The sequence below is a fragment of the Rhododendron vialii genome, chromosome 7a, assembly GCF_030253575.1.
Source record: "Rhododendron vialii isolate Sample 1 chromosome 7a, ASM3025357v1".
In the NCBI taxonomy this organism is placed as follows: domain Eukaryota; kingdom Viridiplantae; phylum Streptophyta; class Magnoliopsida; order Ericales; family Ericaceae; genus Rhododendron; species Rhododendron vialii.
The window spans coordinates 31,594,521-31,652,267 of NC_080563.1; the positions used below are offsets into that span (position 1 = coordinate 31,594,521).

At 37.2% G+C, this 57,747-nt stretch overlaps 4 protein-coding genes across 6 annotated transcripts; 2 read left to right on the forward strand and 2 right to left on the reverse strand.

The window, feature by feature from the left end:
- Window positions 1-4,017: 4,017 nt before the first annotated feature.
- On the reverse strand, window positions 4,018-5,326 carry LOC131332905 (uncharacterized). The gene is made up of 3 exons (XM_058367217.1): window positions 4,859-5,326; window positions 4,167-4,282; window positions 4,018-4,093 (listed from the first exon to the last, which is right to left on the reverse strand). Exons 1-3 carry the CDS (start codon window positions 5,324-5,326, stop codon window positions 4,018-4,020), a joined length of 660 nt encoding a protein of 219 aa, XP_058223200.1.
- A 6,456-nt stretch (window positions 5,327-11,782) lies between these two features.
- LOC131334867 (bifunctional 3-dehydroquinate dehydratase/shikimate dehydrogenase, chloroplastic-like) lies at window positions 11,783-23,565 on the forward strand. Of its 2 annotated transcripts, XM_058370159.1 has the most exons (11): window positions 13,585-13,674; window positions 13,830-13,861; window positions 14,761-14,866; window positions 16,636-16,854; window positions 17,008-17,348; window positions 18,316-18,379; window positions 20,774-20,882; window positions 21,180-21,329; window positions 22,009-22,157; window positions 22,235-22,397; window positions 23,178-23,565. In XM_058370159.1, exons 2-11 carry the CDS (start codon window positions 13,848-13,850, stop codon window positions 23,219-23,221), a joined length of 1,359 nt encoding a protein of 452 aa, XP_058226142.1. In that variant the 5' UTR covers window positions 13,585-13,674; window positions 13,830-13,847; the 3' UTR covers window positions 23,222-23,565. The 2 variants fall into 2 exon arrangements, with proteins under 2 accessions (XP_058226141.1, XP_058226142.1); XM_058370158.1 differs by lacking the exons at window positions 13,585-13,674; window positions 13,830-13,861 and adding an exon at window positions 11,783-12,518.
- A 783-nt stretch (window positions 23,566-24,348) lies between these two features.
- LOC131334866 (bifunctional 3-dehydroquinate dehydratase/shikimate dehydrogenase, chloroplastic-like) lies at window positions 24,349-34,548 on the reverse strand. Of its 2 annotated transcripts, none has more exons than XM_058370156.1 (11): window positions 34,398-34,548; window positions 32,683-32,918; window positions 29,949-30,054; window positions 27,719-27,937; window positions 26,933-27,279; window positions 26,291-26,354; window positions 26,077-26,182; window positions 25,840-25,983; window positions 25,033-25,181; window positions 24,744-24,906; window positions 24,349-24,543 (listed from the first exon to the last, which is right to left on the reverse strand). In XM_058370156.1, the coding sequence occupies exons 1-11, from the start codon at window positions 34,416-34,418 to the stop codon at window positions 24,500-24,502; spliced, it is 1,599 nt and encodes a 532-aa protein (XP_058226139.1). In that variant the 5' UTR covers window positions 34,419-34,548; the 3' UTR covers window positions 24,349-24,499. The 2 variants fall into 2 exon arrangements, with proteins under 2 accessions (XP_058226139.1, XP_058226140.1); XM_058370157.1 differs by lacking the exon at window positions 34,398-34,548 and adding an exon at window positions 33,031-33,052.
- Window positions 34,549-40,854: 6,306 nt separating this feature from the next.
- On the forward strand, window positions 40,855-49,843 carry LOC131332297 (bifunctional 3-dehydroquinate dehydratase/shikimate dehydrogenase, chloroplastic-like). The gene is made up of 11 exons (XM_058366446.1): window positions 40,855-41,353; window positions 41,525-41,763; window positions 44,654-44,759; window positions 46,785-47,003; window positions 47,166-47,512; window positions 47,652-47,715; window positions 47,796-47,904; window positions 47,974-48,117; window positions 48,979-49,127; window positions 49,309-49,471; window positions 49,602-49,843. Exons 1-11 carry the CDS (start codon window positions 41,333-41,335, stop codon window positions 49,643-49,645), a joined length of 1,605 nt encoding a protein of 534 aa, XP_058222429.1. The 5' UTR covers window positions 40,855-41,332; the 3' UTR covers window positions 49,646-49,843.
- Window positions 49,844-57,747: the final 7,904 nt, after the last annotated feature.

Sequence of the window (57,747 nt, forward strand, 5' to 3'; positions counted from 1 at the left end):
TGGCCTCATTGTTTGAAATATTTGACCTTCGTAGGTTTTACACATGTGTTTGCTTTCTTATGCCCATTTAGCCAAACCCTACGGGTTTTTAATGTACAATTTAAACACCATGTATTCTAAAAAAAAAAAAACCACGCAGACGTTAGAGTTGGTAATGGCCTAGCTTGAGACGGAAGCCAATTTCTTTTCTTCTTCTTCTTTTTTTATAACGCGATTTCTGGGCAATTTGGTAAACCTTTCAGTGGCTCCAATATTTGGAATATATGACCTTCGTGGGTTTCAGACATGCATTTGCTTTCTTATGCCCATTTAACCAAGCCTTAGGGATTTTTAATACACAAATATAAACACTATATGTTTTCTCAAAAAAAAAAAAAAAACCACGTGGCAGTTGGAGTAGAGAATGGCCTAGTGTGAGATAGAGAAGTGGCTGTAGTGGGCAAGTACTGGTTGCTGCGTCTGATTTTGAAAATGGACCCCCCATCTTCAACTCATCCTATTTTCCAGGATTGATCAATAACATGCATAGCAATGATTGGGGGTCCAGTTTAGTCCAGTTTTTTTTTTTAAAATTTTGGGCCATGTAGGGCCCATTTTGGTGATCTAAACCGTTCATTTTATAGAGCTCGACGAAAGAAATAAACTTATCAAAACTCGTCTTGATCGAATTAGTATTGGTCCCTGATCAGAGAAGAGATTTTATGTAAAAATGGTGTTACGCACACTGTGATAAGAACCCAATTGTTGGAAGTTAATGTGCTTCGATCAGGAATCAATATAACTCAGGTCAAGACAATTTTTGGCAAGGTCACTAGTTTAGCCGAGCTTTACAACATGAATGGTTCGGATCACGACGGTGGGCCCTAAATGGCCCGAAAATAGGAAAAAAAAATTGGACCAAACTGGACCCTAACAAACTGCACCCACGATTTATTGGCCTTTACTTCACTGTCTTTTCCAAAAGAGTCGTAAGCCAATTGCTCTAGTACTACTTCTCATTGACTCCGATTGGAAGGAGGCGGCCTCCTTCGGGTTGGTTATATCTGAGGTGAATATCGTGTCACGTATTCGTCCAGTTTAATATTTTTTTTGTCGGATCATGTCATATTCATGTTCTTATCTAAAAGCAGTTGCTCTAAATCCTCTCTCATTATGTGAGGTTCGAATAACACGTATTATTGATCGTGTCCAGAATTCTCACCCTTAGTTGGAACCCACTCCGAAAGAAGATAAGTGTTGGGTGCTGGTGGGATTGAGGTTTGGTGAGACAAACAAACAAAAGATGGAAGAGTCAAAAGCTCTGATGCTCTGCACTTTGTTAATTTCATTTTCAAGGAGGTGGTATGCCCACATCAAACATCACATTTCCGATTTCTTGTTGGAAAGATATTCGGAAATTTATGTCATTTTCAAAAAAGAATTCGGAAACTTAGGTAAGAGAGGAAATTTAAGTGTATCTAAAGCATTAGGCCTATTTTTTTCAATTTTTTTTCGCATATGTTAGTTTTTCGTCAATTTTTTGTGAATTATTGTTTCGTCACGACGAGAGGAATATAAAAAGTAAAAAAATTACGATTGAAACTCAAATTCTTTCATGTAAAGACAAAGAAAAACCCAATAAGCCAATTTCCTTCCAATAAGAATTAGTATTCTTGGAAAATGACAAGAGCGGTAGGGCAAAAAAAATCATACTCCCTCCGTACTAAAAACTAAAAGGATTGTCTGAGCCACAAACGAGAACTAAAAGATGTATTTTTATTGCAAAATATTCATACTTCATTTTAGGAATTAAGAGAACCCGTTGATATTTCGTAGCTAGCGGGAAAAGGTTTGAATTTTTCTCGACCAAGACGCATTATTTTTAAATTCTCATTTTGCGGACCGGACAGTTGTTTTGGGACGGAGGTAGTATCTAAATTCATTTGTTGGTGCAGAAGTGCATGATTATCAACGGTCCTAGTCATCTTAGTTCATGGAGTACAACTTCTACAAACAAAAACAAAATTTCCTGAAACGGTTTTCTACTATGTATAGGAAAAATTGCATTAAAATAGAAATTTCTGGACAAACTTGTATTATATCACATTGCCATCCAGAAGGGAAAGCTAACTTTTGGGCGTTCATTTTTTTATTCTTATAGTAATAAGATTTTTATGGGAAATAAAAGTGTAACAAGGGTAGAGATAACACACTGCATATGTTAGATAGGGGTGAGCATGGATCAAATTGGTTTGGATATATAGTAAATCAAAGACCAAGCCAATACTCGCGGATTAAGAATTTCGAGAATCAAACCAAATCATGCAATTCATAGAATTGAACCATTCCTAACCTATAGGTAACAGTTGGGTTCCGATTTGAAAACATGGTTCACTTTAGTTTAATCCCCTAACCCAAAATGCTTAGTTCAAGTTACTGGTAGTAGTTTATATGGTTTCTTATATTCCCAAAATCACTAGTGTAGACTTTCGCTGTGGATGGGATATCACAATTTCCCCACCTTTTCGGCCTCGCACTATCGCGAGGGGTTGGACATTGGAGTCACCACGATATTTCATGAGATCAACTTTTCCCTGGTGACCAGAATCACCACGATAGTTCGTTGATCTCTTCCCTGGTGGTCATATGTGACTCGAGCCTTGAGTCACTATGGTATTTCGCGGGTCTTTTTCCTAGCCTGAGTCCACACAATTGTGTAAACAAGTTGCTCTGATACCATCTGTCATGCTCCATGTAGACCAGTGATCCAATAACTTGTCGAAACCTAACCAAAAGGCTCAAAACGGTTTAAGCCCAAATTACTGATAGTAACTTACATTTTCCTTATATACCCAATATCACCCAAGTAAAATTCCCGATGTGAGACGGAATATGACAGAAGGAGCAAACCACAAATGGTTAGAAAACTGATGGACTACAACGCGAAATTAAAAGGGCTTGGTAGCCGAACTCGAACAAATCTCCATTTTACGGATGTTCGGCTCTTTTTCTCTTAATGCATGCATAAAATTTCCCCCCCCAAAAGTGTTAGGCTTACAACAAAATCCGACAACATACTTGCAACATTCTTACATGTTAGCACTGAGGCCCGTAATCTTAAAAATGTTGTGAAAGGATGTTGGGCCCCAATACTAATGTGTAAGGATATTGTAAGTATATTGTAGGCAGGGGCGGAGGCACATGGGCACAAGAGAGGGCGGCCAACCCCACTGGCTGTCAAATATTCGTAGAAATATGTATAATTTTTATCTCATTTTTACCAATTTGACCCCAAATTTTTACAGAAATAGGTATAATTTAGCTATTTTGACCCCACACAATCTTGAGCACTTCACCTCATCTCTTTAGAAAAACGACAATTCAAACCAAATAAAAGGCTAGGAATAAGATTGACCCCACTAAGGTATCGCCGACTCCAAATCTGTACCATTGTTATTTCAAAGAATGAACTATGAGAAGATTCAATTTTCACAAAGCATTGCCCTTTATCAAAAAAAAAAAATCTTGTGTTTGAAATATGTACATTCGTAACAACCCTTGAAAGAAAGGTCCACTACTCCACATGTCTCAACGTACTTACTCGACGCTCTAAGTAAGAAGCTCGATCCATGTTTGACAAGTCTACAACGTCCAAAGTAATCTCTCTTGTTCAATAACTTCATGAAAGATTAACCCAACTAACAATGGTCTCAAAGAAACTATAATATAGAAATTGAATAACATGCAATGCTATCATCAATTCATAAGCTACGACAAAATAAGTAGTTGAGACAAGAGACTTCAATTATCATATAACGTTACATGTAATTAAGAGAGTTGAGTCACCCTACTCAAACACCTTTTTATCGATTATCTATCTAACACGTAACAAGTACCCGCACATTACATCATTATCTATCCAGCACCACATCCTAAAGACGAATCTCACACAATAACATTGCACACTAGTTCTAACATATACGTTGAAATTAAATAGCAACACATTTTATACACTAAATACCGTAATAAGTCAACTGACTACAAACTCACTGCACCATTTATTGAGATTGTATAGTACCGAATTCGTCCACATGTCAACGGGTTCACACAGTACCTAGCGGGCTCACATAGTACCCAGCACATCAACGAATGGGCTCACATAGTACCCAACGCAACCACGGGCTCACATAGTACCCAACGCAACCACGGGCTCACACAGTACCCAACATAGTACGGGCTCACACATTACCCAACATAGTACGGGCTCACATAGTGCCCTATATACTACAGACTCACACAGTGCCTAAAATACCACAGGCTCACACAGTGCCTAAAATACCACAGGCTCATATAGTGCCCAATACCATCATGGGTTCACACGGTACCCTAAACAACCACGGGCTCACATAGTATCCCGTATAACCACGGGCTCACATAATGCCCTATATAACCACGGGCTCACATAGCGCCCTGTACTTCGTAACTCATGGTTCCTAAAATTTCAACAGCAATCAGGTTCATTTCAATCTCGTAAGATTTTACACGATTTCTATCCCTTTTATCAACCTCGAATATTCTCATTCAGCTACTTTAGTCAGCACATCTGTTTAGATCTCTTATCAAACAAAATCACATAGATCACTCTGCAATGTTAATCGATACTAGTATGGACCACAGACTTTCGTTATGGCAGTCATTCAACAATTAATCATCTTAAATATGTACAAGTAATCACAACACAATTATGTAAGTTCACGTTACCTCGCCATTCGGTATTTGGTGCATGACTTGACCCCGTGGGTCTCTGCATGCTCCTTTTGCTTGTCGATTGTGGACAATCTACCGCTAAGTGTCCCGGATGATGACATCGATAGCAAACCCGAGGTGGTCTTTGACCATGATATTCCTTCTTCTGAGGACAGTCTACTGCACGATGGGCCGACTGACGGCACCGATAACACATAATCATTGACCCCGATGAAACTCCTGACATTCTGGAAAGATTAGGTGGTTTTGAACTATGCTGGCCTGAGGTGGACCAAAATTGATCTCTCTGTCTCTTCCTCCCTTGGCTCCCAGATGTTTCTATAGATATGCTCTTACTAATGGTTTGTCTTCTCAACTTCTGCACTTTCGTCTCCTCTGGTATTTCCTCTGTATACTCAATACTTCTAGCACACTCGACAATATCAGAAAACATTCCAATTCGTTGACCTACCACATACTTCCTGATAGACGGGTGTAACCCTTTCTCAAAACGCCTACATTTCTTATCATCGGTTGTAACTAACTCTGGCGCAAAACGGGGCAAGGTTTGGAACCTAGTAGCATATTCTGAAATAATCATGTCACCTTGATCTAACCTCTCAAATTGGTTTCTAAGCTGTTCACGATATGATTCCGGAAAGTATTGGTTTTCGAAAAGTGTCTCAAATTCAGCCTAAGTCAAACTCTCCTCAATCGGTTCAATTTCTTGATTTGCAACTCTAGCCGCCCTCCCAGCATCTTTCCTTACTCCTAAAACAGATTCCCACCACTCGTTACCCTTACCAATAAGTTGACAAGCGACTATACTCACCCGTAGGTCATCTTCCATAATCTTAAGTGCATTGAAGATCTTACGAATTTGTGCAAGCCAATGGTCGGCCATAAGGGGGTCGCTACTCGCCCCACCGAACTGAGGTGGATTTGCTGCTGCAAGCACTGCTACAATTTCCCTAGCAAGCTGATTTTCTTTTGCCCCCATTCTCAGATTCCCAATCCTACCCCGTCTATTCTCAGGTCTCGGAGGCATCTCACTACAAAGAAACAATGAAAGATCGTCAACAAAAGAATATACTGCGAATCTCCAACTCCATCAATCCCGTCTAACAACTCTACGCCAATATACAGTAACATAAATGCAATGCCACATAGTTGGATGCATGTCAATCACTCAGCAGCACACAAGTCATGTTCAAATGCAATAATTTTTGAACCCATGAGACTCAAAATCTCCCCACGGTTTCAAGGTATTCTAAACCTATACTCTGATACCAAGTTGTCACGCCCTCGATTTTTAACATAAATAAAGATAGCTTTTCATAAATAAAACTCCTCACCATATCTTACATAATACCCCAAAAGAGTTCACCATGTCCTAATCATTAAATTACCGATCCAACTCCAAGAGTTTGAATATATTACATCAAAAAAAGAAATAGAGTTAAGGTTCTATTACATTCCCAAAACATGTTTTATCAAAAAGTCCATGAGTCTCTTTTACCACTTCTTTCGAAAATATGCACTTGAATGCATACACTTCGCTCCATGCTACTGCTCCGGGTTCACACCTGAAAAATAATAGGTTGAGCTACACTAGCCCAGTAGAGAAATTTACACAACCATTATATGCAAATGGGATGACAGGTAGATTGAATAACAGAAGCAAGGTACGGTATCTCAAAAGAGAAACGAAACATGATGAGTAATTGTCCCAACGTCGACGACACAAATGAAGTATCATGACTACCCACCAAGACTCTAGAATATTCGTAACACTCTATTCTGAATACTCTACCCACTCCTCGACTTTATTTTAGTCATAACGACACACGTTAAAGAAAAGGACTTGTTCATACATGACTCTATGGTGTTGCTTCGACAACTAATCATTTCTCTAGTATATTCATCAGACTTACATTTACTCCTATACATCACTATTGCAATCCCACATCACACGTCATTGCCGAGTGCTCATTCCGTTCCGTTTATGGAGTTTCGCTCCTCCCCACAAGATCCTCCCTCACTCAGGGAATTGAATCACATCACGTAGTATTGGTCACCATACCACAATTCCTCCAATACACCTCATAACTCAGTCATTCATCTCAATCATATACAATGAATTCACAACGAAGACTTACTCGCATAGAAGTAGTACGAATAATTTCATATCAATCAACTCACTATCATTTGCGTTATTAGTTTCTCATCACCATACAAGGACTCACATATCAAAGGATATTCCCTAACAACGATTCATAGATTTTCACATTGCAACTCATAAAATCGTACGAGTTACGCAAGAGATGTACCACATATCAAACATAAGAGAATGTCTCATGTATCCACGCCTAGTGTTGTTTAACTCAAAGGGGTGTTCTACGTGTTCATTTTTCACATCGCATGTCAACACATACAACCTTCGCCCGCCTATATTCCTTATATTCTCTAAACCCTCGTCTCGGTGTCAAACGACTCTTACGAAACCCAACAACCACTACCAAGCGTTAAGTATACCACTAGCCTCGTCAAACCATTAAACTAGTACTTAGGAGAACCCAAGAATACCTGTGTCTCACCCAAACGATTCTAAGGAAAAGGATTTCCCAACGTATACGAACATATCTATCTTATTTTGGCTACCAAACCTTATCGGTTAAGAATTAGGAGATGAGACCACCACCATTGGAAAGTAGATTTTCTGCACATCAATTTTGATATATAATATGCCCAAAATGGAGTTCGGATGAAAATGTTATGCCCGTTCGAAATTTTGCCAAAATGCTGAATTTTCATTTCCTACCGGTAGGACACATTCTCCTACCGGTAGGAGACCAAAATTTCACGAAAATGACATTACTGGACAGCTTTTCTACCAGTAGGGCCAAAACTCCTACCGGTAGGACCTGGGTTTTCAGTGCACGATTTTCAGACTCCACCAGAACATTTCTAACAACGAAAGCAACGATCTAGGGCACGATTCAAACACCAAATCAACACATAAACACATAATAGAAGTGAGAAATCTCTACCTCAAAAATCAAAGCCGAACTCACGAACTTCGAGCAAGCCCTAGCTCTCCTAGACCCGAAATCCACCAAGAACACCTCCTCCGAGCTCCAATCTGCCGATACAAGCTCAAGATTTGTGGTTATTAGGTGAAGGAGGAATAGATCCCTATGGGTTTGAGGAGTATTGAGCTTGAGAGAGTGAAAGAGCAAGAGAGAGAGTCGGACGACAAACATAGAGAGAGAGGCATGAGTTGTGTGGGTGTGTTTTAGAGAAAATTGCTCCTCTACACTCACACACTCCCTTATATATATGAACACATATGCATATCACACTAACACCCCCAAACTCCCAAATTCAAGCACATTGAACACAAACCACACATTCACATCATATTTCTTTTTACGTAAGCAATTATACAACATCGAATTTATTGAAATAAAAGTACGGGTCTCTACACAGAGATTATCCATAGCGCTGACCCCAAACCGCCTACAGAGGGGCTCGAACCTCCGCCTCCTAAAGGAGGGGAGTAGTAGGCAACCAACTGCACTAGATAGTGGTTCCTACATTTTCTCTCTTATAACACTTACATCCCCTAGTATTTTTGTTAAGTTATCAAAAAAGTTTTCTTTTATGCACTTGCTTTTCATAAAGACCTGTTATCTATCTATATATTGTAGCAAATTTTACATTCTAAGATCATTTCTTTTATATTACGGTTGTTTACTATGAAAGGTAAAAAAATTTAAGACCATGTTAATTAATGATGCCCACATCGAGCTAAATTTTTGGTTACATCGCTGCCCACATTGTTGGGAGTTTGTCCAATGCATCGACTCACTACTGCGTGCTCAATGGCCAATTTGTAAGGGATTAATGACAAAGAGTCCACCACATTACTTGGGCCCAATATACATTGAATGACTCATAACCATTCAAAAAGCTAAGCTTTGTAAGTTGTGAGTCATCTAATTGTATATTAAGTTCCAACTCTTTTCTTGTTTATTCGATGTGGGAGTCAACGTTCACACATGTTCTAAGACACATGCAGGTGAAGAGATTCAAACTCCTAATTTTCTAATCCTTACCCTGAGCTAGCCTTTGAATTCCATAGTAGAGTAATATCTTTAGCTTTTTTTGTTTTCGTTACAAGTTATGATCGAGTTTACTCTTGCACTTACGGGGGGATTTAGATTGAAAAGTCAAATACTGACTTATTTTTTGTTTTTATTCAAAAATTATTCACATTTGTTAATTTTGCGTCAAATTTTTGTGACTTATTGCTTCGTCTCGACGAGAGGAATCAGAAAAGTAAAAAATTTTGATTGAAACTCGTAATTTTTTGAACAAAGACAAATAATTCTAAAAGACAACTTTTTTTTTGTCTTTTTTAAAAAACAAAAATAAATCCGATTCCTCTCGCCGAAACGAATCAATAAATTATAAAAATTCGAAAATGCTAACATGTGCAACATAGCACCGGATTAAAGTACTGTTTTGCAATCAATTTACCAACTTTTCCTCTGGCACATGGGACAGAAATGACAGCACATCCGGCACCTTTCGAAGAATTACACCAATAACCCATTTTCTTTATTACTCCTTCCGTCCCAGTTTGTTTGTCAAATTTTATGCCTTTTAAAAAATTGTTTATATCTCACAATCTATAATATTTTACATAATTTCGAAAACATCATATTTTAGATCTAATTGAAATCTATCAAACTAGATACATATTGCATATAAAAAATATTATAAATTAAAACATATATTCAATTTTGTAAGAGATCCCAAATAGTAAAAAGGGACAAACAAATTGGGTTCTCTTTTTATGTTTTAACAACTCCTTCTTTAAGAGAGCATTGACACCAATAAATAGGTAAAATATCTCATGAATATTGCATATTTTTAGTTTAGCTATCAATTTTTTCTTTCACAACTACACCAACATTATCTATTTTTTGTCTGTTTAATTTTTTAGACTGTTTATATATTAAAAATTAAGCGCTCCATTTTTAAAGAGTCGTGATTAACTTTTGTCTTTAGAACTCTCATAATTAAGTATTTGCGCTTTATTTGGGATTCAATAAACTAGATACTTGATTATGAGAGTCTTAGAGATAAAAATTAATCATGACCTTTAGGATAAATCGATCAAAAAAATAAGATCCCTGCACCGGTTGGAGAACTTAATTTTTTAATATATAAACAGCCTAAAAAATTAGATGCTTCAATTTTCAATTCATTTGAATCAGTGTAAAGATCTTATTTTTGTTACATTACAAGAAAAAAGTATATTTGTTGACAAAACAACAAGATTTTCATCACCAAAAGTGACTTTTGGTCCTTCGAAGACAATCAGGGACGGATTCAGAAATGTCGTTTAGTGGGGGCATCTTGTTAATCATAGTAGCGAAAGTTTATTTTTCTAGTTAATCACAATAAGATGTTACATACTGAAGGCATGCAATACAAACTACAAAAATATATAACACATACTTTCACTTAAATTATGTAAAAATAAGCACAAAATCTCAGAAAAAATTTGAGAGTATGTTTTACATGCACATCGACAAGTTTTAGAATGATCGATATAATTTTATTAATGATATTATTTTAAAATATTGCTCTTAGACAGTTAAAAATAAGTACAATTAATAAAGAATCGATTCAAGTAGACAAATAGTTCGAAAATCAACAAGTATAACTGCACCATATGACAAAATTGAAACATAAAACTAGTTTTGTATGTATATTTTCAAGATATATGCACTTATTTATGTGTAGTAGCACACTTAATTTTGTAATTATGCGAAATATACAAAAATATAACAAAAAAAATCATTTTAGTTTCGAGCGGGGGCACGTGCCCCCCTTTCCCTCCATCCATGAAGACAACCTATAGGGTGACGCACCTTTTGGTGACGAAAATCTTGTTGTTTCGTCACCTATAGTAAAAATTAAGTTTTGCCACCATTTTTTCGTCAGCAAATATACTTTTTCTCATAGTATCTCTAGAACTTTCATAATCAAGTATCTACTTTATTGGATCCCAAATAAAGAGCAGATATTTAATTATGAAAGTTTTAAAGATAAAAATTAATCACTACTCTTAAAAATTGGAGCGGTTAATTTTTAATATATAAATAGTATAAAAAATTAAACAGACAAAAAATACATATTTTAATTGGTATTAGGTAAAATAGATAATGTTGGTGTAGTCGTGAAAAAAAAAGTTGATAACTAAACTAAAAATATGCAATGTTCATGCGATATTTTATCTATTTATTGGTGTACATATTCTCTTAAAGAATGAACTGTTCAAACATAAAAAGAGGAAGAAGAAACTTGGGGTAAATAAGAAATGTAAAATAAAAAAATGGGTTAAAGGTGTAATTCTTCGAAAGGTACCGAATGTGCTGTTGTTTCTGTTCCATGTGTCAGAGCAAAAGTTGATAAATTGATTGCAAAACAGTAATTTTATCCGGTGCTATGTTGTACTTGTTAGCATTTTCGATAAAAAATTGATGTAAAACAAAAAAATAAATTAAGATTTTTAATCCAAACTCACCTTAGCTGAAGTGTTCAATGGGGTTTACTTTAATCTGGACAGTTACTTTTGTTGTACTTTCTGATGCGGGTAGGTAGCATATGGAATTGAAAAAGGAAAAAGAAACACCAACCGCCACTTTCTTTAAAAGTAAGAACCTTTTTTTTTATTTATTTAATCTGAGATTTTAAAGTACCTTGTCTTGATCTTTTTACGCCAATTGTTAAATGGATAATCTCAAAAATGGATCTTTGTTCAGTTTAGATTTTAAAGAGAGATTTTGAGAGTATGAGTGGAGAGATAAATAAATAAAATTTATTAAAAATCGTGCCCAAAACCATTTTAAGGTTTTCGAATCCTTTCAAATATTATTCATCCCTTCAATGGTTCATCCGGAGTTTTTATTAGTATTCCTAAAATTAGTTGGGGGAGTTTTAAGTAGTATTCCTAAAATTAATTGGGGTGCATGTACATGACATGACAGTAATCTAAAAAGTGTTCAAAGGCTTACTTTAAGCTGGAACTTTTATTTTGTCCAACCGCCACTTTCTTCAATTACCTAACCTACCCTTTCTTCCTCCCAACTTGTTACACTATATCCTCATCTGTATGTGTGTGTATGTATGTAGTATATATATGTATATATATATATGGGTGCCTGTTCATGTGTGATTCATAAGTGCTTATTTCCTCCTTCCATCGGAATTCCTTGGTTTTTCTGATTTCTTCTCAAATCAAAGCTCAAATAAGACCTTCTTACCGTCACTCCAATGCTATATATGCAATTTTTTCCTCCTACTGATACACACACACAATACCCACAAAAAATTTCGCAATTTTTTTTCAGCATTCTTTCTTGATTCTCTTCCCAATCTTCATTTCACATCCTCCCCTATTTAATCTGTATCCATAACCTCTCACAGCAATAATAAAGCTTGTTCTTTTATTTTCTTGTTCGTTCAATACACTTCAATTCTTGTTGGTTTCTTGGTGGAGAAATGGGTAGTGTTGGGGTGTTGACAAACTCAGTATTGGTTTGTGCTCCTTTAATGAGTCAATCCGTCGAGCAGATGGTGAGTGACATGCAAGAGGCAAAGGCACAAGGGGCAGATATAGTGGAGATCAGGCTTGATTGTGTAAGGGACTTCAGGCATCCTCAAGACCTCAAATTCCTCCTCAAGAACAAGCCACTCCCAGTTGTCATCGTGTATCGGTACTAAATTTAATTCTTTTGCCTTTTTTTTTCCTTTTTGTTATATTTGGAACACTTCTCAGAAATTGCATTGCTGCCTATGTATGGCAAGATTTTCAGTCGTTTCGATAGAATGGCAAAACTGGTGCCGCACCCATAAATGCATTTCCCTGTCAAATTTGGCAAATGCCAAAAACTCTGCCGCATACGGCAGACAATTTGGCAAAATGCCATTTTGTGAATTGATCTGGGAGGGGTGCAGCACACGGCAACGACAAAGGCAAAACATCGGTGCAGCACCCTTTCCTTTTTTGGCAAAATGACACTAATCATTGCCAGGCAAATTTGGCTTTATGGGTGTGGATGCTTCAAGTGCTTTGGAGTTGTAAGTTTTTGCAAGATTCGATCCCGTTTTAGTTGCATGAGCATTCAATTTTCTACTACTTACAGGAGTATGAAATAGGTGTAAAGTCAAAAACTCAAATAGAAAGATGGAATCTTCTTTAATGAGGATGGACCTGGCCTCAGTCCAGTTCACTATCCTCCAGTTTGTCAAGTTTTTACCCTGGCCCACAATGGTAATTTAAACTTGAGTATCGCAGAAAAGTATGTTCTTGCAAAAAATTAGGTTAATCTGACGTCCATAGCAGTATCGGTAATTTCACATTTGTGAAAGGTAATTTGAACAATTAATGTGATTCCCAAACTTTTTCCTTCTATTTTCTCGTCCTCAAAATTTGAAGTGTTGATACAGCTATCGATATCAAAACGAGCCATTTTTTTCATAGAGGTACTTTTTGCGAGACCTACGATATTTACAGTTTAGATAACTATTGTTGGTTCAGGATGGGCCCACAACGGCTCAAAATTGGACCAAACTGGAGGATAGTGGATTGTACAGGACCTTGGTTCAATGGGGATTGCTTAATTCTAGCTCTCCTTCTAATTGGAACATGTGACAATTTTGTCCATGCACACTAAATGGTTATGGTCCTTATGGAGGACCACATGCTTCTCATAGCAGCTATGTTTACACAGACTTTTTGAATTGTGCTAGGTACCTATACGTGTCACCCATTAGATACCAGGGTAATGATACGTGGTTGAAGTTCGACTTAAGTTGTTGGAATCTCTCTCTTGGAATTCGAGTTTTCCATATAGCTCTGCATAAGACTCTCATACTGTCCATGGAATAGCCTATTGCAACTTGTAAAGACCTTTTAGCCTAGAAAACTGAAAGACTATACCAAGAAATATGCATATTATTGCCATGTTCACATGTCCTTGGACATATGAAATACAGCTCTTAGACATAGATATGCACCCAACACCCATACTTGAGTCCATGTAATGCTGTTTAACAGGTAATTTAACATCTAAAATGTATTGAAGATGAACAGCAAACTAATTAGAAAAGAAAAATAGCTATATAGTTCATCATAGGTATAGTTTCCGAGGGAAGAACCCTAGTTTGACCAATTAGTCTTTCCAACTTCAGTATATGAAGGAATAATTTTTTGAACCTTCATAGAATGTCTTTCCTATAATAGATATCTTATGAACACATATAAGTGTTCATAGTTGATACAAAAAGGATGCCCTTACGTGACCTGGGGAAATTAGTGTGATTTGTATTGATTGGCTTCTTTTCAGTAAATAGCTCCAACAAAGCAAATCATTATGTATCAGCTATCATTTGAATATTTGAAGAAGGACTATGAGTCTCCCTTTCAATCTCTATGCATTATCATGTCAACATATCAGTCAACTTTTGTCCTGCTTTGTCTATCCTGGATTTAGGAGGTCTAGATCCTTCTGTTAGCTGTGGTTTTCTACTACCACGTGTTCATGTACCACATTGTATCATTCGTATGCCATGGCCAATGTGTCACGGAACTGAAGTATTTCAATTCTTTGTGGTTATGAGAACCATCACTATTCCATAAACTTCTAAATTTGGAGATGATAGGTGAGAAAGGTAAAGGCGAGACAAAAATTAGAGTACTTTTTTTTCTTGGATCTGCAGAAAAGCAGAATTGGTTTTAGCACAAAAGCATATGTGTTTCTCGTAATTTGTTTTCAGTATTACAATGGTGTCTGAGTGAGACCATTGCTTCTAATCCTGTTCTGAATAGTCAATCACCAAGACTCACTTTATCATTCCATAACAATACTAGATAGGCATCCTGGTACACAGTTTGAAATCTCATCTCCTAACGAGTCAAACTTTATTCAATGTGGTCATTCATTAAATTTTTGCTAGGCCAAAATGGGAAGGTGGTCAGTATGATGGTGATGAAAACATGCGGTTGGAGACCCTTCATTTAGCTAAGCAACTGGGAGCGGATTATGTCGATTTGGAGCTCAAGGTATTTATTTGGACATTAAATCTTGTGTAGAAAATGTATTATGCACTGCTTAGTTGTGCATAGGATATTAAATTCGTTTAGATCTTGTCAAGTTATTCAGATTTTAAGATTCTGTTCTAACAATGAATTACTTACACAGCCCAAACTCAACATGTTCACAGAGCAACTTGAGCAAATTGCAATCTAATGTGTTTCTGTGAAATCTGATGGGCATAGCGTATTGTACCTATGAAACTCATTTCCTAAAGTTGAAGTATTGGAAACCCATGCACTGTTGCACTTTAAAGAGTGTCATTCGGTACATTTCCTTTTTTATTACACCTTATAAAATCAGCATGAATTCTTTGCTTCATGCATCGCTAGCATTATTTTTCCAATTATATGTTGATAATTCATGCTTGGAAAGCAGTCAGAAGTATGAAAAATGCAAAAAATTTAAACGCAGGGTGCATAGGGGAATGTTGTATTTTCCTAATTTGAAATCTGGTGCTCACTTTGGGGCAGACCACAACCTATATTGTACGAACAATTTGTGCAAACATGTAGAATGATGTTTGGTCATAATTCAACTCCTACAGTTGTGTACTGTCAAGTTTTTGTTCTGTTTCTGAGCATGCTTCAGCTAAATTTATTTTTATTGGCAATTTGGCTAAGAAGCACATACACTTCTAAAAAGCTGGCCTGACGTGTTTATAAACCGACACGATGCAACACTCATCAGATACTTCGAGACACCTATCAGACGCACGTCAAAACATCCCATACTATGTTTTGAAGTTTTTGGAAACTCTAATACCTTCAGACACTTGGCGAATGATTTTGAGAGAGTTCTTGTGAGATCACTTTGAGAGAGAAATACGAGAGTTCTTGTGAGCACATATCTTTTGAGAGTACACACACGTACTCCCAAAATACTTCGGGAATCCACAAATCTAGCCAAGGTTCTGCTGGAATTCCACCTATCAAACAACAATCAAGTTCTAGCTGAGGGGCCGAGGTGGTATGGCCTCGCAGTCACCCGGACTGCAAGCTTGATCCCCTTTCTTTCCCTTTAATCTATTTTATTTAGTTTCTGGAATTTTCTGGTGCACTTCATAAAACCACGGCCAGTTCTTCGAAGCCACAGCCGTGGGATCGTATTTTAACTAATACACTGCCTACTCTTCAATAGCATGGCTGCGGCATCACACTTAGCATTTTACACAGCTGTGTGTTCTTTACGGCGGCCGTGGGTTCTGTTTCACATTTGAAATAGAACTTTCATATATTAATCCCTATTCCCTTCCCCGTTATTTTATCGCTTTCATCACTAAAAGAGGTTTAGTTAAAATGTTTGTGTATTTGATAAATTAAAGATAAATGATTAAAAGCCCATATTTCAAAGAAGTAGAGGCTAACCATTTGGTTGGGCAAAGAGGGGTGCCTAACACCTTCCCTCTTTGTACCCGTAGCCCCCGAACTCACAGAATCTCTCTTTGGTTTCTTGGTTTCTCTAAAACCAAGTGGCAACTCCCAAACTATATAATTGCGCCGCAATGGACACATCCGAAATAGGCACGCTGCAACGGGTGTCACGAAAAAGTGGGGTATCCACAATTTTGAGGCAATGTTTCAGATATGTGAAAATCTAGATTCAGGTATCACTGAACCTTTCATTGAGGCATATAGGCAAACAAGTAAAAATCTCAATTCCATGAATACAAGAGTTGTTATTGTATTGACTATTCTCATCTTCTGAGTTGAATTCAGTAATGAGAGTTTTGATTCAGGTAGCTTCTGATCTAATTGGGGAACACAAACTGGATAAGCATAGAAGTAGCAAAATGATTGTATCGTACTATGTCGATGGTAGTATTCCCTCAAAAGAAGATCTCAGCCAACTTGTTGCCCACATGCAATCGACAGGAGCAGATATCATCAAACTTGTCTCCAACTCAAGTAGCATTACAGAACTCTCGAGAATTTTTCATTTGCTTTCACACTGTCAGGTACGAGAGTTACCTGTATTTTCCATTTAATTTCTTATAGAAATGAGCTAATATGATTATCGAGAGTACACAATGGAAAAGGATAGTTTAATTTAGTTTGAGCTCCTTATTTTTGGTGCATCTGACTAGTCTTCTTTATTCAAATATCTGCAGATACCGCTAATTGCATACTCTATAGGGGATAGGGGTCTAATTAGCCAATTATTGGGCCCAAAATTTGGTGGGCTTTTTGTCTACGGATCTGTTGAAGAAAACCCTGTGCCTGGTCTTCCAACTTTATTCAGCCTTCGACATGCTTACGGAATTGAGTACATAAATGCTGAGACTATTGTTTTTGGGCTGATCTCAAAACCAGTGGGCCACAGCAAAGGTCCGCTGCTTCATAATCCTAGCTTTAGACATGTGGGCTTCAATGGAATTTATGTCCCCATGCTTGTAGATGATCTCAAAGATTTTTTTCCCATTTACTGTAGCCCAGACTTTGCAGGTTTCAGGTATGCCATACTTGAGGTAGTAATTCCTTCCTAAAAAGAAATGCAATAACTTCAAACTGATCCCTCATATAGGAAATATAACCATTATGTTTTCCTTTTTACTAGAGGGAATCATTTTCTCTCCCAAATTAGCAAGTTAGATTTGCATTTGCATAACACTGGAAAAAGTTAGCTAGTTGGATTTATAGTTGTTTCCATTACTTCTGGAAATAACACACAGATTGTGAAATGGCCTTTATTTGTATGGGCTACAATAGTTTATAGTTACCAGAAGAAGCACATGATGCTCGAGGTGAAGGGAAATGGTTTTGGTATATCTTTTTGGGATGATGATTTGATTATATTCTTGACTATACCCGTCTTGCCATCCACTCTTACTCAATACTCCCATAATGACTTGCCATCCAGAAAAGGAGCTCATTATTACCCGACAATGTAACTGTTGTTTCCTGATTTTGTGTTGGTTGGAGAAGAGTTGGGGTAGATTATTGTCGCAATTTTATAGGCATTGTGTTTCTTCCATAAGAAAGTGTATAGCTCCGAACATGGACAAGCGTGTGTAATAGGCGTGGGTATGAATTTAAGCTTGTGGTTCATCTAATTCCCTAGTCCAAGGATGTAGGGTGACTTTCTGGACCAACTATGTCCTTGAAGAACATGACAAGGGGTGTTTTGTATACAATCTCCGTAAACCAAATTCAAAGGGCATGTCCAAAGTAGATTGCAGACAAAATTGACAAATACTCAATAATTACCATGTGTCAAAGGTCCTACATGGGTATTCAGCCAAGTAGTGGAGGCCATCTTGCAAAAAATATGCTTTAATTTCCACTTTTTGATAGATCATTTTATCTAAGTTAGCTTTCCGGTGAGCTTTTCATTCTTGAAATTACATGTGTTTGATGTGCTACTCTTAGAGTTTTTCTATTCTAATATATGTTTTCTGCTTTGGTTGTGTCAATTGTAGTGTAGGAATTCCATACAAGGAAGCTGCAACTGAATTTTGCGATGAAGTCCATCCACTTGCTCAGGTCTACTCAATATTTCTTATGGATATATATGCTTTTTAGAATTGCTACTCCCAAACATGTTTAATTTGGCCATCATCCGTAACAATGAGTTTGTATTCCATCTCAAATAATTTTATCAGTAATGCTATATTATAAGCACCTTAAGTTGGTTGCATCTGAATTGGGGTTTGAAAATCTTGCTCAGCAACCCAAAGAAAAAAGGTTGGTTGAAATTCAGCTGAAATGTAATGAAGTTCAGCTGTCAATATCTGGTGGGAGCCTATGGGTTATCATTTCTTGGAGTAATGCATGGATGGAGTTTTAATTTTTCTCCTCCGTTGGAATTAAAAAGCAACCAATTTTTCTATGATATTATGATAAATATGTTACCATATTTTGTAAGTTTTAGGATGTTTCCTATTTAGACTTGGTTATTATTCATGTTTCTTTGGTAGTCTATGTTTCCTTGTAATGCATGTTTCCTTAGTTCATTTACGTTTCTCGGTCACAGAGTGTTGAAGCCTATACAAAGGCATGCTAGAGCTACATTTTGATAATACGAATGGAAGCTAGGTTCTTGCCAGTTTACTTGTGTAACATGGTATTAGAGCTAGGTCTTGGGTAGCCTAACGTCATGTGGTCAAGTCTCCACCTGAATCAGTTCCCTCACCTCCTCAATTCATACCTCCGCATGCTACCGGCTGCATGTGTGTGTGTTAGACTTTATCCGCTCGCTTAAGCTACTCAATCTTGGTTAATATAATCTAGAAGCTACTCCACCTATCGCCAATTGGTTTTAGGTTGGAACTCTCCAAGAAATCTAACCTTTTTACTTTTACCATCAAGTAATGCTTTATGACTGATAACAGGACGTAATGTAGACTTGAAAGGAGCTGCATCATGTTCTCTTTTCTTTGCCAGCTCATGTTACATGAACTCGGTTACAAGGAATGGGTGCAGGTTGAAAGGAAGTGTCAAACCTTCCCATACTTAAATATTAAGATATTGGTATGCGTACAATATTTTTGTATGGATTCGGGAACACGTTGCAAACACTTATTTGTATTCTACGCCTTGTAATGTACCTGAATAGTATGTTGTAATTTTGTTGAAATGAACTTGAAACCCAATGGGACTAAGGAAGAATATAGGATTTCAATTTCTCATTCATGTGAAAGATTAGAAATGTTTCTTTTTTCGCGAACGCAAGCTGCTGCTTCTTCATTGTAGGATCTAACTGTATAAGTTGGATACAAGTGTCGAACACATATCTCTCACCCTTACCTAAGTGTCGAGTGTATAACTTTGATACTCACATACTTTTAGAAGAACTCGTGTAATTTAGCAGACCTAAGAAGCATGGCTACAACATTTATCAAAAAGTTTGGGCACGGATACGTACAGAATAGCATATATTTAATTTCTAAATCCTATATTCATAGAATAAAACCAATATTTCTATCAAAATATGGATTATATTCAAGATCAAACAAAGGATGAACATGAACAATTGGTGTTACAAGTATAAAAAACAACCATCATTAAATAAATATTAAAAAATTAGTATCCATGGCAAATTTTTATCCTGCCCCAACTTTAACGAAAAAAAGTAATCATGTAATTGGGCGTGTCCAACATTTGTCCGGAGCATGTCTGAGCGTTTCCATAGCTGATGCGTGTGCGATACTTAGTAGCAGAATCCTCCTATCAGAATCTCAAATCTACCCCAGAAATTCGCTCCCAAGTCAAAATCTCCTAGAAACTTGCTGCCGTCAAGAAAGCAGCTCGCTCAAAACTAGTACTAGAACCTCTCAAGCATATGGATTGCAAAAAAAAAAAAAAAAAGAGCTACAAAGTAAGAAAAATATGAAACAACGATAAGATACTAAACATAATGAAGTCAAAATTGATCAAATAAGTATGATGTCTATTTGTATTTATAGATAAATATTTGAGTTTACCACCAATTATTACTAATTAACATGTGAAGTAGGACTAACACAAAAATAGTTCTTTAGATAATATTATATGTTTATATACATATATGCACTCCTATAATTACAAATGCTTCCAACCTTAGATTCTTTTATATTCTCTAGCTCCCACTTCATGCAACTAGGGTCCGCATGGATGCTTGAGGCAGATTGACATGTCCATGCTTCTTAGTAGCTAATTTCTACGTGTAGACAGTACCTATATATTTTCTCTCCCAATCCACCATCACAATTCTACTATCTATGTATGCAACAACTAATCCTATCGTACCTGTTCCGCTGCAATATCAGTGGGGGTCAAGAGCTCAAACCTTAAACTCGATGACCATTACTATTTGTTATAGTGACCCCATAGTTGCAAATGCCATATGTACAATGTTGATATGATGCCAATGTAATCAGCAGTTGCATGCTTCATCAGTCTATAGGTGCTGTAAATACTATTATAAGGCGGCGGGCTGACGGGAAGCTGATTGGCTACAACACGGATTGTGAGGCTTCTATAACTGCTATTGAGGATGCTCTAAAAGGTATCAACATTGACGCTACAATTTCTATGACCAGTTACATTTTTTCTACGTGAACTAAGTTCATCATAAGACTCAAAAAACACGTTTTCTTGGAGGGTAGCATTTCAGATATCTTCCAACGATATCTTATCTTGGAGATGCGAGGTGCTGAAAGAAAAATTCATGCGCTCATGCTTGTTAATAAGTTTATGGTGTGCGTTGTACCCTATACAGTGTTAAGTGTTAACCTTTGTATGTCTGATTGAGTTCCTTGATTGGTTAGTTTGATAGAGAAATGACATTACTTATATCTGCCAGTATGGGGATGCACGAATGGGGAAGCAACTCTCCCATCTCCTCTCACTGGGAGAATGTTTGTTTTAGTTGGTGCTGGAGGAGCTGGAAGAGCACTAGCATTTGGTGCCAAAATTAGGGGAGCACGGGTTGTCATATTTGACCTTGATTTTGGTATGTTATCTAAACCTTCTGTATTAAGTTTATCATAAAGTTAGCTTCTCTTTTATCCTGATATTTCAGCATTTTGTTCCAAGGCCCTCCTGTGGGACTCTCCAGTTTATCGGGTTGCCAATCACTTTGTGCACATTTTAGCCTCAAGGGTCATGTGGTCTTTCCACTCTATTGTGTTTGGACTAATTGAACTTTCGGCTTTTTTTCCTGCCCTTTTTTGTCTTTAGTGAACTGGCTTTAGCTTTTGGTTAACATTTTAGGAAATATTGAATCGTCTAAGATCAGAAGTGATAGCAGAAAAATATGAAGGAAATTTGATAAAATTCAGAAAAGACAAATAAGCCAGAATAAAATTTTGGCTTAATTTCATCATGAACTTCTTTTTGGCTTTTGGTCATTTTTATTTTCTTCCAGAGTTCCTCTCATTGAGACAGACTTTTAACCCAAAGAGATGTGGTCCAGAACTAGAAAAATGGTCAGAAAAGACTTAAGCCATAAAGAAAAGCCGCAAGAAAAGGTAGGCTTTGGATTTGCATGAATTCTTTTTCTCCCCCCACTTCTGCGAATATTTCATACATTGATGAGTTATGCCCGTGGTTGGCGACCAGATGTGCTAGAGGTATCCTTATGGGAGAGGACCTAAACCCCCTTTTCTAATCCAAATTGTTTTGTCTCGAAGACAGAGCAAAGTCTCTTGCTATGGCTGTGTCAGGTGAAGCTCAGCCTTACCAAGACTTGCCAAATTTCCAGCCGGAGAAAGGTGCGATCCTTGCCAATGCAACACCTGTGGGAATGCATCCAAATAAGGACCGAATTCCGGTGGCCAAGGTACCTCCATATTTTCATTCCTACATAACCACATTTGAGTTGGAAATCGTAAATAAGACTTTGTATTTCATGTATAGGTCACCTTGGGCGATTACAAACTTGTCTTTGATGCTGTTTACACACCTAGAAAGACCACCCTATTAAAAGAAGCTGAGGCCGCTGGAGCTATCATTGTCAGTGGAGTCGAAATGTTCCTCCGTCAGGCCATTGGCCAGTTCAACCTCTTCACTGGTGGAGAAGGTACCTCCAGTTTATTTCTCTTTTTCTCCTTCTTGGGTTTTCTTTAGCTGCATTTTTATCAGGACTCAAAAAGGTTTGTTGACCGGAAAAATATTTAAGCAATTTTCCTTTGCAAAGTTAAGATAGGCTTCCTTCAGTTTTTCTTTTCCCTCAATTATTCTTTCTTTGAACCAAACACACCATTAGAGAGGTGGCCCTTACAGATGGGTTTGCAATTTGATCCATTGGTTTGTTGGAATTTCCAGATAATATTGAGGGTTTGAACATGTAGTTTAGTCATGATCACCTAGCTTAGCAAAGTAGCATTGCATGTGAGTCATTCCATAAACCAATATTGGTGTTTTTTTCGTAACACTTCTTGGTAAACATACACATAAGTGATGTTCTGCAAGTATACGAATTCATATTTGAGACCTTCCAGGTGGTTGTATGCAACAACATATTTACAGTCTGCTATGTTGGAGTAATAAAAAGGGGGGAGGAACCTAATAGAGTAACATGCCAAGATAATACTCAATTTTTAGATTCATTTACGGTTAATACTGTCAATGCGTGTGTAATTGTTCAGGCTTTATTGAAGCAAGTTAAAACATTATTTCATATGTTTGTAACTTTGCCTGCGGCATTTCCATCACCGTAACAACATTTGGATAAAGTTACTTCTAAAGCCAGATCTCTTTTACAACACTAACTGAGATGCCCTTTTGGTTCGAGGACTTGTTTTTCGAAATTTCTACCTCATCAAAACAATCTGATTTGCTTTCTTGTTCTGTCTTGCAGCGCCTAGAGAATTCATGCGTGACATTGTTCTAGCAAAGTTCTGATGCATCTCATTCGTCGGTCTGGCATAGGATAATTAAGTTAAAAGTTAAACCACAATAGGTATGCCATTGATCAAGTGTGCAACAGTGAAACTAATTAACTAAGATGTGAAGGTGATCAAATTGGAAAAAAATATTCTTTGGGGAAAGCAATGAATATTGTTTCCCAAATAAGGCCTATTGAGTGAACCTATGATCATGTGTTGTGAATCCTGTGTTATGGGATGGGGCCTTCATATGAATTGAAACAATGACTCTATTGCTATTGTAATCTTTGAATAAGCACAATTGGACCCATTTCCTTTCTGTTAATCTTGAAGCTCTGACACTGTTCAGACGGCCTTTAAGCTTTGGTGCTTTTGTTTATTTGATTGATTTTGAATGATAAGGATAAAAACGTTCGGATTATTTCTGGCAACCATCCTGGCTTCAACAGCATTTTACTCTATAGTTTGTGCCATATAGCAGGATATGAACAAATACCCTTTGTTTTACCAGAACTCAAAAACAACCAGGGGTTTGAATCTCTGTAGGGGGATACGTATAGGTGATACGTCGAAGTATTGACCCAGATTGTATGGTGTCGAAAAATCGATAAGTAAATCACTATATTGGAGGTGCAAAATTCTGTGGTTTGTGCGGGCCAATAGAAGATACTCGAGCTATAGATCTGGAGCTACTGAACTATTGCTCCCTTCCCTGTTGAACTCTTTCTTCCTGTTGCTATTTTTGAGAAAATTTTCTAAATCCAGTACAGGCTTCATTCGGTAAGCGCCAAAAATGATGTACACATTTGGACTTCAAAAGGTGAATAAATCACATCGGTATATAAATGGAAGAGGAGCAGAGTCAAGATTTGTTCAAATCATATGAGCTTGCTGTCTCCAAAAGCACATCCTAATTCAGGAGCAGAGTCTAGATTTGTTCGTTGAGAGCCAAACGCTATAGAAATGGGAGAGGAATGAGTGGTAAACCATTGTTTTCTTCTATGTTCAGTTTAAAGTGGAAAAGATATCGCGGGTTGGAATTCCATAAGTTGATAAATTCATTTCCGCGGAGGAGAATTCCATAAGTTGATAAATTCATTTTCGCGCATTCTCCTCCAGTACCATATCGGAACTCTTGACACAGACTCTTTAAAGTTTTCATGATCGATGTTTTAAGTCTTCCCAATAAAAGGACATCACAAACTTATTCTCATTCAGAAGTACAAATCACAAGATTCGGATTTGAAAACAGAGAAGCACAGTTTCAGCTACACTCTTGCATACGAAATCCTCCTTACGCGTGCCTTGACATGAGTTCCCTAAATAGGTCTTCGGGAGCTGCAATTCACAAATGAAACCACATACTTGTGTTAGCTTGAAATAGTAAGAGCCGCGTAACAAGGAAAAATGTTTCTCAGACTGCATTTGGATGATCATCCATTGATTTTAAGAAAGAGGATTTTCATTCCTTCGCAAAAACCTTCAGAAATCCATGATCCAAACACGAAGTTAAAGTCCATAACTTGTTGCTGTCATACCTGGCAAACCTGTGAAGTTTTTGTATTGCTCAAATCCCTGCCGGATCAACATTTCTGTTCCGTAAACAATTATCTTTCCAAACTCTCTCGCCTCTCGCAAGAGCCTGGTATCTTTTGGCGTGTAAATCGCGTCGAAAACTAGGTCATAATGCTTAAGGGCTTCCTGCAAGTTGCGTAACAAAGAGGAAATTAAACCATCAATTGACAATACTCGTAGATCGCAATCGTATTTTCCAGAGAGCATAACTTTGGGTAACCTTGGAGAATAGAAGCAAAGAAAAAGGGCAACCTTGGATATTGGGGTTGAGTTGATATTGGGTTTCATCCCTACAGATGTAGTATTTGCAAGAATCATTCCTTCTTCGGGATGGAAATCATTCACTTCTTCAAGAGTCAAGGCTTTCCCGCCAACTTTTTCAGCCAGTTCCTTGGCTCGTTCTGTAAAATGAAAGATAGAATCATCCTCCTAGATAGACACATTGTTGCAGAAAAGAAATGACTTTCTATGTGCATGCCCCAACCCACGCGCATACATGAGGGTGCAATCGCGAATACAAACTGAAGACAAAGTAAGCGGTCTTAGTCTTGGAAGGTACGTTTTCAACATTTGCATATCGCGAAACCAAGCCTGTTGGGTATAATTTTAGTTATCATTTTCTGTTTTCCATTTTCATTTTCCAGAAAAATCATGTTTGGTGAACTGCTTTTGGACAAAAACAAATACTCGAAACAATCAACTCAAGCAACAGAAAAAAAGAGAGGATGGCATTAGAGGTTTAAGGCACCAAAATGACACGCGAAGCTCAAAAAGGATGAGGTTTACTATGTGTTTCTTTCCGTTAGAACTTACATTAGTTGATGCCCGAGACAAAATGAGCTCAGTTCTGTTTTTTCTGCAATTTTTCAGCAGATGGTAGTAGTGCTACCGGTCCTAATTGAATGTTACAAATGGAGAAAAAAGAAGCGAATTTTTCCCCCTTCCCTCCAGCTCATACCGGATTACTTACTGGTAGAGTGATGGTTTTTGCACTGGAAAGCTTTCCTGCTAACAATTACTAAAACACAGCAATAGATGTACCAACAGTTGAGGACATACCAAATGTGCGATTTGCAACAACAACTCTTGCTCCCTTTTGCTGTGCACCATATGCAAGTGACTTACCAGCACCTCCAGCTCCCAAGACGACAAACAATTTACCAGCTAAGGGTGAACCAACTGCAGGGATTGAAACATTTGACTCTGAAAAGAAAAGATGAAAAGCCAATAATTAGAGCGTCACAAAGAACTTATGAATTCTTATGATCTTTCATGTCTCTAAAGAACACTGTATACCTCGTAGCCCATCTTCAATTGCAGAAATGGCACCAATATAGTCCGTGTTGTAAGACTTCAAAGTACCGTCTGGTCTTCTGACAATGTTATTAATAGCTCCAATTTTCTACGAGAATTTAGTTACAGATACAAATTATATTCTTTCACCACAGCACGATAAACAACACTTGAGAAAATTTGGTTAGTTCATAATTTCTGACAGATCATTGAATACCTTGGCAATCGGGTCAATTTCATCCATGCATTCAAGTGCAACTTCCTTGTGAGGAATTGTACAACTGCGTTGCAAATTAGTCCCTTTTAGCGTCAACTAACAGTTGTGATCAGAAAATTATATAAGCATGGTCTAGACTAGTTCCGCGAACAGATTTCATCCTTTACCGGGACCTTTCACTTTGCACCTTAAAAGTTCTCAGAAGCTGATTTCAATTTTCTCAATTTACCCCTTGATCAACTACCGAGTTTCTGGGCAACATATCAGCTTCTATCTTTTTTTTGCTATGGACTTCATTGCTAACTGACATCCGACTCTACAGCAAGAAATGCCACACGATTAAATTTCCGCATTATGGCCATTTAAGTATCATAGGATTTCACTCGGGTATTGTTGATCAACACCATTGGGCATTCCTGTCAGTCAAGTAGACATTTACTAATTGGGTCGAACTAAAGAAATACCAATCGTCTCAAAAGACTTTAAATGGAATTAAGAGGACCTTCAGTTTGAGGGACAAAGTGTGAATTAAGTACTTTGGGGTGAAAAGCATGTTCTTACACTTTCTCATGTGATGTCACATAACACACACTAAGAAATTTGAAGGAAAAAAAAAATGCCCATCAAAATCTGACATTTCACCTGAATCCAGCAAAATCAACAGATGAATAGGTGTTGAAGAACCTCTTCACATCATCCACCAGCAAATGGACATAAACCGAGTTCAAACCAACTTTCTTAAATGCTTCGTTGAACAAAAGAGGGCTCTTGCTGTGACCAACTGGCTTCCCAATGATGCCATAAACTTTGGTATCTGGCTTGATAAGTCTGAAGTTGTACAAGTCTAACAAATCCTTTGCAGTTGTTTGCCCGGGAGCTGATATGGCACCAGCCTCAAGTGCACCATAAGTCAGATATCCATTGAATTTGGGGCTTAGCAGCCTAGAAATCAAACCCCTCTCACCCATAACAATTCCTATTATTGGGATCTGCCAATATCAGCTGATTGTTAATAACAAACCTAGAAAACAAAGTTTGTATGGGACTAGTTTTGTTTTCAATTCTGTTTTTTTGTTTAGAGACCATTTGGCAAACTACTCTTAAAATTGTGTTTGGAAGAATTTTCCTGAAAATTTGGTTTTCCTGAAAATTTCATTCAGTTTTCAAATTCATGAAAATGATGTTTCTGAATTTTTCGAAAACTGATAAGGCACAAAAATGAAAACCAAGTAAATAACAGTGAGTGTTTTTGGACTTCGGTTTCCGTGTACCATGAACCAGGGTTTTATATTGCAGTCTCGTGATACGTCCATATATCAACCCCTATCAAACAGTATCGGCAATACATAGGTAAATAACGGTATTTGAGGTCCAAATCCCGTTGCAATATCAGAAAGAGCTTTGAAACCATTTTGAGCGAATACTTACTTGAGAATGCACGGTGATTTGGAAAACACGTGCCACATCGGTGATGTCAAGGGCAGTTGTTACAATCTTGACTATATCAGCTCCAGCAGCTTGCATTCTTGCGACAAGATTGCCAATATCCTCGGTTGATGGTGTATTGTGAAAGTTATGAGAAGAAACGATGACTTTGAACTTTTCCGGCTTCTTTCCAAAAATTGAATTGGTGAACTCATCAGCAACCTGCAACATATGTGAATGTTGAACTCTTGAGTGAGTCGCATATATTTGTGTTTCTGAGCAACGGAAGTCGATTAATATCAATAATTTGTTCTCCTTGTTTGATTTTTCAAATCCTTAAAGTTTTTATCTATTCCAAGGTGATGGCTTTAGATGTAGAATCATGAAGGGTTCATTGGCTGCCTTTTATATTCATTGCAGAGTTTTTCAGCAGAGATCATCACAGGTTGATAAGACTGCCCTGATGACTATTAACTCTGTTAGAGCTTTTTTGAGTTCCATGAAAGGAGTGAAGCCTTCTATGGTTAGTCGATCCTTCAAATATGAGTTTGAAATTTGTAGTGTTGTAGTGTAGTGTTGCTCTGGCTTTAAATAGGGCCCTTGCTATGGACGGCGGGATTGGTCTCCTAGTCAAGATACACGTAAGTTGGCCCGAACGCCTGGTTATAAAAAAACAAAACAAAGTGTAGTGTGGTGTACATGTTTGTTTCTGTTTCCTTGTGGAGTCTTGTTTTAGTTCTGCTTCATTTGGTTGCAGGTCTGTTTGTATTGCTAGGGACATACCCCTGGATTGGTTTTTCTGATAGGTTTTTGAGCTTTATAAAAGTACAGTCATTATAAAAATAAAAATAAAAAGTTTATAAAATCGATGGATTACAGAGGTTTGAAGCACTGAACTTGCTTATGCTCCCCATTGATCTACAACTATTTCCTCACAAAAAAAAAAAAGGGACTCAAAAGAAAAAACTCAATTTGGCTTGGGTATGGATGGGCTAACAACGAAGTCAAATTTGGAAGATACTTTACTAGATGGGATGAGAGCGGAGTTAATAGGATGAACCAAACGAGTTCTGCATACCGCAACTAATCCTTACTCTAACGACGTCACCTCCGTTGAACCCGACTCCCAAAGCTCAATGCGTCTCATTAAGAGCTCCCTTTAAATCGCCACGTAATATAAACAAACCAAGTTTGAAACCCACAAATATTCTACATAATGTTCAGCTAGAACTCTTGGCCTGATAAACTTACATTATGTATGTAAATACGTAGGAAAGCTCTTTGTGTTCGGATCATGGCCAACTCGAGTAAAATTCGTTTGAGATATCAATTATCTATTGAGATTTAAACATAGCTGCAAAAGTCCTCAAACTGTTCAAGCCCTACTTGACCCGACTCGGCTCGTTTACAGCCGTACTTTCAATACTGGTGCACACCACCCTCCCCTTTTACGGACATGTCAACAAACACCTTAGCGACACCCATTTAAAACGTACTCTCTTGTATCGAGTTGCCTCTGCATACTTACTTTTACAAATTGGCTTACACTTTCGAAAATAACTGGAGTGATCGTTTGTTCATTTTACAACACCAAAGACCGTCGGGTTTGGCCTGCTAAATAATACTACTAGTTTTCTGGGGTATTCAATTCTTAACGAATCGGAGCGATGTAAGGCTAAATCTCAGTGTATCGTAACAGCAAGGCCAACTACTAATTCTTTTCCTCCTGTTCTCTAGTTTTCAGTTAGAAGGTCGATACGTTTTTCTTCTCTAATAAGTATCCGTTTATCTGCGACATACTGAGTTGGTTTTTTTGATCGGTAACACTGATCCGGTTTCGAAACCTATTGTTTGAGAGAAAGAAAACTGTTTTGTGCGAGCAGGAGAGAGAGAGAGAGAGCAATTTTTTATTTTGAACGGTGAAAGAAAATTTTAAAGTCTTTGAAATTGTTACGTAGGCAAAAAGAACTGATGACATCATATCCTTAAGCTAATAATTATGTGCCCATCCGAGCCCCTCAAGCGGGAGAGAGGCAGAGAGCAATCAACCTTGAGGGGTTTGCCAAGTAGTCATAAGCAAATGGACGGTAGGATAGCCGGTCTTTTAACTCTTTTTTAGAACTGTCTTTAATTGGGAGTTCGCAAATGGACGGTAAGATTAGTTACTCACGATTAGTTGAGGTGGCAGGGAGTTGAGAGAGAGAGAGAGAGAGAGAGAGAGAGAGTATTTAACCTTAAGCTCGACATCAATGTAATGAGCACCGAATTCCATGGCCAGACGAAGTGCATCTTGCCGCTTCTTCTCATCACCTTCGTATTGACCCCCTTCCCAAATTGGCCTAAGCAGTATAGTGCAAAAAGTATATTAAAAATTCCCAAAACAAAATTAATTTGCTTTTTCTACATTTATCAGAAACCCAAGTATAGGAGAAAAATAAGTTGGTCAGTCCACTGCCCAATTAGACTCAAATATAAAAATAAATAAAGAGTCTTGTACACTGAACATGACTACCAAGCATCGTCACTTATGTTTAATTTATACCACAAATGAAATATGTCAAACTTAGGCTCTGTTTGTTTGGACGTAAAATATTTTTCGATAAAATGTTTTAACTATTTTTTGATATTTGGTAGTCTAAAAAATGAGGAAAACATTTTACATGTAAAACATTTTTCACTAATTTGATGAAAATGATTTACCCTTAAATTTTCTGTAAGTTATTTTTTGAAATGAATCGACTGCATTATACTGCAATTCTCACTATTCAGTTTCTTCAATCATCAGTCTTGACCCACATTTCAATTCCCTTATTCTCAGATATCACACTCTCTCTCTATATTATTTTGTAAATTTCTGAAAAATATTTGAAAATATTTTTCATGTGCCGATCAAAAATCGAAAAATATATAAAAGTTTGAAGTTTGTTTTCTGAAAAAATATTTTATATTACATCGAAACAAACGGAGTCATATGTATTCAAAGTGACTTTGGAACGAGTGTTCAAAAAGCTTAGACCATGAGGTTAAAATGGTTTGTATAATTTTCGTCCAACCATTTTAAGCTTTGTAAAGTATCACTTGTTGATAAGACAAAAATGAAAAGGAAGAAAAAGAAGATAGAGTATGTTATGGGTCGTTAGATAAACAATAGTGAAGGAGGGTAAATTTTTAAGGAAATTGATTTTCACATTTTTTTTTTTGATATTCATAATTTTTTTTAATTGCTAATTTTGCTACTTATTTTTTTTAACGTTACTCCCCTACAAGTGTATTTTTTGTGAAAAATACACTTGCAGGGGAGTGGCATTAACAAAAAAGAGAGTGGCAAAATCATTTCCTTTTTTTTTTTGTCTAGTACATCATGGTTGGTTACATATATAAACAATAGCGAAGGAGGGTAAATTTTTTAGGAAATTGATTTTCACATTCCCTTTTTTGATACTCACATTTCCTTTTTGGTCTTTTACCAAAAAATTTACATACACTTTCAAGACTAAAAAACAAAAAAAGGGCGTGTGAATGTCAAAAAAGAGATTATCAAAATCACTCCCCATTTTTTAAGAGAAATGTTAGAGACACATCAATGTGTCACACCTTAATCACACTTCTCTCACATGCATGTGTGAAAATTTCACAATATATGCTAAGGACCTGCTAAGGACTCACATGTATATGAGAGGGATGTAGTTGATATGCGATAAATTAATGTGCCCCTAACATCTCCATTATTTATCCCGTTGAATGGATAGGGAACTTAATCTTAAAGAAGGATAAGTTAAGATCAGTTATACCTTTCCAAAAACGCCCCTCAAGCATCACTATTTTTGTCCTATAGTAGCAATACCTTAATTATGGAAATTGATATTCGTGCTTCCAAAATTACTGATGGCGTTCTACTTTATTCATAAAGTTACTAAGAGCATCCACAGTGGTATAATCAAAATCAGAAAGGTTATTAAAGTTAACAACATTTGCTCAAAAATAGCTCTTATTAGAATAACCAAACTTAGCAACGTTTTAGCAACTCATCAAATTTTGGCTCTTGAATAATCAAAATTAGCAACATTTTGCCAGTAACCAAACCAAGTTGTTCCTATATTTTCTCAATCAAGTACATCATCATTATACAAAAATATTCTCTCTCTTCCATTTTCAACATGTTTCTAAGAAAAATTCTTTGAAAAACATTTTTTATTTTTTTGCAAAAACTGTTTTTATATCCCAAAACAGTTTTTTATAAAAACAGTTTTTTTTGGTCAAAATAGTTTTTTATTAAAACCTTTTTTTCAAAAACTGTTTTTTTTTAAAATCCTGAGTTTTCAAAAAATTATTTTCTCTTTTTCCAATAACCTGTTTTTATTAGTTTGAAAACTATTTTAAAAAATATATTTTTTATGTCACAATTTTTAGATTTTATAAGTTGAAAATGTGATGTGACAAGTTTTGGTTATTCAATTTTTATTGTAGCATTGTGGACCTTTACATTGCTAACCTTAGATATCCCTTAAATGGATAACCAAAAGATGATGTTGCAACTTTTGATTATTGACTTTTAGTTATTTCACTATGGATACTCTAATAATTTTACATTATAAGTGGAGCGCCATCAGTAATTTTGGGATCGCAAATATCAATTTCCTTAATTAGTTAGAGAGATCGAAAGGCAAAGGTGGGGGTCCCTTTGCTGATTCAAAACGGACAATAAACTTGGGACAACTAGTTCACGGTCATTCATTTTAGGACTAGGACGGAGAGAGTAATCTCAAATTTAACATGACCATAAGTGATAGCAAGAGAAAGGTGAGTGATCGAGAACCATACTGGTAAGAGTAATTAAACTGGAAACTACTGCAAAAACTTCATAAACATAACGAATAAACCAAAAGACCGAGCCACATAGTATTTGAGATTCACATATAGGAGTAGTAATTTTTTTTTTTATAACACAGAAGTTCGGACCAGTTTACCTGTAACTGACGAGGGTAGGCAAAGGAGACTTTCGAATTAGAATTTCGAGGTCTTGGTGGGGACTGAATTCTCGGAGACAGTCCAGTCTTATCTCCACAACGTCAGCACCAATTTCCTTGGCTTTTCCCATCTCAATCAGCATTTCATCCACCGTCGTCCCCATCAGCGGAGTGCAGAGCAGCGTGGTACCGCTTCCCAGCCCTCTGCTACTTGTTTCGGCATCGGAACCAGCAAACTAAACAAACCAACAAAACACAGATTAGGAAAAGTTTAACAAAGTGCTTTCCGTACCATTTTTGAAGAACATAAGTCTTTTTTTTTTCCTTTTGTGGTGGTGTAGCGTGTACCGGGTCAGCTTTCGCGCCCCTCGGACTAATCTCTATAGTCCCTCACATACACAGCCGTTTCACGCGCTTCCTCGTGAGGGTCGAGTGGCTCTAAGTGTTGCTGGGAAGAAAAATTGAACTCGAGATCTTAGGAAAAAACAAACTCCTAAGTCTCACGCCAAGAGTACCGGAACAACCCCTTTGTAGGCGTGGTAATTTTTGACATTACATGAACCCGATACGAAGTTAGCGGATTAGGGTTAGTTATTTTTGACACGGAACACGAATATGACACGATACGATAACACAAAAAGTTAAATAGGTCGGGTTAGGGTTAAGAGAATTCTGACACGAACACGACACGACACGGGATGAGAATTTAAAGGACACGAACCCGACACGAAGTTAGTAGGTTAAGATTGTCTATTTTTCACAAGGAATACAAATATGACACGACTCGGTAACACAAAAAATTAAACAAGTTCGTTTAGGATTGAGAAAATTTTGACATAAACACGAGATAACATGACACAATACGACATGTTGCCCACCTCTATCCCTTTGGGGTTAAGAACAAAAGATTTGTTTCGTGAACGATTTTTGGAAATTATGTCTGATCTTTTTCCTAAAAAACGATTCGGGTACTTTTAAGGAACAAAAATATCACTGTCAATTTCTCTCCGTTTTATAAATTATTATTCAATCACAAACATTTACACATATATTTTACACTCACATTCACATCTTTTGGTGGGGCTCATACATACTAGAGGTGTAGTGCTCTGTGTGGACTCCAATATGAATGTGAGTGGATTTGTATAAATATTTATATAAGTATTTGTAGTTATATAATGATTGGTATTTTATAATGGAAAAAACATCTAGAAACACAAAGCACAAAAGTATTGATAAATTATCGGTACCATATTGTTAAGAAACACAAAAGTACACTTTTAAATTTTAAAAAACTCACTTTGCACAAAAACGTACAATATCATATTTGTGGAAACCTTTTTCTTTTCTTAATGTTTTTATTGCTTTTGAACATCCAAAAAAGCAGCCAACTTCACATAACCAAGAGAATAAGAGATAGAACTACCCAAAATTGTTCTTCAACTCACTTTTCAGCATGCACAACCAAAATAAAAAATAAAAAATTGTTTTCAAGAGTTCGTGATTTGTTTCAACAAAAGAAGCGAGAACATTACGAAAAGAGGAGCGTTTTTTGAGCTTTTCGGTGTTTCTATTTCTTCTGAGGACCAGAAAACGAAGACGAACAAAATGTAGAACCAATATCACCAAGCGTGCATGAAATAGTGTTTGTTTTTCACCATGAACTTCCCACATTAAACCAAATTCGATGGAAAACAAATGCTGGAAGTGAGTACCAAAAAGCTTCCGGACGCCATTGACAAGCAGTGTGCACAACCTTTGGGTTTACTTGTATTTCAGTTATGAGCAAAACTGAGAGTATAAGAGCAGAGCTAGCTAGCAGGGCTTATAATAAGTTTATATTTGGGGGGTTTTTTTTTTCCCCACTTTTATTGCCCCTTATTGATGAGATATCTATCACCATCAACAAATTAAATTTCCATGTTGTACTGAAAGTTAGCTCGGAAGTTTGGTGGGATTAACCTTCAGTCAAACTGACCAAGTTAGGTACTGTATGCATTGCCATTTCCCAAACCTTGTCGTGTGCTTCATGTTGGGCCATGAGGGCGACTCAAGACTGCTCATGGACTGTTAGGAAATTGATGAAGCTCAGACATGTGAGCCTATGAAGCACCAACCTATCCAAAAGAGCATCGTATCCACGTATTGGACGTGGCGTTTTTTGATAGGGGACACGCGGGGAATACGACTGGGATCAAAATGTAATATTTTTAATTTTTGGAGATTAATATGAAATTATTCTAAAAAATTGGTGATGCAGGAAAGCGTATAAGAAACTGATGAATGAAGCGACAAGGACAATCACAAATGCAACAGTTTAGAGAAACATTCTCTGACTCTTTTTTTTTTTTTTTTATCAATAATCAACTGCGTAGCCCAGGCTTACAACTTATTATATAAGTATCAAACCCTAACCCTAGTTAAAAATGGGAAATAACGGGAAAATTACTAATTTGGAAAAAAAACCAAAATTATTACAAAATCATAAAATAGAGAAAAAACTAAGACTTCTCCGAAAAGAACGAACTGAAACGGGCTTTCCGGGTGAAAGTTATAAGCGAAACGATTATTTCCTAAAACGGCAAAAACGGGCTTCCCGAGGCTTAAATGGCCTCGAACGGCTAAAATACACATGACACATAGCCAACCTAGGTCAGCCCGTCACCTAAATCCACGGTCAATTATTTACAATCTTGCCACTTTAGGCTTGGAATGCCTAAAGTGGTATGCCTCCTTTTTGGCTACTGCACCAATTGGGTTAAACTCTAATTATACCTTTGAAAATAATTTATACAATTTGAGAAATTGTTCATATGCAATAGTTCATAATATATATAATTTATTTATTTATTTATTTATACATGTGGCGTGTCCCCTGTCATGTTTGTATCACCATTTTTTTTTAAAAATTATCGTGTCTTGTATCCGTATCTGTGTCCATGCTACATAGATGTGAGCCAGCCTTTTGTGAAACACAGTACTTTAGGAGATGGTGACAGTACTTTTCTTCAGTTTGACAACTGACAACCCAAATTAAGGCCCTCTATGCAAGCTTCTTGATGATAGATTTAAGGGAGTGTTCCACTTTCTTTTTAAAAGTTCTTTTTAAAAAAGAGGGTAAATTCAAACTAAAAAATTATGTGTTTATACAAATCATTTTTGTACCAATATGAATCTTGTTTGATAAATCTCATTGAGATCTTTTAAATAATGCAAAAAAAATAAGAAATTATTTTTCATTTTTATAATATTTGAGTTTGAAATTATCTTCTTTTTTGAAAAAGAATGTTTTGGAAAGAAAGCGGAATTGATTTAGCTAATTTGGGCTGAGCTAGCTTTGTATGCAAAGGTTAACTATGTTACCCCTTAATGGTGATTGGAATTGGCCTAGCTAGGCCGAGACCAAACCTGCTCCAACAGATTCAACTAACTTTCTATTCCAATTAAGTTCTTTACAGCCAGCCTCGGAGGGACAGCTAGCAGTGATGAAGTGGTATGGACTACCTCTCCGACTGGTAATTACGACACTGCAAAACATACGTGGGAGGCTATTAGACATATATAGACCAAGGTCCAAATTTAAGGTTCCTTGGGCCTCTCTTGTTTGGTCTGCCGACAATTAATATTAATGTATCCAAGTGGTCCTTCCTTTATTTTATGGTTAGCATGCAAGAAAAGGCTAGCAACCATAGAAATTAAGGCTTCTCAGATGGGGCCGGCATGGAGATTAATTGAGCCTGTCTGCATGCGTTTTGTGTTCTCGATCGGTGTGGTGAGTCATTGCAACATATATAGTACTGTATTTTCTTTGAGTACTGTGTTTTCTCTAGCAGTACTGTTTGGGTCGTGATTCTGAGTAGATTCCAAATAACTGTGCAACAGGGTTCTGCCAAGCTAAGAGCATCTGCATGTGTCTCGCTACCGCCCATGTGGCACTAGAGTAGCGAGTAATTGTGCAAGAATCCTACGTGCTTCAGCCTCGCTAGTCATTGAATCAAATTACAAAAGCTACGGTCACTCGTTTGTAGAGACGATGCACTGTTCAAAGGTTAAACTAGTATTTTATTGTTTTTTACACCAAATCCATTCCAAAAAGCACTCTACCAAAGGCCCTGCCTGAAGCACAATAAATGGGCAATAAATTAATGATTTTTGCGGCGCTCATTACGGATTTTACAAAAATGATTCAAATTGTAAGTCATTCTTGAAATGTTTTTTTATGGGTGCTTGAAAAAAATCAGCTCAATCCGATATCGGTAAGAGCCACTCTATGAATTCTGAAATAACTCTTACTGATATCGGATTGAGCTATTTTTTTTTTCAAAAACCCATAAAAAAAACATTTAAAAAATGACTTGCAATTTGAATTATCTTTGTAAAATTTGTAATGAGCTCCACAAAAATCATTAAGTTTTGACCCATTTGTTGTGCCCTAAACAGGGCCTTTGGCAAGAAATATTTAATTGAGAAGAAAATGAGAGTAAATAATATTTTCAATGAGATAACTTTAATGTAGAGAGTCTGATACAATAGACATTTTAAAAGCGAGTAGCTAAAGTAATAAAGTGAACTTTTGAGGTGTAATTTCGTAAAAAATCTAAAGAGTCTAATGCGGATGCTCTAAAAAAGCTAGCTTTCAGTGGTCCTCGCTAGCTGTTTAAGTTAGCTTTAGCAGCAAGAGTACTACTGTATTTCATTTGGGCTGAGATTCGAGGAACTCCAGAATATTTTTGGTGGAAGACCCAGCCTAGAAGCTCTAATGACGTCCTAGCTAGCTAATATTGATGATAACATACAACTTATATAGGGCTAGGGTCTGTACTTGGATGCATTTCCCAAACTCTTTTGAGAATCAAACGCTTAATTTGTAGCTAGCCAACGGAATTATCTCAAATAAGGCCCTTGGGAATGCCAGCTATCCCTTAGTTTTCTTTTGTTTTCTTCTTTTTCTGCAGATGTAGCTTGTTAATTGTAAGGTTTTGCTTCTTTGTAAAGGTACTTGTATAGGGTTTTATATCCTTTGATTTCTGAGTTGGTTGGTTGGTTATAAGTGGTACATCTAACAAAAAAAAAACACAATAATAAACCAATATATATTCGTCATCAGCATGAAATTCCAATCGTGAAAAGAAACCTAATTCCCAATTTTTTAAAACGGACCTAGCTCGTTTGTTAGATGTCAAGACCATTGAGACTGCATATATGTAAGCAACAGTAAAATAGCACAGTGTCTTAAGTTGAGCACGTAAGTGCTGTTTCGATCATATTTTGGTTTGAAACTTGAGAACCTCCCTTCCCCAATGCTTGTAACAAAATACTCCTTTGAGAATGTATGTATTTTATTTTATTTTAATCATTTTGAGAATGCGATTGGTTTAGTTATTTGGTTGATGGTATATTTATCAAGAAAATCCATCCATTATATTCTCTTAACTTTAGCTTTTTAATATCTTTTTGTCCCACATGACCGCTTCTAACTTTAGCTAAAACCCTAGCTTTTTATCATGACCGCTTCTAACTTTAGCTAAAACCCTAGCTTTTATATCATGGCCTCTTCTAACTTTACTGCTCATATCTTTTGGTTGATGGTATCTTTTTTATATCCTCGTAACTTTAGCTTTTTTAACATCCTCGTAACTTTAGCTTTTTTAACTTTAGTTTTTTATGCGGATAAAAAAAAAACACTTTAGTTTTTTATATTTTTGGCCCGAGCTTGTGTGGTGGACGTTGGTGAGGGCGGCAGCTGGTGGTGTAGTTGGTGGAGGGCGGTGGTGTGCAGTGGCATAGCTAGGAATATACATCACTAGGGGTATTATAAGAACAAAATCTTTGACGATAGCCAACTCCCGACGACATCCCACCAACCAATGACTTGATGGTTGTGGTGATGCAGCGTGATTTTTGTGTTGGTTGTTACATCGTGTTGCAAATGAGAGTTTTTAAGTTTTGGAGTATTATTTTGTTTTCCCATATACCTAAACACTAGGTGAATATATGCGTATTATTCATTGTCTATACTGGGTGAAAATTACTCACTCTTCAATAAATTCACCGAATCTTTACTTTGATATGATTGCAGACATTGATTTTGTGGAGCTTAGTTGTGTAACAATTCAAACAAGTCATTTGTATTTTAACAAGTATTTAATCTAATAACATGTGTCTTGCTTTAAATATTGGGCAAACTCAAACTACCAATTTCAAAAAAAAGAAGAACGTGCAGTGGGGGCGGGTGCCCCCAGTGGCCATAGGGTGGCTCCGCCACTGGTGGTGTGGGAGGTGTAGTAGTTGTTTGCTAATTTTTGTTCTGCAGGTTTTCATATTTCCAAAAATCGATTGGTAAAGGTGGCAATCTTGTTCGGTGATGGTCCTGTCCGGTGGCGGTGAGGTGGCTCCTGTGGTTATTTGCTTTGGTTGTTTTGTGTGTTGAAATCCAGTTGGCGGTTGTCCGAGCTCTCAATCGAGCATGGGGCCGGCATTTCGTTGCTATGGGGTGGTGCTCTTGCTGTTGAAGATTGAAGATACTGGGATTTGGTTGGGTTTTTGCAGTTGGAGGTGGTGGTTTACCCTCTTACCTTGATTGTTTCGGCCTTCATTGTCGTAGGCTGGTTTCCGCCGTCGGTCTCTACATCTGGGAGATGTCGGCTCGGCTTAACAGCAAGACTGGGCTTCGGTGGTTTGTATGACGGTGGTTGTAGGTGTGGTTAGGGTTTAAAGGATTGGCTTGGGTGGGCGGATCTAGATTTGGGTGTTTGGACTGTGATTTGTTTATTTTGGGTGTTGAGTTGAGTTTTATTGTCTTATCTTTTGCGGATTCTTGTAGATCTTTTAGTAGTTTGGGTTTTACCCTTGAGATGTATTTTTCCAACTTGGGGTTCTTACTGGTCGGTCCTGTTTTGTCCCCATGTGCCCGTCCAGCCCAACTCCCCGTCGCACTATTTCTGCATAAGTCCTGTTTTGAGTGATCTGTCCAAATTACCCCGCTTTCATCTTCAACCGCTCAAATCCTTCGTCGTACAGCATGGAAAGAAGTAGAGAATCCCTAGAATCCTTTCGTCTCCTTCGTCGCTGGAGTTCAAACCTTCTGTCGCTGTACAGCGTGGTTGCCGGAGTTCGCCTCACTTCGCACTTGGTCGTCGACGTGCGGGTATACCTGTAAGGAACGAAGGAGAGTTGTTCTTCGTCGAGGGCATCGGCGTCGAAATAGAGTTGTTTTTCGTCAGCGTGGAGGAGTGGTTGAAAATCAACTTCGACACCAGAAACAACATCGTCTCATCAAGACGATTCTTGAGAAGCCTTTTCATCACCGGAAAGATCCCGACGTGGCCCTCACACGCCGCCAGAAGCGCTGCTTTCCAAAATTGCAGAAACGAAAATCTGATCCAAGATTCAAATTGATACATGAGTCTCGTGCATCTCGACGATACGAATAGATTGGTACCGGACCCGTAAAAAATGGAGCTGTGTAGCCAGCACACGGATAATTCGTCGCTAGTACGTGAAACTAGCGTGTCTTGGACGAAGAAGCAGAGTTGCATTGCAGAAGAGGAAAAAGAAAGAAGATGATGGCCTCTCTTTCTCTTACCCTCTCTCTTTTTCTCTCTCTGTATCTTATCACTTAAATCTTTTTTTTTAATGAGAAATAGTGATGAGAACTTATTTTAATCTATTATGGGTAGACAATGGCCTCCTCTCTTTCTTTCTTTCTTTTTTTTTTTGTGGTGTGAATTTTTGAAATTTTGGGGATTCACACCAAGAATTTATATTAGAATTCACCCACAATTCACATCAACAATTCATACCAAGAATTTACCCAGAATCCAAAATTTACATCTTCAGAAGTGTAAATTCTAAAAAGAGTGTGAATTCCGAAGAAAGTATAAATTTTGCATAAGATGTGAAATCTGGAGGTGTAAATAGTTACAATGGCAAAACAGTAAGATCATGTTTAAAAATTAAACACCCGTGTTGCAATTTTACACGTTTACCCAAACTCATTACCAAATAATTGAGTTTTTTACTCAACCTCTACGTGCACCAAATCAAGGTAGAACCAAAGCAAGAACCACCAGCTAACTTTCCAGACAATGTATTTATAGTGGCTTTGTTTGGTTGGTAATTTAGTATAGTTTAGTTTTGGTAATTGGTGAAGAGAAAAATATGATAATGATTGGAGAGAGATAGAGAGAGAAATGAAATTAATAATTAGAGATATATGGTAATAATTGGAGAAATATATAGGGTAATAATTGGAAACAAAATTAAAATTAAACAAGCAACCCAACACAGGAAGTATCTCTCTTACTCACCATATTTACCCTTGTTGCAATTTCACACATTTTACCCAAACTCATACCAAATAATTGAGTTTTTTACTCAACTTGTACGGGCACCAAATCAAGGTAGAACCACCAGCTAACTTTCCAGACAACGTACGTATTTATAGTATCTCTCTAACTCACCATATTTACACACCTAACCCCCACCCGCTATTGAAGAACCTACCCCTCTCTCTCTCTCTCTCTCTCTCTCTCTCTCTCTCCACCAATTTTTTTTGAAATATATATAGTTGGACATTTGAAGGACTGCTACTGAAGTCTTAAACAACAATTCAACAAAGCAGAAGAAAACCCCCAAGAGGACAAACGAAATGACTCTCAGCAGCATACCGGTACGTATCTACTCAAGCACCACTGCATTTTGTTGTACATTAATTTATGTACATGTGAGTAGGTAATGTTGTTTGGATTGATTTTTTTTTAATTTCCAATGCTTCTTCTTTTCTTTTTTTTGGTTTTTGAGTGTGTGTTTGTGCGCATGCATGTGGTGAAATTGCATGCAGTTGGCCGGGGAAGGTGGGAGGAGGAATGCGACGGTGAAAGAGAGGAGGAACGCGACGGCGATCTGCGCTCCGGTTATGGCAGAGAGCGTGGATCAGATGCTGATACAGATGGGGAAGGCGAGAGAGCTGGGGGTTGACCTCGTTGAGGTTCGGATTGACTGGTTGAAGAACTTCTCCGCAAGCCAACATCTTGATATTCTCATTAAACAGTCTCCTCTCCCCACGCTCATTACATGCAGGTGCAAATCTCTCTCTCTCTCTCGATCTGTCGAGTGTATTAAATTTTCTAATGCATCACATGGCGGTGCCCAATTGACGCCGAATATTTTATCCTCTGTATTGGTATTTCTTCTAGTCCAGTCACATACTGGCTAGTCCAGTCTAATTGGACCTTTTTAGGCTCTTCTTGAACTTATAAGAATTTTGTAAAGCAGCTCATCTAAAAAAATTTGAGCCAGGGAAAATAGATATTCCCTCTAACATTTTTTTAAAGTCTAGTATTTTATTTTAGAATGTCCCTTAATAAATGTCTATTTTATAAAGTTAGTGAACAAAAGTTTGTGTATTGTTCATTTTGCCCCTAAAAGTAGATTTCATTTTAAAAAGTTAATGAGTAAAAGTGTAATGATGCTGTTTCCATAGAAGGTAAGAGGAAAAAGTTGATCTAGAAAGGTGTAATGATATATCTCCTTAATAAGTTAAAGTTACGAAGATAAACACTTGAAGAGAGACGGAGGGAGGGATGTGGATGAAGTATGTTACACCGATGTGTCTCTAGCATTTTTGATTAGTTTAAGTTTCAGAAAAGAACTGTCTGTCTACTCTCTCTTTTTTGTCATTCATTAATTGTAATCTATTATATTCTAATGAATTTAGAGAAAGAGATGGGTATTTATGAAAATCAAATCCTGCCGTAAATATAAGGAACGCACCACTGCACTCCACTCCACGGTAAAAGGGCCCTTTCTCGTTTCCCGATGGAAGTCCTTTCACACAAAAGCAAAACTTCAGAGTTTACACCTGCCGTATATTTTCCCCTCCTTTAATTTATAATTTATAATATCCAAATGACAATAACACCCTTCACTTCTTTACCACATAACAAAACTAACAAATGCTCCTACAAGACGTCAAATAGGGGTCCACTCCGTTTAACTCCTGCGCTTTATCGTTTGTACACAAATATGGCAGTGCTTTTCACACACAAAAAAAAGAAGAGAAATTTACTCCAGGGACACCGTTATTTTTTTTATCCAAAAAATCATAGTACAAAAAGTATATCAAAAATGTACGTAGGAATATCCAGACAAATAATTCAAGCCGTTCAATTTATTTAAAATATTTTTAAGAAGCCGTATTAAAACTAACTCAATTGGATATCAGTAAGGATTTGATGTCTTCATTCAATTTAGTTTAACTGGGCTCTCTACTTGTAGATGATGGGATTAAATCCTCGGGAGTTAGTCAACGTGTGCATAAAAATTGGTTCTATTTCAATATAATAACCGGTCATTATACGAGATAATTTAAAGAGCAAAAACTTGATTATGAGAGGTCTAGAGTTTAAATTTAATTATGACCATTGAAAATAAAATCATCAGAATAATAAGATCTTCGCACTAGTTCAAACAGATTAAAACTTAGAGCACTTAATTTTTTACTAAATTTTCTAATATATAAACAGTCTCAAAAAAATTAAGTACTCCAATGATAATGCCAAAACTGTTTTTGTTGGCGCTAAAATTCTAGTACACAAAAGACTTATATCATGTGCAGTGTACAAGACTTTTATGCGCTGGAGTTTTGACGTTATCACTACCCTTTTTTGAGGCCATTTACATATAAAAAAAATATGGTTAAAAAGTTAAGTGATCTAATTTTCAATCCGTTTGAACTTGTTTGAAGTTCTTATAGTATTTTTATTATTTTATTCTAAAGTTTCATAATTGAATTTTGTCTCTAAAATTTATAATTAAGTATCTATTTGTTATTTAAGGTCCTACAAAGCAGAAACTTGATTGTAAAAGCAATGCCATATTTATGTACAAACGATAAACGCAAGAGTGAAAAAGGAGTGGTCCCCTATTTGCCGTAGCAGTACTAGTTTTGTTCCGTTGTAAAGAAGTGAAGGGTGTTATTGTCATTTGGATATCTGATATAATTAATTAAAAGAAGAAGAAATGTACGGTAGGTGTCCGCCCAGTAGGTTAATTGTAGATTAACCGTAAATATAGACCCACAAAAATCCAAACTTCCGATACTAGTACTTAATTGGTCAAATAAAGCATATTTCTGTTGTTCTCTTATGCCTCGATTTAGCCAAAAATAATGCGGCTTCAACTAAACACATATGACACCCACCTCATGTGTGCGGGCATTACTAACGACGGTTATAGCCAGAAAAAATTCCTATCCATGGGGTCTACTTATTTGATTAAGTACGGAAATTAGTACAAACTTAGGGGTATTTACGCTAAACTAAATGGAGTAGGAAAATTAGTATAAACTTAGGGGGTGTTTATTTGTTCATGTTTTTTTTATAGATTTCTAGGCAAGTTATTCTCCTCTCATACATCAACTAAAATACTATTTAGTCGAAACAACTTGACTATTGTCATTAGCATGCTGTCCAATAATATAATGGAAATGTGCCATTAAACTATACTATATTATCGACGTATTTAATTCATGCAAATGTTTTTCTAAAATACTTGAATTGAAGTAGATAATTCTACGTTCCCCGTAATCACACAATATGAGGTTTCTCTCCATCTTAGAGCAACTAGAGGTTGTGTTACTTATAAAAAAAAATTTATAAAAAAAAAAAAAAGGGTTTTGTGTCTTCTTAGTTCTGCCCTTGATATTTTCATATAGTCAAAAAAGATTGTTCAGTAGGAGTACAGAATATGAGAATTTATCAAAAACTGATGAGTTACTAGATAGTGTAACTGAGTTCTTTATTTTTAGAAAATAAATTTAAAGTTTTTTTTTTTTTTTGTTGACAAATTTCATTCTTTTTAAGCTGTATTTTTTGTATTGAATAGGGAGAACTCCTTTTGGGAATGAATGTAAAATAGTACTATTCTTTTGCATTTTTTCTTATGGAATTAACATGTCCATTAATTCCAGACCGACATGGGAAGGTGGTCGATATGATGGGGACGAATCAACGCGACAAGCTGCACTGCGTCGGGCCATGGAATTGGGTGCCGATTATATTGACATCGAACTTAAGGTTGCCTCCTCAGAACCAATTATTTCCAAATGCTACTTACTGTATATTTTACATGATTCTTAAAGGCATGCCTAGCTACAAGCTAGTCGCTTTTCTTTTGTTTTCGCAGAACTTATGCCACAGACTATGATCTTAGAGTATTGCTCAATATGTATGCCAACACATATAGGATCCGTTCATTCTAGCTTCTCTGCGACGGACCCGGGGGCTCTGCTGCCCTCCACAGCGCAGGAGCCCCTACCCACTCCCATAAACGACAAAGTTTAAAGGAAAAAAAAACTCCTAGCCATTTTATTTGCGATCCTATGAAACAGAAACGTGATTATAATAGCCTTAAGGACAAAATTAAATTATGTCTCTTTAGAATAATATGATCAGAATAATAAGATCTTCGCACCTGTTCAAACGGATTGAAAACTGGAGTACTTAATTTTTTAACCATATTTTTTAATATATAACAATCTTAAAAAAATTACGTGCTCAAAATTTTAATTCGTTTGAACCGATGTAAAAATGTTAGTATTATTTTGATCATATTATTCTAAAGGATCATAACTACTTTTTGTCTTGAGAGCTCTCATAATTAAGTATCTTCTCTTTATTTAGGATCCCGTAAAGCAGAAACGTGATTATGAGAATTTAGGGACAAAAGTTAATTATGATCCTTTAAAATAATATGGTCAGAATAATAACATCTTCGCACATGTTCAAACGGATTGAAAATTTGAGCACTTAATTTTGTTAGACGGTTTATATATTAAAAAATATGGTTAAAAAATTAAGTACTCCAGTTTTCAATCCGTTTGAACCGGTGCGAAGATCTTATTATTCTGATCATATTATTTTAAAGAGACATAATTTAATTTTGTCTTTAAGGCTCTTATAATCCCGTTTCTGCTCCATAGGATCGCAAATAGAATGGCTTAGAGTTTTTTTTTCCTTTAAACGCTGTCGTTTATGGGAGTGGGTAGGGGCTCCTGCGCCGTGGAGGGCAGCAGAGCCCCCGCGTCCCTCTGCGACGCGCAAATGGTCAAAACTTGCTTCGAATTTTTTGGGATGCAGATTGATGATTAAAACACCAACTTCATTCGTAATGTGAGGATTCAATTGTATAAAAAACTTGTACGACTCCAGAACTATGTAAACTCACAATTCTTGGCCTTTTGCGTAAAGTATGTGCAATGCTGATCCCAAGCATGAGCACACCATCGCCACAATAGGTAGGCGCTTTTGGTTCGAGATCTGCTCAAGAACTTGTAGCATGGTGCTATTATGGTGTCACTTGGATACACCGGAAAAGGGTAGGTTGTGCCGAGTAAGCACACTATAAGTGAGTACAAAAGGTCTTGCTCGCAATCATGAGTGCAGAAAGTATGTTTCGTACGTGTAAGTGTAACGATGACCTTACCTTAACAACTGCCTTTTGTTGCTGGAAAACTCTTGCACTTGAACCACGTGACGCGAGTCCATACAACATGAGGCAACTTTTGAACATAATTTCAAATAAACAAAGCTGAAAATACAAGGACGACTCTCTCTTTGCTTGCTCTCACTCTCTAGTTTGAGTGATTCTCACAGCTTAATCTTCCAAACAAGCTGATCATCCTTACACCGTTGAAAGCACAATAGAATGAAGCAGAATAGATGCTTGTGAAGATTCGATGTTTCTACTCTGCGTACTTGTGTTGGCATTTTAATGCACCATCTTAATGTGAATCCAAAAGGCAGAGGAGACTGTACCGGCTCCTTCAGGCGCTACTTATCTGCGTAGTGTTCTTCTGCTCAGTCGATTTAGCACACCCCCCATGGAGTGCTAAAGTCAAAAGCTAATGATAGAACTCTAGGGAAAGCAACTCTTGATAAAAAAAAAAAATATGTGTGTGTGTTGTAGGACAATAGATGCCGTCCCAATTTGTGGAAATGATGTATGAATGGTTATTTTCTTGAGTTTTGATTTCGGAGTTTCTATTCAAGTTACAGGGAACAACTTACTAAGTCACTTAACAATTACTTTGGCTCTTGTAGGTAGCTGATGAGTTCTTCAACTCAATCCAAGGCAAGAAGCCTGGAAAGGTCAAAATAATTGTTTCTTCCCACAATTATCAAAACACTCCATCTTCTGAGGAAATTGGGAATCTTGCTGCGAGAATACAAAGTACTGGAGCTGACATAGTGAAGATTGCAACAACTGCCCTAGACATCACTGATTCAGCTCGGATCTTTCAACTACTCGTGCATTCTCAGGTAAGTAGTACTATTTTTTTTAAAGCTTGGTTATCAAACTTAAATTTGGTATTGTCATATGGTTTCTCCTCCTGTGATGATATAAAGTTCAAAAAGAAAAGAAACATAGTAAGTAACAGGAACTCATTCAAACTTTGTGAATCGTTTTGACGGAAATTGCAGGTCCCAACAATTGGAATTGCCATGGGTGAGAGGGGTCTGATGTCCCGCATACTTTGTGCCAAATTCGGTGGATTTCTCACTTTTGGTGCACTTGAAGCAGGAGTCGTGTCCGCTCCTGGGCAGCCAACTATAAGAGAATTGTTGGACTTGTACAATTTTAGACACATAGGGCCTGATACCAAAGTACATGGGGTTATTGGAAATCCAATAGGGCACAGCAAAAGTCCTCATCTATACAATGCAGCATTCGAATCAGCTGGATTTAATGGAATTTACCTGCCTTTGCTGGTTGATAGTGTCGCGAACTTTCTCAACACCTATTCATCTCCCGATTTTGTTGGCTACAGGTACAAATTATTACTTCGAAATTCCCATATGGTTTGCCTACGTTGAAAGTGGTATTCTTCCTTTTCCACTCAACAAAAATACAATCGATATTCATTATCCACACCAAATAATTAGACAAATTTGTGGTTTTCAATGCAGCTATACAATTCCACACAAGGAGGCTGGACTTAAATGTTGTGACGAAATCGATCCAATTGCTAAGGTATTTAGCAATCCCTTTACATGTTCAATGATAAGTTTATCGCCTAATTTAATATCCATTTCTTGGTTGAATCCTTTCAGGCAATTGGTGCAGTTAGTTGCATGATCAGGAAACCGAGTGATGGGAAGTTGATTGGCTATAACGTCGACTATCTTGGAGCTATTGGAGCTATTGAGGAGGCACTAGGAGGTTGCTTATGTTTGAGCTATCCCCAGTTTCAAATTCGGATTTGTTCTCAAATAACATTTTCTTCTGCAGGCTCAAATGGTTCAAGCAATGGAGCTGTCTCACCTCTAGCCGGTAAACTCTTTGTCGTCATTGGAGCTGGCGGGGCTGGAAAGGCACTTGCTTATGGTGGAAAAGAGAAGGGTGCGAGAGTCGTAGTTGCCAATCGCACATATGGTACGAATTTCTATTTGTTTTCGTATCGGATGTTGCCATTGTTATTTTCTGAATTGGTGATAGTTCAATGTTTGGCATGCTTAGGATATGAAGGTACTGAGTTTACCTCTCTTTTTCAAAATTTGATAGGTAATAGTTTCAAAACTCTAAAGGTGTATTATAGGTCCTGTGGGAGACTAATGAAGGCCAATCAGATAGTACTTTTCCTTTTTGAATTTTAGAATTCTTGGATACACACTGTATTACGTACTCAAATATAAACACGCACTACAAACTACGCCTCTTTTAGTTCCCGTTAATGTTGTGTGGTAGGGGAAAAATACAGACCAGGGCCACCAGGCCTTAGCCTTAGCATTATTTGCACAAACTTGGATGGATGCCCTCAGATTTGAACACGCAACCTCAAGGTTAGAAGACCAAGCATCAATATTGAACTCGTGGCCTCAGTAATAAAGCATGAGCTGTTTATAGCGTGGGGTTCGTTGATCTGGATCTGGTAACCTCTCGAGCCTCTGGTTCGGTTATGGTTTGCACCATCACATTCAGCCCACTACATATGGCTCGTACAAATACCCTTTTATGAGATTTTTTAAAAGAAATGCAAGGCAATTTGATCTGTCTACGTTCTCATTCAATGACATGTTCTTTCCCATACATGTTACTTCATAAGCATGGTAAATTTCTATCGCGAAAGAGCAAGTGCCTTTACCATGAATCCTGCTCTTGTAATACTAGTAATTTGGCACTAGAAAGATCTTCTTCCTCTTTGCTTTTTTCAAAGTCTTGTATGTTCAGCTGAACATTGATTTTTTTCCCTATTTGCTAATCGGGTAACTGTATGCGTGTTCTTGTGAACGGCAGACAAAGCTCAAGAACTGGCCGGTAAAGTTGGGGGAAAAGCCATTACTCTATCTGAATTAGACGGCTTTCATCCTGAAGATGGGATGATTCTTGCGAATACTACGTCTGTTGGAATGAAACCGAAAACTGATGCAACTCCCATTTCGAAGGTCCGCCCCTCCTTTTTGTTTAACCGAAAAAGGTTACATAGTATGCTATTAGTTAACTGCTGTGAGGTTGCAAGAAGTTGATGCATCAATCTATTAGCATTCGCAGCATTGGCTATCGATAACTAATAGTAGTATTTACTAGTACTAAAGAAGTTGGTCTCACTTTTGTGATCCTTGGCAGAACGCTTTGAGCCGCTACTCCCTTGTTTTCGATGCCATCTACACGCCGAAATGGACCAGACTCTTGCAAGAAGCGCAAGAGACGGGAGCCAAGGTTGTTTTCGGAACAGAGATGTTCATAAATCAAGCGTTTGTACAATTTGAAAGGTTCACTGGTTTGCCTGGTAAGATTCACCTGCTTCGACAATCGTTATTATAATTCGTAATTTTTGTAGTAGCTTGTGCTCAATATTTAGCCATGATTATTGTTCTGCTTTCTCATGAACGCACTATCGTTTCGTTTCACTGTTGCAGCACCAAAACAGCTGATCAGGGATACTCTGGCGAAGAACACGTAAAATGCGGTTTTTCGGTTAAATATTTGATTTCGGCGGCCGGATCAATTACAACTAATGTGCTTCGGTTGATCAAAGTTGTTCTGGTTTGTTGAAGTTATTTTGTTGGACATCCAATATTCATTCCCAGTTGAACTTGAAACTCATAGGCTCGTTTGGTTAAACCATATCATAAGCAATTAGAATTTCTTTTTCTCATTACCTATTACCTACTTTTTGAATTTTTTTTTCCGGTCTTTTCGTCTTTGAAACTTCGAAGCTAGTTTGATAAATTATTTTATATATAGTACTCCTTTACTATCACAATTATATGGTTCGGCACCTATTTCATAAAATCTATCAACGAGGATTTGTGTCGTCGGACAGTAAGATACGACATGTTGCGAGTTTTGGTAAGTTTGAAATTTGTGAAAATCATAAAATGTCACAGCATTGAGAACAAGTTTTTTGGTAAATACCGTAAACTGTCTAAAAATATTTAAACAAGCAGAACAATTTGCATTGTACTCAACTGTCCTAATAAACTTTTTTTCTTCATCTTAGAAAATTGTAGTTACTATTTGCGAGTCTTGATTGAAATCACAATGGTTGATGTCATATTAAGCTTGTGGCAGGTTGTATTTCGTGTATTTAGATTGAATCGATCATAACTACTACCTACATTCCACAAAATTGTGCACCACAAACAGGCGCTAATAAATAGACCCGCGATTTCATAGAAAGACATTACGAGCCCTTGTAGGAAAAATATGAATGATTTGTTGAGGCAGAAATAAAGATATGTTAAAGAGTTTTAACGTCCATCACCCAATCTCACAAAGCATATCTCTAATTATGGGATTTTGTGGCCTATAACTACCGTGCCATTGTTCTACGAAAGTGTTACTCCATTAAGGCTTTTGTATTAAGATTCACGTTCAAGAATCTAGCTCTCCTTCGCAACACACCTTGTTCCTTTTTCTTTCGTTCCCTCTTCTAGCAAGACAAATAAGATCGATCGATATGGCCAGAAATATACCCTCACCGATTTTTTGGCTTCTCGCTATTGTTTTCGGGCTTCAACTCTTCGTGGATTTCATTGAAAGGAGGAGGAGGACTTGGAGGCGAGGCACTCAGTATCGGGTTGGATCTAGGGCTAGGTCATTTGAGAAACCTTTATAAGACATGTGCAATCGCGTGTTTCTACTTGCGGAACTTTCATATTGCCCTTCGGTCTTGCGTATTTCCCCTTTTCAATTGTCGCCAAGATGTCACATGAATATTGCGTACCCTTACTTATTCGACTTCTCTTGTTTTATTTTTCCATAAAAAGATGGATAAGATGTCTAAGTTGACTGGGTTTATTTGCAAAGGCATCCATTTTTATTGAGAAATTCAACAACGGGAAATTGCAGAAGAAATGTTAAATGCATGGTTCTACCGGTAGAGCCACAAGGTGCTTTGATCAATTTGGCCATTTTCAGCTTCTACCGGTACAACTTGTAAAAACTGCAATCTTGCAACTTTGCTCTTCTTTGGACCTTGGCGCTTCGCGGCACCCTTCAACTCTTCTCAAAAAAGGTCTCCCAAGGGTTGACACCAGACCGGATTCGAAAACTCTGTAGTGCACCCCTGCACTATAGGGATGTAGGGCTTCATCTAAGCCGTCCAAAAGTATTTTTTTAACGGTTCGGATTGAAAACAAACTCCTTCCATCCAGAAAACAAACTCCTTCCCTGGAAGGAGTTCGTTTTCAATCCAGACCGTCGATTGCTAAGATGGACAGCTAGCTTGATGCACCACAACCCTGTAGGACAGCCTGCCCTACAGGATCCTCGGATCCAGCTACTCCAAGCTCTCAGATACACCTTAAAATAGTATGCAATTTTAACATCCATATGTATAAACGAATAAAAAGATGCAAGTATGACAAAATGAAGCTATTAAGCCATAAAGAGATGCAATTTTTTGCGCTTAACAGCTATCTTTTGGGTTGTGTATTCTGTGCCGATGGATCTCAATTTTTTCATCCCACAATGCCCCTCGACTCTCCAGTCTTTGGTTCGGTGCCGAATAATGTTGGCCTAATATGCCGATGAGTTGATTGGCCGGTCTTTAATTTTGTGACATCAGCATTTATATCGAACATCGATGTGCGGATTAAATGCAAAGGGACGCATGCCTTTGAGACAAGCTCTTTTTAGGCGACTCTTTGCATCGTGTCTTTTTGCACAAATTTATGAATATAGGAAGTTAGGGCTTTCTTTTCCTATGCTAAGCCTGTCAATGGATTGGATTTGATCCAAATCCTAACCAGCTTAATCTGATCCGAATTCAAATTTGTAAACTCAATTTTTGTAATTTGAATCGATTTGGATCCAAAAAAACGAATAATTGATCCGAAAATCCAATTTTGAAGCGAATTTTGTCACTTATTCAGAACTTTAGCATATAACCCCAAAAAGACATTAAAAAAAATACAAAATTGAAACCATAACATTCATGGGAAAAATCACGCATAACTAACATGTAGACACATACAAAGTCTAGGAAGCTGAAACAAATGATGTTAGATGAATCAAAAAAGAGAAATATGTGGAGAAAATGACACAGAGAGAGCAAAATCAATTAGTGAAAATCAGGATGAGACTTGACAGGAACAACCGATTGAAAATTTGAGAGAGAGAGAGAGAGTGAGTGTGTGTGTGTTCTGTTTAACTCCAGTTATGAATAATGGATTAAATTTTGGATCGGGTTCGAATTGAATCTGGTCCATTAACAAGCCTAGCATATGTTACAATTAACAAATGGATTGGGTAAGAGAGTACTAACCAAGTTGGGCCCAAAATATATGGACCAAACTGGAAAGGACCATATGACATTAAGAGTGCTAATAAGAGGTTCATCATATTAAGAGGGCTAATAAAAGGTTCACCATTTTCTGGTTTTGAAGTAAATGACATTAGTAGATAAAAAGCCGTTTGACAGAAAGTTAGGACCAAACTGGAAAGGACCATATGAGATTGTTTCCACAAGTAGAGTGGGGGCATATTACCTCTGAGCAACAGATGGGCAGGAGTTGAGGCATCCTTGGAACAGTACACATCTTAAGAGCGTCTCTTGGTGTTAAAAATTGTGTATTATATGACATAAGTATATAAAATGGGTCCCTATGTTTGTTTGTTAAGAGTGTACAAATTTAAGAAGTGAATGTGTGTTGTAGTGGTGTAGTTAAAATGTGTGGTAGTGTGAATTAAAAGATATAAAAAATATATAAGTATGTGTGTGTGCGCGCATGTGGACCCACCCCCTTTCTCTTCCCTCTTTCATCCCTCCCTTTCTCTCTTCTCTCTCTGCAACGGATCATTGATGATAGCGACATCTCTGCAACAGTTAGGTCTCTTCTCTTTCTTTCTCTCTCTTCTCTTTGTATTGCTAGTAGGTTTGCTACAGTTAACCACACAGTTTGTTAGCTTTTGTTAAAATTAGCCAAGTGTTAACAAATCCACTAGGAAGCTCAAACTAGAGTTAATTAACTAAGTCAGAATTTTTTTGACCAAACCAAGCTCTTAACTCTACCACTTGAGATGCCCTAAGAAGTAGCTTAACTAAAGATGTGGCAGGGTTTTGTTTGCATCTGTATGTGGGAGAATGCTTTGGTGCATTATGGAATTCTTGACTTTTATACCCTCTGTCACTTGTAGACGTATCAACCAATTAGGGACATTGCGACTGGTGGTGTTTGGCCAGAAATGTCCTCCAATGGCTAAGTTAACTGATGAGTAAATTGCTCAAGTAGGTTGGGATCCCCGCTGAGCTGTTGTTGGCTACGCTCATTATACAATGTGTGTTGTTTTCCGAAGCAAGAAAGGATGTTGCCCCTATGCCACCTTCAAATGGATTGCTTTGACATCTTAAAGTCATTTTCCTGCACATTTTCTTTGTGGTTGTGGTTGGTGTCTCATAAATTGGTTAGGTGGTCGGATGACCTGGCTCAGTTTGGGTGGTTCAGCGGCCAACCATCTTGCATCTTATGTATTCTGCGCCAATCGATCTCAATTTTCCTCCCACAATGCCTCTTAACTCCATAGTCTTCAGTTCCGTGCCGAATAATGGCGGGCTAATATGCCGATGAGTTGATTGGCCGGTCTTTAATGCTGTGATGTCATCATTTGTATCCACAAATTGATGTGCACATTAAATCCGAAGTGATGCATGCGCAGAATTCATGACATGCTCTCTCAGGCGACTCTATGCATCGTGCCTTTTTGCCCGTCTATAAATGTAGAAAGTTGGGCTTTCCTCTTCCTTTCGCTGCGATTAACAAATGGGTTGGGTAAGAAAGTAATAACCGAGTTGGGCCTAAAATTTGGGTCAGCCCGGCCAGGTTGATGCCCACTAAACTCAGGGCTTTTGTGACACCCACCACAATCTAGATGTTTCCTAGTGTGACATATTCCAAGGTCCAAGTACAAGGAGTACAGAATACAGATACATCCCACTTCTCGTATATATTTCGGGAGAAAATTGAAAATTTGAAGGAGTTTTAGGGCAAATCCCGCTGTTTTCCCAAAATTTTCACCTTCTTCTTCTTCCCGCTACTCCTCTCCCTCTCTTTTCAATTCACACGCACAGTATACCCATTTGATTATTTATCAAGCACATGTAACTTGTAAGCTCGCTCGCTCTCTCTCTCTCCACTACGTGCGCGCAACACATCACATGCACTTGTATGTAAGCCAATATATTCTGTGCAGCACGAATACCAGTACTCCTTGAGGTTTCCCATTTTTTTTTCTTTTTTTTTTTTCCCTGAATTAATTTGCCTTTAGATTGATGCATAATAGACTCTCTCTTTTTGGGTTAGTTGATGCATAATAGACTTGTTATATTCCTTGCCAATAATGCCACTGTGTGCTGTTGAACTTGTTTATGTTTCGATGTCGAGCTAGTTCGTTGTTAGTTGGGGGTTTGGTTGATTAAGACAGATTTTAGGGTTCATGGGGAGATGTGGGGAAACGTTTTATGGGTTTTGGGGAAATGCGTTATTACACTTGAAAACCCTAGCTGAAGTGACTATAAGAGAGTAAGAGTTGATTTTTTTTAGGGTTTTTGGATTTTGGTTTCATTAGATTTTATCTTATTCTGATTTTCATTCTTAGTTGGGACTTTGCTGGTCAAGATAGATGTTAGGGGTCATGAGGAAATGTAGGGAAACATTTTGTGGCTTTTGAGGGAATGAAGTTCCCATTAATGGGTTTATGGGGAAATGAAGGCAAACATTTTGTGGTTTTATTTCCAATTTGTTTGGTGAAGTCGGTCCAATTATGCCACTGTATGCTATTGAACTTGTAGGGAAACGTTTTATGGGTTTTGAGGCAATGCAGTTATTACACTTTAAAACACTAGCTAAAATGATTGACAGTTGGTTTTCTTAGGATTTTTAGTTTTTTGGATTTTGGTTTCATTAGATCATATCTTATTCTGATATTCATTCTTAGTTGGGATTTTGCTGATTAAGACAGATGTAAGGGTTTATGCCTTATGGGAAAATGTAGGGAAACATTTTGTGGCTTTTGAGAGAATGAAGTTCCTATTAATGGGTTTATGGGGAAATGTAGGCAAACATTTTGTGGCTTTTATTTCCAATTTGTTTGGTGAAGTCGACCCAATTATGCCACTGTGTTCTCTTGAACTTGTTTGTGTTTCGATTTCGATTGCTCAGGCTCGTTCGTTGTTATATGTGATTCTGAATTGCATTCATAGTTGGGGGGTTTTGTAGATCAAGACAGGTTTTATGGGGAGATGTAGGGAAACCTTTTATGGGTTTTGAGGAAATGCAGTTATTACACTTGAAAACCCTGGCTAAAGTGATTAAGAGTTGGTTTTCTTAGAATTTTTGGTTTTTTGGATTTTGGTTTCGTTATATTATATCTTATTCTGATATTCATTCTTAGTTGGGATTTTGCTGATCAAGATAGATTTTATGTTTTATGGGGGAAATGTAGGGGAATGTTTTATGGGTTTTGAGGTAAGAAAGTTGTTAACCCTTGAAAACCCTCTCTAAAGTGATTGATAGGAAGTTTTGTCAGAATTTTTGGTTTTTGGATTTCGGTTTCATTAGATTTGTTGATATCCTTTTGGTTACTCAACTTACTCTATTGTGGAGGTATAGCCTTGTTATTTGGTTATTGTGCTTTTTTTGGGTCTCTGGAGATTCATTTGGTTTCTAGGAAAGCACATGAATAGAAGCGAGCATAAGATTTCTGTTTCATGTTTAGTGGTGATTTGATTCTCAGCCAAGGAAATCTTAGTTCAGATAAGACAAATGTAGGCTTGCGGGGTTTCTTAGTCTGTTGGATCAATATTATGACAAGCTTTTAGTTTCTAGTAGTGGATGCCTCTCATGTTTATTATACTTATTTTTTTCTGGTGACAAGATGGAATCACTGTTTCAGTTTCATTTATTCCCCAGCATTTTTTTTGGGCCATGCAATCAATGGAGGAGCTGTAATTTCTGCTGATAGACAGGAATATTGCGCTATAGATTATGCATTTTGCACAAAAATCCCAATAAAAATGCCTAACCATAAAATATCATATCCATGCCGTTTGTAAAATCGTCAAAATTAAACTTTAGTAGGTAAATCTATTAAATGCAATAGTTTCCAACAGATTCAGCAGCTGTGATGTCTCCGCCACATATTTTCGAGATTAAAGGGGAAAAGATTTCTCCTCTCATCTCGATAAAACCACAAACAGTATTTTTCCCCACAACTCTAGCACTTAGGTTATAGGTTGCTAGAACTACACTGGTCCACTAGTAAAATTCAACTTTGCCATGACATGCGCATAACATGCAGTCTTGAAAATTTGGATGTAACCAAAAAACATCACCCAAAGGAGACAATTCAACAGTTGGCAATAATCTCAAAATTCAAAACATAATCCGACAAATGATGATTTGAATGTGACACCGAAGATCACGTGAAGTAATAGAGGTGGAATTTTGTACCAATGCATGCCAATCATTTCTACTGTGTTTGGATTTTTTCATGGTATGGACTATGGAGAAATGAAATATACTCTACATATACAAGAGTGGCTTGACAAAACATTGTGTTTTTGGCAAATATCTACTTATTGAAAAACACCACCAAAAGAAAGGAAAAAGGAAAATTTGACTTCATGTTATTCTCCTATGGTTTTTCTTTCCATTGCAAATCAATGATTTGTACATAGCATGAATGGTAGAAATTGCAAGCAATGGTTGCTGAATTTTTGTTTGTTATGATGTTATCTATGTAGTGTCATTGCTTTTGATCTCTTAGTTGGTTGTTTGAAATGGCAATTTTTTTTAAGAAATTGAAATGGAAAATGAGGATGTGATTCCTACAAAGTGGAGGCGTGTAAGTTGACGGAAAGGAAAACAAAAAAGTATGTTCTCTAGTTTATGTGGAAATATATTGACTTTTTATCTTTGTCATGATGGATGGTTTTGCATGGAATGTTGAACATGATTCAAGGGGAACTAATTCTTGCAATAAAATTTTGATGGTGGGGCCACACTTTCTAATTTACATATCAACTACAATATTGAGAAAGCCACACATTTGAAGTAGTTCGGGGTAAAGTTGCATACATATTTTTGGAAAAAATGGACTAAGTTGATGGTTTGGACATATTTAGTTTGCGCATACATTGGCCTCCAATTTTAGCTATTCTCTTGCAAGTTTGTGCATTGACTTCCTTCCTTTCTTTTCAAATATCAATTTTGTGTATTTTCTTTTTCTTAAGTTAGTGCAATGCTCCATGTAGACCATTAGCCCATTAAGTAACTTGTTGGAGTCTAACCACTGGGCCAAAATGCTTAAGTCCAAGTTACAAACTTACAAGTAGTAATTTACATAGTTTCTTATATTTCCATGATTATCTCCCACGTAGACTTCTAAAGTGGGATGGAGTATCACAATCTTCCAACCTTTATGGCTTCACGCCCGTGCGAGGGGTTGAGAACTATTGTCGCCATGGTATTTCACAGGTCTTTTCCCAACTGATCTGGGTCACCACGATATTTCACTGTTTTTTCGCTTGGTGGCCAGAGTCCCGGGCCCACACGATAGTTT

Bases quoted from the DNA above. Each gene is read 5' to 3' on its own strand.
- LOC131332905 (XM_058367217.1), bottom strand. From the start codon at position 5,326: ATGATTATTTCAGAATATGCTACTAGGTTCCAAACCTTGCCCCGTTTT. The intron at 4,283-4,858 runs GTTTGCTATCGA...GTGGTATTTTAG, and splicing joins ATGGTCAAAGACCACCTCGG to GCACTGTGTGAGTCTGTAGT. The intron at 4,094-4,166 runs GTGAGCCCGTGG...TGAGCCCGCTAG, and splicing joins GTGGTTGCGTTGGGTACTAT to GTACTGTGTGAACCCGTTGA.
- LOC131334867 (XM_058370158.1), top strand. From the start codon at position 12,304: ATGGGTAGTGTTGGGGTGTTGACAAACTCAGTATTGGTTTGTGCTCCT. The intron at 18,380-20,773 runs GTCTACTCAATA...ATGCTTCATCAG, and splicing joins AAGTCCATCCACTTGCTCAG to TCTATAGGTGCTGTAAATAC. The intron at 22,398-23,177 runs GTACCTCCAGTT...TCTGTCTTGCAG, and splicing joins CCTCTTCACTGGTGGAGAAG to CGCCTAGAGAATTCATGCGT.
- LOC131334866 (XM_058370156.1), bottom strand. From the start codon at position 34,418: ATGGCGTCCGGAAGCTTTTTG. The intron at 32,919-34,397 runs GTACTCACTTCC...TGGTTTGTTTAG, and splicing joins TGGCGTCCGGAAGCTTTTTG to TTTGCTGGTTCCGATGCCGA. The intron at 26,355-26,932 runs GTGAAATGTCAG...TTTGCAACGCAG, and splicing joins GTTGATTTTGCTGGATTCAG to TTGTACAATTCCTCACAAGG.
- LOC131332297 (XM_058366446.1), top strand. From the start codon at position 41,333: ATGACTCTCAGCAGCATACCG. The intron at 47,513-47,651 runs GTACAAATTATT...TTTTCAATGCAG, and splicing joins CCCGATTTTGTTGGCTACAG to CTATACAATTCCACACAAGG. The intron at 47,716-47,795 runs GTATTTAGCAAT...GAATCCTTTCAG, and splicing joins AAATCGATCCAATTGCTAAG to GCAATTGGTGCAGTTAGTTG.